The 72,089-nt window shown below is 30.7% G+C and overlaps 5 protein-coding genes and 1 long non-coding RNA gene across 9 annotated transcripts; 5 read left to right on the top strand and 1 right to left on the bottom strand.

Moving 5' to 3' along the window:
• Positions 1–2,655: 2,655 nt before the first annotated feature.
• Positions 2,656–6,300, top strand: LOC129293800 (uncharacterized). The gene is made up of 2 exons (XM_054931908.1): positions 2,656–3,070; positions 5,689–6,300. Exons 1-2 carry the CDS (start codon positions 2,741–2,743, stop codon positions 6,157–6,159), a joined length of 801 nt encoding a protein of 266 aa, XP_054787883.1. The 5' UTR covers positions 2,656–2,740; the 3' UTR covers positions 6,160–6,300.
• Positions 6,301–19,919: 13,619 nt separating this feature from the next.
• Positions 19,920–21,460, top strand: LOC129293508 (uncharacterized). The gene is made up of 2 exons (XM_054931515.1): positions 19,920–20,361; positions 20,917–21,460. The coding sequence occupies exons 1-2, from the start codon at positions 20,026–20,028 to the stop codon at positions 21,385–21,387; spliced, it is 807 nt and encodes a 268-aa protein (XP_054787490.1). The 5' UTR covers positions 19,920–20,025; the 3' UTR covers positions 21,388–21,460.
• A 4,675-nt stretch (positions 21,461–26,135) lies between these two features.
• Positions 26,136–29,917, top strand: LOC129292669 (uncharacterized). Of its 3 annotated transcripts, none has more exons than XM_054930263.1 (3): positions 26,136–26,236; positions 27,652–28,094; positions 29,499–29,917. In XM_054930263.1, exons 2-3 carry the CDS (start codon positions 27,738–27,740, stop codon positions 29,526–29,528), a joined length of 387 nt encoding a protein of 128 aa, XP_054786238.1. In that variant the 5' UTR covers positions 26,136–26,236; positions 27,652–27,737; the 3' UTR covers positions 29,529–29,917. The 3 variants fall into 3 exon arrangements, with proteins under 3 accessions (XP_054786238.1, XP_054786240.1, XP_054786239.1); XM_054930265.1 differs by having other exon boundaries at positions 26,142–26,236; positions 27,691–28,094; XM_054930264.1 differs by having other exon boundaries at positions 26,163–26,273.
• A 6,297-nt stretch (positions 29,918–36,214) lies between these two features.
• LOC129293673 (uncharacterized) lies at positions 36,215–39,640 on the top strand. Its single transcript, XR_008589193.1, has 2 exons — positions 36,215–36,493; positions 37,129–39,640. It is a non-coding gene; the product is annotated as an uncharacterized LOC129293673 (long non-coding RNA).
• A 12,118-nt stretch (positions 39,641–51,758) lies between these two features.
• Positions 51,759–59,781, top strand: LOC129292812 (calcium-dependent protein kinase 1). The gene is made up of 8 exons (XM_054930463.1): positions 51,759–51,978; positions 52,379–53,329; positions 54,038–54,181; positions 54,327–54,479; positions 55,374–55,489; positions 56,259–56,426; positions 58,525–58,749; positions 59,417–59,781. The coding sequence occupies exons 2-8, from the start codon at positions 52,510–52,512 to the stop codon at positions 59,531–59,533; spliced, it is 1,743 nt and encodes a 580-aa protein (XP_054786438.1). The 5' UTR covers positions 51,759–51,978; positions 52,379–52,509; the 3' UTR covers positions 59,534–59,781.
• A 1,369-nt stretch (positions 59,782–61,150) lies between these two features.
• On the bottom strand, positions 61,151–64,204 carry LOC129292089 (mitochondrial uncoupling protein 3). 2 transcript variants are annotated; one of them, XM_054929611.1, is made up of 4 exons: positions 63,805–64,204; positions 63,071–63,337; positions 62,829–62,926; positions 61,151–62,069 (listed from the first exon to the last, which is right to left on the bottom strand). In XM_054929611.1, exons 2-4 carry the CDS (start codon positions 63,201–63,203, stop codon positions 61,527–61,529), a joined length of 774 nt encoding a protein of 257 aa, XP_054785586.1. In that variant the 5' UTR covers positions 63,204–63,337; positions 63,805–64,204; the 3' UTR covers positions 61,151–61,526. The 2 variants fall into 2 exon arrangements, with proteins under 2 accessions (XP_054785586.1, XP_054785584.1); XM_054929609.1 differs by having other exon boundaries at positions 62,829–63,337; positions 63,805–64,203.
• Positions 64,205–72,089: the final 7,885 nt, after the last annotated feature.

The raw sequence follows: 72,089 nt of genomic DNA, 5'->3' as shown, positions 1-72,089 counted from the left end.
AATTATCTAATTTAATGTTAAATTTTTTTGTAATTTTATCAATTGAATATCCAAATATATTATGAACTGTACAAATATTATTTCAGTAATCTAATTTAATATTAAAAAATTTTTAGAAAGTGAATATATTGACGGGGCAAATTCGCACCAACTACTTTAGGTGTTTGGTTTTTCAACTTTTCATATTTAGAATGTGTTTTTGTATTTTTAGAATGTGAAAAGATATTTTTAAAAATAGGAAAGTAAAAAATTATTTGGAATTTAAATTTTATCCAAACCAACTTTCTAAAAACACAACTCTTTTTCTTTTTGGACAAATTCAAAAACACATTTCTAAAGCAGGTGAAACTGAATTTAATAGATGTAAAATGGTGGAGCTTTTAGATAGTTGATTTGAGTATTGGACATTTATTTGACCAAACAATCTTAAATTTAATTTATTATTTTTTATTTAAAAATACTGTGAATTCATTAAAATTCATCACTTAAAAAATAATTAGAAACCAAATTTTTAATATTATAGAATACACAATTAATCATGCTAATTTTCAACGTTAATGTACAGTATATTGAACTATCCATATATTTGTTTTGTCCAATATATCATATTTTATATTTTATATTTTTATTATTTAACATATCAAGCTTTATGTCATTTAAAATTTTTACCATATATATTTTTCAATCTTTTCTAATATATTGAATTTATTTAACAAAAATTACAACTAATAAAAATCAATGTTATTTTTAGTAATTATACATTTAAAAATACTTTTAATTATATAACATCAAAATAATTTTAAATATATTAAATTAACTTTCAAAATAATGTATCAAATATAAATTTTATTATAATAAATAATTTTTTATTAAATTAAATTTTTTCAAATAAACTTTCACAATCTAACTTATAAGAAAATGTATTAGTTTTACTAAATTGATTTTTGTTGAATAAATTTTTAACAAACTGATTTTTTTAAAAATATATTTAAATATAAATTTCATTACAACAATTTATTTCTGCCACAAATTTTTTTAAAAAATTTTTTATTAACTAATTTTTAACTAACAAAAAACCAAACAAATACTAAACTGAAGCGTTACCCACACATACCTTATTGACTAAAGATTTGTTTGGTTTTTAGTTTAGTTTACCAAAAGAAGTTTTTAAATGAATTTTAGATCTAGATGTTATTTGATTTTTAATCTTTTTTAAAAATTCATTTAAAAAGTCCCTTTCAAATGTAATTAAATTGCTTTTGGCTAATTTAAATAATAGAGCTTTTGAAAAGTAAATTTAAAAAGTGTAATATTATTTGATTGTACTATTTTAAATTTAATCTTTTATTTTTTATTTAACAAATAATTAAATTATTAAAAATATAATTATTATTGAAATAATAATAATTATATATCAAGTTTTTTAACATTATGAATTGAATAATTAATCATATTAATTTTTAATATTAATGTATATTAAAAATTACAAACTTTATCACTTTTTTTAAATTACAAATTAAAAATTATAAATAATTAGAAATTAAGTTTTTAATATTATACATTAAATTTTATATTATTTAAAATTTTTATCATATTTTTTAAAGATTTCAAAGATATTATATTTATATAATAAAAATTATAAATCATCATAAATTAATTTTTTTTGATAATTTTATATTTAAAAGTATATTTTACTATCATAATCTCAAAAACTTTTAATTTACTAAATTAATTTTTTAAAAAATATATTTAAATATAAATTTTGTCACAACAATTGATTTTTATTAAATAAATTTTTAATAGATTAAAAATCAAACACATGTTAAATAGCGACTAGCATCTAGCAGTAGTATATTGATTTTTATAAAATTTTTCATGCAAAATTAGTTTTAAAGAAGATTTAAAAGTCGTAATTATTTTAAAAATTATGAATGCAAACACCCATGCATTTGAAATTCAATTCAGACAAGTTGTGCTATAAATGCTTCTAACTGTCACGCACTCCCGTCTTTAAGAAGGCATTTGGTTTCAACGAGCATCTAGATTCTTCAAATTAAAAATTTAAACGGTTCATATTTTTAAAATTTTATTTTTATATTTTTACTTTATATTTATTATAAAATTTTAATAAATATATTTTATTATTAATTTAAATAATACATATTTAATTTAAATGATCTAATTTAATATTAAAATTTTTTATAATTTTTATAAATTACTGTCCAAATGTATTTTGGACATTTATATTTAATAATAAACTTTTTTTAAATTTTTATTTTAATAAATATAATATTAAAAATTTAAAATAAAGGTAATATTTAAATTGATACTTTAACAAATTAAACAAAAATTACAACTTAAAAATTTTAAATTCCAACTATTCATAATACATCTAAATATTCAATTTATAAAAATTATAAAAAAAATTTAATATTAAATTAACTTACTTAAAATAAATTTGTATTGTTCATGTTGATGATAAGATATATTTATTAAAATTTTATAATTTTTTATAATAAATATAAAATAAAAATATATAAATAAAATCTTAAAATTTTGACAGTCCAATTTTTTAATTTGAACGATTGAGATTAAAAATCTAAATAATTCAGATTCAGATTGCTCATAGTATCAGGAATACCATGGTAACCGGACTCCTTTAAGAAGAAGGAAGAACTCGCGTACAGAGGAAGAATTCAGTTCAAAAAACGTACAGAGGAAGAAGAGCGTGAGGGCGATCATGGCAATACCGTTGCTGCTTCTCAACTTCCTGTTTCCGCCGCCTCCTTCTCTCTTCGTCACGGCGATGTCGGTGATTAGCTTCGTGTCAACGACTCGTGCTGGCTTTAACGAAATCAAAGGGAAGCATTTGCAGTATTCCAAATTCTGGAATGTCAATCCCTCGGAGAAGAAGAAGATTCAGCTGTCCGGTAAATCAGGGATGCTTCTGCTCTATTCTCCGGCGTTTATCGCCGGCGCCGCTTCTTTCTTCGTCTTTCCAAATGAGAGTCTCCGGACAACCCTCCTTCAAGCTTCTCTAACCCTCCATTTCTTCAAGAGGATCTTGGAGGTAACGCCTTAATTCTCTGACTAAAATGTTGAATAGCATTTTGTTCGTATCTTGAGAAATTAGTATTTGTTGCTTGAAGTTTAGCGTTCTTTACTTCTTTTTCAATTATAATTCAAATTTATTTCATTTTATTTTTTGCGGTTTAGAGGGTGTTTAATTGAACCAAATGATTAAATCGAATACAATTAAATAAAGATTGAATCAAAACTGGCTTTGAGGTATCAAAATCTGGTTCATTTTCTGTTATGACGGGTTCGGTCTAGACATATTGAGGATCTAGACAAAATAGACTCAAGTAAGGATCTCAATTGTTTCAAGAGCGGCCATGTTCACAGCTTAATAGATTTCCTCAGCTTTTCAGGAGAACAAAGAGAATGAGAGTATATAGAAGAAGACAGAGCGATTGACTCTGCCATAGACGATGAAAGTTTGAACCTATTTAACATTAGCCAATTATTACTTAAATATAATTAGTTAGTTAATTAATTCTCTCATGAAGCTTTCTAACTCAATTAGTTTTGTGACAAAGATAAAACTACTAAAGTGTTGTAAACTGAGCCTCTTTCTAATAGGCTTGCTTGCGTGGTTCATTTATTATAATCTTAGCAAAATCATAAAGATCAATAATTAACCAAGTTTGAAACTCATATTTCTTTCGTTTAAAAATATAAAGTATTTTTTAAAAAATTGAATATTAAAAAATGTAATGCATTTTAAGTCTTTTAAAGAGTAATCATTTTTTTTTAAGTGCCCTTATTGAATAAATTACTTGATATTTTTTTAAGGTAAAATACTCTATTAAATAGAAATAAATATAAAAAGATAGAGTTAATTTAAAGACAAATAATTACTTTATTGGTGGTAAAATTTAATTAAAAATGACTCATATTTTTTAATAAAAAAAATAATTAATTAATGTAAATCCACCATTCACAAATGTTCTGACAACCAATGTTGCTTTTGGGCTAATTTTTTAAGAGATTTTAATTTATACTCCCTCTAGTTTCATTTATATATCACATTCTAGAAATAGAAGGTTTATTTGTGAAGTGTTTTAGATAATATTTAAAAAATATTTTTAAAATTATCCCTTTATGAAAGAGAAAAAAGTCATATAACATTACGTTTTAGATTTTTTATATGAAAACATATTTAAAATTTTATAAACTTTTATTTCTTTTATTAGTAAAGTTGGTAAGAATTACTTATAAAAGGAACCGAAGGACTGAAAGGAGTATCATCGAAATGGTTATGGCGGAGATTTTAGATTTTGGGTTTTATGTTTGTGTCCACATTTTAGATCGTGTCCCACGGCAGAGAGTTCCAACGCATGACTTCCTGACGTGGTTACATTATATATGGCTTTGATGTTTTAAGCGAGAAGGCTTAAAACTCAACTGTACTCTATTTCTTTAGAAAGCTCTGCGTTATCTAATTGGAAAAAGAGCATAGAAGAAACTGGTCTTATTCACATGCAATGGCCAATATCGTCCAAAAAATAGGTCCTTATTTTTTTTCCTGGAAATATTTAACGTTAATCACAGTACACTATATAAAAAATTGTGGTTTTTTCAAGATAAAGATTTAGTTTATTTCCTATAAGGTACGATGGATTGGATAAAATAGAACCTAGAAACCCCATATAATCTTTTTCATATCAATTCTCAAAAAATAGAGATAGAACATGCAAACATACCTGAATTCATTGCCTTTCTTTGATTACAGACTCACAAACGGCCATGTTTTCTAGATTGTTGATTCCAAGAGAAAATTTTTGAATTGTTAGAGAAACTTCTTACGTACAGAGTGCAGCAGAAGACTTAATGTTACCTCTCACCATTACTAGATGATTTGAAGTAGAATCTCTCTAGTGTCACGACACCTAAAAAGCAAAAGAAAGGGAGAATTAGAAGAGATAGATATGAGAGTGATTCTTTTGACTAGTATATAGGAACAATGTTTGAAATTGGAAAAGAGCCGTGACTTAGAGCATAACAATTTACTATACGCTAACTCAATCTATAAGCTTCTATTTATAATATACCATCAAGGCTATTTTATTATTTATTTTAGATCGAGCAAAGCCCTAAACCTAGATATAATCAATTGATTCGGGCAACACACATGATATTTTATTATCCTTAATAATATATCATTACCTAATGATATCTTAAATTGGAATATTGGATTTATACAATTTTTATATATAGAATATAATATGATTATAATTTATAATAAAATATGTAATATGAATGTCTCTAAGAAGGATAATAGAAAATGTTTCCAACCATCGGCCAATCCATTGATCATAATTCCTATTTATAAACTTAAGTTTATGATATTTATGATTTGGCACTCAACAAATTATAAATATCACTCTAGTCTTTACATATTAATTTCATAACAATTACACTCATAAACCTTAAAACTTTAACTTAAACAAATCACTTTATTTACTTTTTTGTCTAACAGTATCAGTTTTTGTTCACAAATATAGTGGGTATATCATATGATTCTCAAATTTTGATTCTGTGATCCCATTAAACTGAGTTATACTATTGATTCTGCAATCTTTTTTTTTTTTTTTAATGCTGTTTTGTTCCTCACTTTCTTTGCAGGTTCTGTTTGTACATAAATATAGTGGGAGAATGATTCTTGATTCTGTAATCCCCATTTGCCTGAGTTATTTCCTGTTCACTACTACTCTGCTGTATGCGCAGCAGCTCACACTGGGGGTTCCAGAGCCACCAATTGATCTGAAGTATCTTGGGATTGCATTGTTTCTCATTGGCATTACTGGCAACTTCTATCACCATTATATCCTTTCTAAATTGAGAGAAAATGATCAGAAGGAATATAAGATTCCCAAGGGTGGTTTATTTGGCCTAGTGATATGCCCTCACTATCTTTTTGAGCTTATTGGGTTATATGGGATTTGTCTCATTTCTCAGACGCTCCATGCATTCTGCTTCACTGTGGGCACAACTTTCTACTTGATTGGAAGAAGCTATGTGACTAGAAGATGGTATCTTTCCAAGTTTGAAGATTTTCCTCAACATGTTAAGGCTCTTATCCCGTTTGTTTGCTAAATGTTGTTGATGATAATATAGTACATGTTTAGATTTTTGCTCAAAAATCCAACTTGAGGTTTAGAAAACTCTGTTTATCCTCCAATCATGTTTGGTTGCTCTGAAAATTCCATCCATAAGCTGAAATTATACCCTTCCAAACCATGGTTTTCATAATGTCACTTTGAGTTGAATCTGCAAACTTCAATTTTTATTTTACCTTAAATTTATGAAGGGATATTGAACATGTGTTGATAGGCATAGACAAAGACAATATATTTTGAGGTAAACAATTATTATGTATCATTAGCAATTCAGAGATAGTTTGGGTTATATTATTAAATTAAACTTTCAAAGTTAACTTTTCATAAAGTTCATAAATGATTACTTGTTTCATTTTTTAAGTTTCTCAACGCCTAATTATTTTTCAAATAAATATAATATTTTTAATGTTGAAAACAGATAATATTTTTTATTGCATACATGTATCTTTCTATTAGAAGTAATTATATTTAAAATATGGTTGAGCATTAAATGTAATACTAAACCCTTACAAGCCAAAAATTTAGATAAAAATAACAGTAGTAAAAAAATCTAACCCATAAGAATAATTACCATAGTATATAAATCTTAAACAATTTTTTTCAATTTAAAATGTAACCATCGTTTTAAATTTATTTTTAAAGAATTACATAGTTATATTTTTTATAAAAATTCTATATGCATACATTATTTAAAGAATAACTTAATTATATAAATTTTGAGTTATAAAATTATGTATTTAATTCTTAAATTATATAATTTTTAATACAATTCTAAAATTTCTTTATTTTATTTATTTCATAAAAATCAAGGATTTTAATATTTAAGGATTAATAAATTTAATATATCAAACTAGAAGAATTTAATTAAAATAAAATAAGTTGCAAAATCTAATTTAAGATTAAGAAAAATTATAAGGAAATACTTATATATTATTCTTTTTTGTACAAAGGGAAAGCAAAGCAAAACAAAACCACACTAAAGAAAACTAACTAACAACAAAGACAACAAAAAATGGTCAAACAAAGCCGCATCTATGAGGTGAAATAAGGGTATTTAAAATTGATCCCAACTAAAAGGATCAACTAGAACCAGACAACAATCAAGTTTGCTTCGATTTTTATGATATAAGAATCAATTGATTAATTCAGTTCAGGTTTCAATTTTGAACACTAAAAATAGAATTGAACCTAAACAAGATCTTATTAAAAAAATACTATTAATTTATTTATAAAATATATAACCTTAATCCCAACCTAATCCAATATAAATGTAGAAATAAACTCAAACTCCTTACTAACCCATTACCTAATAAATAAACCTATTAGCCCACTCCTTAAGACCCAAATGAAGCCTATTGCTCAAGACAAAAGCACTTGGGCAACCAATAGGTGCTTGTTTGAGTGGTTAGGGACTTAGATAACTTAATTTAGGGTCTCGTGTTCAAGCCCCTAGGTATGCAGCCGTGTAGCTGAGCACACAAAGTATGTCTTGCCAGTGGCACTCGCAAAACTACCACATTAAAGGCTTAACATACACAGGGATCCAGATTAGTTTGAAATGAGATGGGTGAGCAATGAACCCAGGATACCCACACTTTCCAGGATACTGGGTCGAAAACCAAAAAAAAAAGGCAATTGGGCAAATTTTTGCTTTTTGTATGTCCTGCAATAATTGTTGTGGGAACATCATGAAGAAACAGCATCAAACATGTAGACATCTCCATCTCTATTTTCTCTCATATGTATGAAAATTATGCTTTTATTTAAGACAGTTGAATTACAAGTATAGAAAGCTAAGATAAGGTCAACAACAACTTAAAAAGCCACAATATATACATTTATCACACGGCCTCATGTATTATTTAAAACTTGAAAGCCTTATCTATTCAATTTCTCTACAATAACCATTTTGTTTTGAATTTTTTATAGTAAATTTTTCATTATATATTAAAATATAGACACATAGATAAACATGTTTAAAGAACTGGAAAGGAAGTGCATAATATTAAATAATTATAATGGCCATGCTATGTGTGATGTCTACCTTGACATTATCAGGACAATACTCTTACATGCCATTGTGATAATTAGGATTAGATAAAATCTCAAATAAAAATTATCACAACTCAAGGGTTTAAAAGATAATTAGTTAAAATAATGGGATCCCAAGAAAACCTTTTTTAAAATATTGTTTGAGCTCAAACCATAGTTCAAAATTAATTAAATATGGTAATGGAAGCACAGAAATCAAAACAGTAATTGAAACAAGCCAAAGCAAATCTAAAAATTCTCCAAATTTTGGCCCGTCCGTCATGGCAGATGGCACAGAGGGTCGAGTCCCTCAAATGCCACTTGCGACGCAACGTGCATCTAATGTCATGACAACTCTCTGAACTTCTGGAACACGCCGTTTTGCCATTCGAACCCTCTAACTAATGGCATGGGTCTTACACCCAAACAATCATTCGTTTAAAAGATGAACACTCAAATCCAAAATGATTCGTGTTCACCTCAAAACGCATTTAAAAGTGTCCAACTCATAATGCTAAATGCTATTAGCTCCAAAGACAAGACCACCCCAAATAGACCACACACAACATGACAATTTATTCATATCACACAAATAAGCAATAACACTCAAAATGATTGCTAAATTCTCATTTGACAATGGCACAAAGGGGTGAATAAAATTTAACGTACATATCAACTTGATCATTTTGGCACATAAATCACTTCAATTATATCACTTGTAATTGTAACTTGGCCAAGCACACACGACATCAACCTTGGACCAATATACGCACACTTATCATAAATTCATGCCAGTGATATCCCAAAATAATATTATGTTCCTAAGTTAGCATTATATATTGACAATATTCATTACAAACTTACAAGAGAAGGGGAAGAGCTATACTACAACGCTCTTCACTCTTCAGTTGCCCCTTCCTTTCCCTTGCCCCTACTGGAGCCTTTACCTATAAAATATAGCTACAGGGTGAGATAAATATCTCAGTAATAAAATAATTCACTACTATTAATGAACATGCACAACCATTAGAGGGTAAAGCTATTAAAACACCAAAATATACTTTTGCATATTATAACATACTATTTTTCATCAATGCAAATCATTTACCACTAGCATGATCATTCTACCATCGGAGCCTCTATATCACTCCGGCTGAGACCATAGGCTCTTGGACTAAGTGCACATTCACAATGGTCCGAGCTCACCTTCGGTGGTAGGATTACCCGGCTAAAGGTATCCTATCGTACTTCTGAACTATGGTCTCCTCCTATCGCACACGAATTGGGGTGTTGTTACTCTAACACCGCATCATTGATGTTAAGAAGCATCACTCTCCAATGCCATATCCCGCATGGATACTAAGGAGAAAATCTCCAACACTGTGCCTCACTAGACAGTAAGGAGATACATGCTATATGTACTTTCACTACTCCTTCCTACAGGTGAACTCTTACCCCCTAACATGATCATGCTCACACTCATCATATATAAAACATGTATGTTTGAAGTTTCTCAACTAGTCCATATAAAACTTTCATCATTCTCATCATTTTTAAATAGTTTTTCATGTACAAAACCACATTTCGCAATATACAAGGTTATCAAATCCCAAGTAATAAATTTAACATATCTACTCATAGACAGTTAAGCAATATAATCCAATAGTATAAATTATTCCATTAACTCAACCCTTTGTCACACAAAAGGGTTATCGTGGCTTAATATTAGCTCTACACGTTCTATACTCACGAGGTAGCTCGAGCAACACTCAATTTACACAATCAAGTGATAATCATCAATTATCATTTCAGATAACTCCAAATTCACTAGGTTCTAAGTGTTTAAAATACTCAAATTCTTTTTCTAACAACATCAATCATTTCCAAACACTTTAACTATCCTGTTAAACATCCCAATATATTAGAATCACTAATCAATATCCCACATTATCTCAAAATCTTCAAATTATACCTAAGATTCATCCAAACCCTCAATAAAAATTTCTAATCACCATAAAACTTATAAACTTAGGGTTAGAGACTTGATTTAACTCTTCAAGACCTTAAATAAATCAAAGGGTTCAGTCTAAACCCAAGGAAACCGAGATCAAAACCCCCATTGCCCCAAATGTTCACATTTTCGCATAATGAGGGAGAGGAAAAAGAAAGAAAAGCTTACTCAATATATATGAAGCTTGTAAGGCCTCTAAAATCACATTGGAAGTAAGCCCTAGCAACTACAAGCTCTTCTCTGTTGCCACTCTCGAGTTCACCCTTTCCTCTCTTCTAATTTTTAGTCTAATTTACGATCTGATAAGTGCTGATTTTGCTTGTGCGTCGTGGTGCATCAACACACCTACGGCGGCGCATGGCACAAAAAGTTTCACAAAAATTTAAACTCTCTTCCGTGTCATGGCCCGTTTAAACATTAACCTAACCCTCTTCTAAGGCTGTTCAAGATTTTAAAAATTATATTAGTCTCTCATAAACCTCATTAGTCAATAATTTATTTAAATTAACCAATTTATCCTTAGAAACTGATAATTACTAATTGAAAAATTTAGGATGTTACATTATGACCATCATTTTATTATTTACAACTTGAAAGCCTAATGTATTCAATTTATCTACAAGAAACATTTGGTTTTGAATTTTTTATAGTAAGTTTTTCATTATACATATTAAAATATAGATACATAGATAAACATCTTTAAAGGACTTCAATGGAAATACAAAATATTAAATAATTTTAATCTTAAAACTGATATCAATTTTTATGATTAAAAATATTTAATTTTAAATAATTAAATCAATATAATTTTTTTTCAAATCTTTACTTTTAAAAATTATATTAGTTAATATAATTTTAAAAATATTTACTTTTGAAGATTATTCAATTTTGTCAAGAACGAGTTGTCTCAATATCTAAACTCGTGAATTTTTAAAAAGAGATGAGATTATTAACTTGTTCGATCCCTAGGCATTAATAGCTTTTCTTTAGTTTGTTTTCTCCTATCTCCTTATTATATAAAAAATAACTTTCTCTCAAATAATATGTTTTTGTCAGTAATTGTCAATAAAGGCAATAATCTGGGCCAAACTAGGATAAGTTTAAAAAAAATTTAAGCCTAAATTTTATAAAATCATCATTTTTCAATGTGCGGCTGACTCAAATAAACCTAACATAATTCAAACCAAGACTAATTGAGTTCAGACTTGGCCTAAATACTCAAACAAAAATTTATTTTTTAAATGTATATAAAATATTGAATATTAACTAATCATTTAAATTTTAGTTCATTTTATATTAAGATATTATATATTTAAATACATTATTATAGTTATTTTGTATAAAAATTAAAAATATTCACATTGCTATATTTTTATTATTTTTAATCTATATAATATAGTATCTCAAAATATGTAAAATGTATTTTAATATTAATTTTTTAAATTTAAAAACCCCCAATTTTGGAATAATGAAACTTTCAGTCTCTTAAATTTGCTTCAGTTATCAACTTGGTCCCTCAAATTTAAGTTTTATTGATTCAATCCCTTATACTTTCTTAAATTATCATATGAATCATTGAAGTTTGAAAACACAAACTAATTTTCTAAATAATCTAATTTATAGATTATATTCATGACTTGATAAGTATATGCAGCTAAATGGAAATAAATTAACTTTGAAATCAATTAATTTTTATCAATATAACACTTTCAATGTGTTTTATTATCTTATTTTTTAAAATTTAGAGTCTAATTTTTTTTTCTATCTAAATAATTATATTTCTCTTCATTAATCTATATAGTTATTATCAGTATTTTATTATCCATATCAACAAATTTTAATAGTATTATCTTCTTTTTAAATAATAAGCATCAAATTGATAACCAAAATAAACTTAAGAACCAAATTGATTAAAAATTAAATTTGAGAGGAAAAAATAAAAAGTTGAAATAAATTTGAGGGACTAAAAATTATATTATTCTCATAATTTTTTTAAAAAAGCAATTGAGTCTTTTACATTTTTTAATCTCAAAAATATATTTTAGATTTTTGTAATGTAAAAATAATTAATTTTAAAGCAAAATTGAATTTTGTTTTTTTTAATACAAGGCCATGGTAATACCGTGCAAAGACTGAAATCAGGTTATGTCAGAAGCCATAAGGCTTATACAATCAGTAGGTGGAATATCAAAAAGACAAATATTGAAATTCTCTGGTAAAGCCTTGTATGCCATTAGATTAGTGCATCTATTAGCTTCTCTGTAAACATGCTCAAAAGTTATCTCCCAATTATACATGGTAATATCTCTTATGTTTTTGATAATGACTGAATATGGGTGATTTTGAGTAATTCTTTGGTTAATGAGAGATAAGGCCTCATAAGAATCAGAGTAGACGTTGACTTTAGGGATCTTGGCATTCCAGTAAAGTTTGAGATCTTCCAAGATTCCTATTAGCTCCAAAATAGTGCTAGGTTGATAGCCAATATTTTAGAAAAACCCTTAATTCAGTTGCCTTTATCATCTCTAATAAGACCACCACAAGCCGCAATTCCGTTGAGGTTGACAGAGCCATTGACATCTAGTCTAACCCATCCTGAATTTGGCGAGATCCACTTAGTTATATCACGAGAATCATGATTGCTCAGAAGATTCAATTTGGATTACAGCTTCATGTCATTGGTGATTTGTTGTGTACTTATGAAAGCTATATCATTATCCAAATTATTTTCCTCAAAGTAAGCCTTTTGGCATCTTGCTTTCCATATGTTCCAGCAGGCTTGCGCGAAGAGTTTCTTCCAAGGCAATCTCCTTGTAGACGTGCTACTAGCCTCATTTTTCATGTTCCAAAGAATCTAATCCTGCATGGAGAGAGAGAAGAAAGTATTAAATTTATTAAGGCTTGTTAATTTTTTCCCAACCTCTTTAGCTACCCTGCAATCTCTTAAAATATGAATGGAAGAGTCAGGAGAGTTACAACCAAATGGGCAGGTACATTATTGATGGTTATTCCTATTAAAAGAATTGTGTATAACTTTGATATGATCCCAACTAGCTTTCCAGATAAAATATTTGATTTTCTCATGTGTGGGCCATTTCTATATTGTAGTGCAAGTATGTGAGTCATTTTGATATTTGTGATCCTCCATAGCTTTATAGGCTGATTTAATAGAGAAATTGTCGTCTGAAAAAGGTCTCTAAATAAGGATGTCCTCCTCACCAAACTGATTAGGAGGTTGGATATGAGCAATGTGTTTGACTACATCATGATGGAGATATCTGTTAATAATATCAAAATTCCATCCACTATTAGTCTTGCGTAAATTTAATACTCTGGCGTTAAGGATAGGCTCAGCATTATCAAAGGCATGATAAACCAAAGGTTTGGAAAGAGAAGTCCATTTATCATACCAAAAAGAGATGTTATCTCCTTTACCAACTTTCCAACCAATGTGGGGTAGGAAGACATCCCAAATTTTGCATATACTATTCCAAGTATAAGAGCAAGAGTTCAATTTGATCACTATTGGAATAGTACGTTTTCTACAATTGTATTTATCACGAATGATTTGCACCCAAAGACATTCAGGTTTAGTAATGAGACCCCAACATAGCTTCATTATAAAAGCTATATTTTGATTCTTGACTTTTTTGAGTCCAAGACCCCCTTCCTTTTTTCTAGAGCCCCTGTTACATCCTTTCTCCGCCATTCTTTTCTGACAATTTTTATAGGAGCAACTGTAGGTGGAACGTTGGGCATGGATTCTCTCTGCCTTGTGTCATTGAGATCACAATCTAGAGTAGTAAGGACATCAAATCTCGACCTGGAAGAGAAGCTCGAATCTTGGTTGTGATATTGAGGTCGAAAATCTGTTGGGTATCTTGAAAATTGAGAATTTTTTAGATGCTTGTACTTCATCCATTCCCCATACTCCTCTTTCTGTAAGTTAAGATTTTTTTTCGATGAATCCAGTGTGGTTCTTCCGTGATTAGTTTTGATTGCTATGTTATTTTGCTATTGGAAGTTATTTTTCTGTTGGTGTTGCACCCGGAAATGTGACGTGGACGGCGCGAGAGCAGAGGTTCCGACCTTCGAGAAGAAGACCGAAGAAATGGGAGTCGCCACCAAGATTTTGAGAAAAATCTCGAAAAACCATTTAAAGGTGAATAAGGGTGGTCTGCGAAAACAGAAAATATGTTCGGGAGTCAGTTGAGTGTGAGGAAGGTGTTAGGCACCCCACAACACCCGTTCACGAGAACGGTTACCTCAAGTTTATTGTGCTATATTAATATGGTTTGAAAATTATTTTAATCATCCCTTTTATATTCATGTGTTTGATATAAAAATAATGAGAATTAAGTGCGAAATGTTTATTTATTTACGGGGAGGACTTGACTCAAAATCTGACTCTGAAGCCTACATACCCTATGATGGGGATCAAAGTCCACGTAGTTTGGGTTTAAAAGTTTGTTGGTGAAAATATATATTTTTTAAGAGAAATTAATTAAAAATAATTCACCATTTTGTAAATAAAATAATTTTTAAAATTTTTGATATGTGTGTTTAAATTGCAGAAAGTAATTTAATTTCAATTATTTTCTCAATTTTTGAATTTTTGAAAAAGAAAATGATTTAAAATTATTGTTTTATATTTTACAATTGAGAATTTAATCGCAGTTCCTATAGAGCCTTATTGGCTCATACGATAATGCAATCATTCTAAATATCTGCGGAGATTTCAAAATCTCTCACAATAAAAGAATTAAATTTATTTATATGTTAGTAATAATTTATTCAAGCATGCATATATATGTTTTTAGAGAATTTTAATCATCATACCTGCATAGCCTTATTGGCTTATACGGTAATATAATTATCCTAAATATCTGCGAAGATTCAAAATTCTCACATCATAAAGGATTAAATATTATATACATTTTTTAAAAAATATTTTAATGCGTAATTATATAATTTTTATTTTACAATATAAAAATCTTAATCGCTATACCTATGAAGTCTTATTGACTTTCACAGTAAGACGATTATTTTAGAAGTTTATGGATATTCAAAAATCTCACATGATCAAAAGATTTAATTAGACAGTATAATTATAATTTATATTTATTAATTTAATTAATTAATAGTATAAAAAATGTTTATTAATTTTTTTTACATTATTCATATAAATTTGAGAATTGTGATATCTGTGAGGATTTATTATCTTACAGAATAAGATAATTAATTTAATTCTCTATGAAGATTCTTGAAATCTCTCATGAGACTTAAATAAATTATTAATATGGGTTATAAAAAGAGATCATTTTAATCAGTTATGGAGACTCATACGATTTTCACACAACCAATTTTATTTGAGACAACTGAAGCTATGTCTATTAAACACACATGGTCACATTCAGGCAAATTTAAATTTTAATTATTAAAATGGCCTAACAATCTTTATAATTATGGCTTAAGAAACAACCAAGTGTAATTTTTTTTAAAAAAATACATTTCACCATAAGTTACCAACAATATAAGCAACATTAATTGAAGCTAACATTGTCAAACATCATGGAGAATTTTTTTGATCCAAAAAACACGTTTAACTTGGGTGATCAGTTTGTGTGAATATACAAAGCTACACACGTATGAAACTAATCAGAGAAGACAATTGATCTAATGAGGCAGATGACCCGAAGAAATGAAATACATAAAAAAAAAATCAGAACTTGGTGATCTGATATTCAAGTACTTGTCAGTAAAGTGGGCGAGGTTCCTGAACTCGTTATCATCAATGCAGCCATTGTGATCAAAATCTGCAGATTTGATGCCTCTCTTGTTCTTCCAGGAAGTAGAAAGACAAATCTCAGGATCCCTCGTTTGAACTCCTTCAGATTCATCACTCTCTTCCCTCCCTTTTTCTATTTTTTTCATCCTCTATTTTTCTACCTTTCGTTCCAGCCAGAATCGTTCTCTCTCTCGTCCTCTCGGTCCCTCTTTTTTTCTTCACCTCTTCTCTCTCAATCTCATGCTCTCTCATTCTTCAGTTTTTTGCTGTTTCACCTCCTCTTTTCTTCTCTTTTTTCCTCTCTCGATGCTCTATCTTTTTTGCTTTGCTGTTCTGGTTTTCTGCTTCGTTTTCTCATCCAACTACATGCTCTGTTTTTTTTAGTTTTCTGCGTCTGCTCTTTCTCGTTCCTATTTCTCCACTTTCATGCTTTCTTCCATTCAGCTTCTCTTCTCCATGCTCTGTCACTCTCCCTCTCTGTCTCTCTCAAACTTCTCCTCCTTCTGTACTCTCTCCATCGCTCGGTCTCTGTTTATCTTCTTCATTTTATTTATGCTCTGTTTTTGCTCAGTCTTTTGGGTCCGTCCCCGTGGCTTTCTTTACTCTGCTCAATCCTCCTTCTCGTGATTGGCGCAGAGAAGAGTGTGTATTCTTTTTCCTCTACTCCTCCTCCCTTTTTATGCTTCTTTTATTCCTCAGTTTTCTGCTCTGCATGCCGCTGTTTCCTTTTTTTCTGCTAGCCGAAAGTGTGTACGTATGTTGGTTGCTTGCTGCTCCTTCTGCTTTGTTTTGCTGTGCATGCATGCGTCTGGCTCAAAGTGTTTTCGTGTCTGTGTGGCTATGTGTTTACGTGCTCCCTTTTGCTTTCTTTCTCTGCTACGTCTGGGCTTTCCTCCTTTTTTTTCTGTGTGTTTTGTGTGTGATCTGTGCATGCTTGGTTCTTTTAGTTTTTCCTTTTCCTTCTCCTGTCTACATCTAACCAAGTGGAGAGATCTTGGAAGGTTGAGATTTAATCTCTTTTTTTATTTTGTTAAATTATTATATTTTTAAAATATAATCTTAAAAAAGGATTAAATTTTATTTTTATATTTTTTTAGTTATTTTTGAATAAACTAAAAAAAATAAGATCTTAGCTAATAAAGATTATCTAGAAAACTTAAATTCTGTTAAGTTTTTTTTAAAAATATAATTCTAAAAAGGATTAAATTTCATTTTTATATTTTTATATTTTTGATTATTTATTATTAAATAAATAAAAAAATATCCGGACAAAATACGGTGTTCACAGTTGGTGCTCATGCTTCCCCTATCCTATGGCTTTCTCCTGATTAGTGTTCTTAGGATTTTGAGGGTAACTATTTCTATTATGCCCATAGCATCCGCAGCTAAAGCAAATCGAGTTTAAGCTTTCATATTCAACGTTGTATAGCTCATCTCTAATTAGAAGTCTGTGCACCAATTTTTTTTTTTTTGGAGATATATTTCATCACTTATGCACACAAATGTCCCTCTTTCAGTTATCCCCTGTTCATCCTTGGAAATCAATTTTGATAATGAGTTTGAGTTCACCTTCAGCATTTTCCCAATACAATTTCTCAATCTCCATAAGATTTCTTTATTGTAACATTATATCGGGATGTTTGTGAGCCTTATCCATAAAGCAATTTTTCCTAAAATATTATCATTCAGGTTGAACTCAGGTGACCACTGTTGTACTAATATACAATGATCGAATATCATCTAGGGGCCTCCATTAAGTATTCTATCATAAGCTAATTGATCCTTTATTCTAACAACATAATAACAATTGACAAGATCTATTAGCTTAAAATCGTTTAGCTGCCACATTCTAGCTAACCTGGGCTTGAGTGACTTAGGATTGAGGTGCAGACCCAATGTGTTAATGACTATGGCATCCATCCATGGTAGGCATATATTTTTCCATTCTTCTTTAGAAATATGAAGGACTGGATATTGCTCCATAAGCCTTTTAGTTCCATCTGAAGGTGACCAATCTCAATCCAATTCCTTAACAAGATCTTCATTCCTATGGCTTGCATTTCCCTCAGTGTTTCCATAACACCCATTGTAGCCAATTAAGGAGTCTTTGTATGATAAGGGAGCTTTATTATTCTAGAATGATGCTGGCTTGTTGTTGATTGAATTAGTAGCATTTTCATTGTTATGCTGTGTATCTATTAAATGATCAGGAGTATTCTCATTTGTAGTAGGTCTGATGACATTTGAATGTTGTAGCATTTCTAGGCTTTTTTCGTGCATCACTCATCTGGCTTTGAATTATTTCTCAACAATAAATCCATTTCCTCCTTAGATGCAGGGGGATTCATCATCTCCTTATGAGATATGGAAGCTGAGAATGTGAAGTTGGGATCAAATGGCTTTTTAGAGATCATAGGATAGCTTAAGGGTGTGTTTGGATTTTAATTGGAAAAAATTGATTAAGAAAAAAATTGATTATTAAAATGTGATGGTGTTTGGATAAATTTTCAAAAATTGATTATGATATTGATTTTTCAAAATGGAACAAATTTTAGCTTATTCCAAATGGAGTTTTGGAAACTAAATGGAGTTTGGGAAAATTGGGGTGTTTGGATAAAAATTTTCAAAACCATGATTTTGAACCCAAAATTGATTCTAAATGGGTATCCAAACAGGCCCTAAGAAGAAGAAACATAGGTTAAGGAACAAGAAAGAAGTTGAACCTTCTCTCCAAGAACTAAAGAGAAGGTGGAGCTTCTTTCTCTGAATTTTGTTTTTATAATTCAAAGCTATTTGGCAAGGTACGTAAAACTGAATTGGTCATTAAACCGGTCATGGCACTGAGTCACGGGTTAGTGGTTCAATCGGGGTTGAACCGGTGGCAAACCGGTCATGATTAAAATAATACAATTTAAATAAAAAGGCATTAATTATAAAAACATTCAACCAAATCCAACCACTCAAAAGTCTAACAATAATAAAATACTATATTTTTGGACTTAGCATATTTTGCCTCTAATTTTTCATTTTTTGACTTCAATTTCACTTTTTTTTGTTATCTTATTTCTGAACTCAGAGCTCTGAAAAATTAAAAATAAAAAAATCAAAAATGACGTCATTTTGGGGGTAAAAGTCTGAAAAAATAATAACCCGTTTAACCCAATCAACTCACCGGGTTATTCAGGTTATACTGAGTTGAACCCGGGTTGACCGAGTTACACCGGTTCACTCCCTCACTGGGTTAAGAGTAAACCTAGCCGGGCAAGGGATCGGGTCACCGATTTTTGGGTTGACCCGATCGGTCCGGTTTGATTTTCAATACCATGCTATTTGGTGATTTTAGATATTCAAGCCTGCCGGTATAAGCCAAAGCTCAAAGAGATTAGGGTTGGGCTTAACTTGCCAACCTAAAAATGTTTGACCCAAATTGAATTCAATCCATCCAATTTATAGGATCTAACAGTTAAAAACAATGCATGAGATGTAGTTAGAAAAACATATTCTTTTTATTAAAAAATATAAGATATTTTTAATCGAATCTCGCCCTTCAATAAAATAGTTACCTACTTTTTAATTAACTTTATCTTTTTATATTTACCTTTATTAAATACCTTATAATAAATATAAAATTATTATTAATAAGGACACTTTTGAAAAAATAATCAATGATTATACTTTAAAAGATTAAAAATGTCTTATATTTTTTAATATCAAACTTCTCAAAAAATATCTTATATTTTTGGAGAGAGGGAGTAGGAGATATGATTAGGAACAGTGTAGTATTTTTACAATTATATTTTAATTTTTAATTTTAATTCTTCTAAGTAACAATTATTTTTAAGATCCCCCACGATAAATATTATCTTCTTCCTAGTCTTCGTTCATTATAATTGTCCCTTTCAAATTCGATCGGCACAAGTTGTGGTATAAATCCCTCAATCCACTACTCGTGGTCGAGATGAGAGAAGAACACGGATGAAGGTGTAGCTTGGAGCGTGACGGTGAGGACGACCATGGCAATGCCGTCGGCAATTCTCAACTTTCTATTTCCGCCGCCTCCTTCTCTCTTCGTTTCAGCCATGTCGGTGATGAGCTTAGTGACGATGACACGAGCTGGATTTGACGAAATCAAAGGGAAGCATATGCAGTATTCAAAATTCTGGAATGTCAATCCCTCGAAGGAGAAGAAGAAAAAGATTCAGTTGTCTGGTAAATCGGGGATGCTTCTGGTCTATTCTCCGGCGTTTCTCGCCGGTGCTGCTTCTTTCTTCGTCTTCCGTCACGACAGTCTCAGAATAACCATCCTTCAATTTGCTCTAACCCTCCATTTTTTCAAGAGGATCGTGGAGGTAACGCCTTCTCTGACTAAAAAAATGTTTGGTATTGTTGTTCATATACATTGAGAAACAAATATATTTTTTTAAAAAAAAAAGTTTCGCATTCTTATACAATTATTATAATTTAAAATTGTATCATGTTATTAGAAGTTTATATTGGGTTGTTCAGTTGAACATATCGGTGGAAATGGTTTTCCAACAGTAGAAGAAGCAAAGACAAAGGAGAAAATTGTACACTCATAGCGTGGGCAACATATTATCAGACTTAATTCGCTCTCACCTATATATTCTAATTTCTAAGTACAAATTGGATTGAAAACAAATTTCTTTTAAAATGAGTGCAAATGGATACATGCAAGTACGGGCAGGTAACTGATAAGGCCATAGATAGCCTATACCCGCCCATGTACAACCCTAGTTTTCACCATTAATGGTAATGATTTATAGGGTTTTAATCTCATCATTTTTTATGTTTGTAACACCATGCCCCTTTTCAATTCTTGCATCCTGCTTTCTATTTCAGCACATGTTTTCTTTTCAAAATGTTGTTTCTCACTTTCTTTGCAGGTTCTGTTTGTACACAAATATAGTGGGAGAATGATTCTTGATTCTGCAATCCACATTTGCCTGAGTTATTTCCTGTTCACTACTACTCTGCTGTATGCTCAGCAGCTCACACTGGGGCTTCCAGAGCCACCAATTGATCTGAAGTATCTTGGGATTGCATTGTTTCTCATTGGCATTACTGGCAACTTCTATCACCATTATATCCTTTCTAAATTGAGAGAGAATGGTAATAAGGAATATAAGATACCTGAGGGTGGTTTATTTGGCCTACTGATATGCCCTCACTATCTCTTTGAGATTATTGGGTTATGTGGGATTTCTCTCATTTCTCAGACGCTTTATGCATTATGCTTCACCTTGGGCTCTGGTTTCTACTTGATTGGAAGAAGTTGTGCAACTAGAAGATGGTATCTTTCCAAGTTTGAAGATTTCCCTCAACATGTTAAGGCTCTTATACCGTTTGTTCTCTAAATGTTAATGACGCTATAGTTGATCATGTTTGGATTTTCGTTTAAAAGGTCCAAGTTAACAAAGGTTCAGAAAATCCGGTTTAATTACCCCCACTTTTTGGTTGATCCCCTTTCACAAACAAGAATTACTTTTTAAAGCTTAGTTTTCCTAATATAACATGGATGTTGTGTTTAGATGTATGAGAATTCAAATTTAGATTCAAACCAAATCCTTCATTTGAATATATAAAAGTGAATTTGGATTTGATTTAAACATAAATCTATATTTTATTATAATTTTTTTTAATTTCAAATTCCCTTTTGATTCTATTTATTTGAAACTAGCTTTTATGACCTTGTGGGATGCACGAGGAGATGATAATTGACAACTTGTTAAATTATAAAAAAGTTCATTCTTCATAAAAAGTTATATAAAGGAAAAATTTAGAAAGACAATAAAACCAAAGTTGTCAACCAAAAAGAAAAAAATTGTAGAGGCGTGAGCTTAGCAACAGCATGTACACACTAACCCATGACATAAGTGGTGAGAAGTTTTTACATGCTATTAAATTTGAAAAATGATGTTAATAACAGTGCAAACTTGCAAGCTAACAATTATTTTAAAGCATGCTTTTATTGTCCCATGCAATACATGGAAAAGATTAGAATTAATAGTAAAGTTTGAACAATTTATACTCTCAGTATAATTTATAGTATTAGTAATCATTAATGAATGGTTGCATATTGATTGTACGGTTTTATTGGTATTGAAGTTTTTCCTTTGCCCAAAAGCTTTTTGTTATCTTTTGTGCTTAATTGTTTAACATATTAGTGTAAATAAAAATAAACCAGCTTTCTATGGTAAAAAGCTAAGGTCTATTGATATTGTTTAATTGAAGCAATTTTAAACGCTACTACTGTATAAAAAATAATATGATATTTATCTAGATGACTATAATACTATGTCATGTCTTAGTTTTGAATCACCGCTTTGATGAATATGACATGTTTTTTCAACGTATAACTTAAGGTTGACTGTTTTCAACGATTATCACATCGTTTGAGGATTAAATCTATCACACCTACGCAATCAACTAAAAAACACCTAACGCCAACACATGTATCCTTGGTTAAATTAAAATAAACTGGCCTTAAATTAATTTAATTTTTATTAATTTAGTCCTTTTAATAAATGATAAATCTCTTCTAATTTATTTATACATTTTTATCTGATCAAATCGAAACAAGTAGAGTTTAATATATTAATAATATTAATAATCAGAGTTTATTTTAAATAAATAATCTATAAAAGAATCACATATCTTGATTTAATTAGAAACAAGTATTTTAAGTATATAAAATTAAAAACATAAATTTTCCTTAAAAAAATTACTTCCATTTCGTCACCCACCTTCATACAATTTCTATAAATTAAATTTATTATTTTATTACAAGTATAAATGCATTTTTTTACTGGTTATATGTCCATGATTATTTTTAAATGGATCTCACATCCACTTTTTTCACTGTAAATCACTAAATCTCACATTATTCTTTATTATACAGATTTTCTAAAAGAAAAAAAAAGGGAAAAACACTACTCAAAAATTTGAAAAAATATTATTCAAGCAACTATTTATCTATGGAAATTTTACATCATAATACTTTAATGGCCTGTTTGGTTCATTGAATCAAAAAAAAATGTAATATAATGTAAAGATAAGAAATGGAATATAATATAATGATGATTACATATGTTTGTTTGATATGTTATAAAAGAAATGTATTTTTTTAAGAAAAAAATAACAAAAGAATTATGAAATGTCCTTTTTACCCCTAGCCACAAAAAAAAACCCACCCATCTTCCTCCCTTTCCTAGCGATGGCTCTTCGGCTACATCACCCTTAATAAGGAAAATCAACCCCTTATGCCAGTACAAAACACACAAATCAACATAATCAAGCCAAAAAAACCAATCTAAAAAATAAACCCAAAGATAATGAGGAATGGAGGAAGATGTGACTAAGGAGATGGAATATGAGAATGGTGGTGTGGGAGGGCGGCGGCAAGGTGGGCTTCATATTGGTGGCATCATGATCGGCTTTGGACAAAAGATTTGTCTTCTGCGCGGCAGTCGTGAAAGTGAGTTGAAGGAATCCTCAACTGAACGATTTGTCTTCCATGACTGCTAGTGCTGTTCTTGCATCCTTGACGGAATCCCCTGAAGCTTCATCATTGTTCTCGTTCTCGTCTACTCGAAGGAGGCTAAATATGGGTGTTCTGATGGAGGAGGAGCTGACACGCGATGCTGAGAGCGGAGCGATGATGGCGGCAAGGGAGGAGGGAGGCGAGTTAGAAGGCGGAAGGAGGGTGAAGAAGAAGAGAGGGATATTTGAGTAAATTGATGGATGGAAATAGGGATTACATAGGTTTTTGACGTAATCCCTATTACCACATCTGACATAATTAGGATTGCATTATGTAATGGCCTTTAGAAGTAAAATGTCAACCAAACGATTTATAGATGAGAATTGCCTCAGCATGTAATCCAACCAAATGGCCCATAATATATGCTCCCTCCCTTTAAAAATATAAAATATTTTTTAAAAAATTAATTATTAAAAAATATAAAGTATTTTTAGTCTTTCGAGGTGTAATTATTATCTTTTTTTAAAAGTACCCTATTGATAATAACTTTATATTTATTGTAGGGTGTTTAATAGGGTAAATATGAAAAGATAACATTAGTTGAAAAGTAGGTAATTACTTTATTGGAGGTGATATTCAGTTAAAAATGTCTTACATTTTTGAACAGAGAGAGTATGCTCCTTCCATGCAAAAATATAAGACATTTTTTCAAAAAATAGATGTTAAAAAATAAAAGATATTTTTAGTATTTTAAAGTGTAATTATTGTACATTTTTCAAAACTCTCCATAATAAATAAATTACTTTATATTTATTTTAATGTGAAACACCTTTTTAAATAGGAGTGAATATGAAAAGAAGATATTAATTTAAAAATAATTAACTATTTTATTGAGGGCACTATTCTATTTAAAACGCTTTATATGCTTTATATTTTTTAAGTAAGGGAGTATATATATTATTTAAAAGGGTTAAAATTTACTTTTGCCTTGTATTTATTTCTGAGGAACGCTGAACACCCTACATTCGTAAGTGAAACAAATTACTATCAAAGGATATAGTTAAAGTTTCACATATCACTATGCGTGGCCCCATGCATATACCACAATAGCATATAATGGCAGAGTTAATGGTTTATTGGCAAATGGTTTTTTTTGCTCCTCAAAAAAATAGTTAAAAAGTAAAATTACCATACTTAAGAGTATAGGATACACAACGTTCCTAAAAAATAAATACATGGGCAAAATTAGACCTTAATTCTTTTAAAACTACATAGTATTTCATTATTCTATATTTTCTGTTCTTATCATATTTTATTTTACTAAACATGATCATGCAAATATATATATATATACATATTTTAAACATACCAAAGAGTTAATTTTATCCCATTCTCACTATTTAATTACACATTTTATTAAATTATATACTCCCTCTATTAAGAAATGTAAGGCATTTTTAGTCTTTCAAGGTATAATCATTGCTTTTTTTTTTCAAAAATGCCTCTATTGATGAATGACTTTATTTTTATTATAAGGTGTTTAATAGGAATAAATATAAAAAGATAGGATTAATTTAAAAGTAGATAACTACTTTATTAGGGGTGAGATTCGGTTAAAAATATCTTACATTTTTAACAGATGAGATAGTTTTTTACTCAATATTTTGTTATCTATATCAACATATTTTTCTGGCATTACCTCCTTTTTAAACAATAAAATTCAAATCAATAATTTAAGCACATTTGAGGATGAAATTAATAAAAATTAAATTTAAGGAAGTAAATAGATAATTAAACTTAAAATATTAAAATAACTCTCTCCGTTTAAAAATGTAAGGTATTGTTAACTAAATCTCACCTCCAACAAAGTAATTACCTACTTTCAAACTAACTATATTTTTTTATATTTACCCATATTAAACATCATACAATAAATATAAAATTATTCATCAATAGGACGCTTTTGAAAAAAAATAATTATATTTCGAAAGACTAAAAATATTTTATATTTTTTAATATCTAACTCTTCAAAAAATATTATACATGTTTTAGCAGAGGGAGTAAACTACACAAAAATTCAAAGATATTAAAAATAAAAATGTTTTTAAAGTATAAGCTAATCAATAAAAGGGTAAAACTAACATATTTAAGCTTATACATTTAATATACTTATATCCAATTAAAGAAAAATACTTAGGTAGATTAAGTGTATCACGTCATTTGTAATCTGTTCAATTAAAATGCTTCAAGAAATTTAAATAAAATCTTGTATGGTATTTTTTAAAATTAATTTTATTTTTATAACAAAATGCACATTTAATTTATTATCTTTTCTCTCTCTATTATCATTAACATTAGAATCAATTTATATGTAATACCATCTAGATGTCATGTTTTATTGGACAGGCTACATGATGCACTCATTCTACCTAAATATTTCTTTCTAATCAAATTATAACATGTGAATCTTAATATATTAGTAAAATTAACAACAAAAATTTATTATAAAATAAATAATTTATTAAAAATATTCACATGTATTGATTTAATTGAAAATAAATACATTAAATTAAGTATATAAATTTTTTTTCAAAATAAAATTAATATTTAATCATAACCCCAACAAAACCCAAAACTCCTCCGTACACTTTGCAGAGCTCGCCGTGGGGCGTCGTCCGCCGCGTCTGCCCTGCTTGGTTGCTCCCCAGCAAGTATTGAAGAAGGTTCGAACCCTAGGGCTTTATCTACTCCCAAAATCCGGTGTGGTTGATTTGTTCAATCTGTTTTTGAATCTGTTCCCTGCATGGTTGTCAATCCAGTGTCGGACATCGTTCGGCTATTATACTTTTGCCCTCCTCATTTTGATTACTAGCGACTTATATGCTTTGCATTGTTTTGTTGTGCAATGTTGGATTTGCAGTGTATTGGCATTTTGTTTATTAATCTCTTTAGTGTTATCATCAATTTAGAAAATTCTCAAGGTATTTAGGATGCATGATCTGGTAAATCACTTGGCTCGAGGTTTGTCTGGCAATTTAGCAGCTTGAGTTTAAATTGTTTGTTCTGTGGCTTGGAGGAGTTGCCTCAATCAATTGGCTTACCATGACATCTTCGTTAAAGTATCTGGAAATTGAAACCGCATTATATAGACAATCCATATTTCAAAGATTCCCCCCATTGAGTGTGATATAGGTCCGCCTATAGCTGTACTGTTCTACTCATTGCAAATTCTGTTCTGTTATTTACTTATTTGACTGACAAGAACATGTGTTTGCATAAGAAAAAATTCTTAGATATTTGAAGCAACAATTTTGTCATTGATCTGATTCTGCAGCTTTAAAAAGAAGTTAAATATATAAAGTTACGAGATCTGTGATGCTGTCAAACTGTCATATTCAATGTCAACTTTTTTAATAATTCCTCCTCCTCCTCCTCCTCCATGAAGTATTAATTTGATTTGGATTTGAGTTTCTTTGCATCTTTTTTAACTACTTAAGTGAAGTTAATTGCATATCTTATACTGATTTTAAGGAAGAAATTAGTAATGAACTTCAACTCATTAGGTATTACTATTGACAGAACGTTAAGATGGTTTCAATATCAGCGCAATCCATTTAATTGATGTAATTTTGCTATTTGTATATGATTTTTTTAATTTAAATGTTACTTTTAATCCTTTATGGATTGGATGGATGAATATCTTTTTTATTTTGAATACGAATTATTTGAGATATATTTTTTTATAGTATAAGAGATGTAAAGTATATTAATTTAATCATGATTGGATTAACTGTGATTTTAGCACAATGGCGTCTTGCAATCCATGTAGCCGACCCCATCTAGTGGGATAAAGGCTTGTTGTTGTTGTTGTTAGGTTAACAGTTAACTGCGATTTTACCATTTGATCATGGTTCAACCATTGAACCTTAAACCAATGTTTTGACTGGTTTAGTGACTGTTAAGTTTCCTAAAATAAAATACAATAGGCTGACATTAAAATGAGTAGTAAAACCATAAATCCATAATTCCTAAAGGCTACCTTGCTACTTTCAATTATTCACCATTGAGCACCATTCCTCATCCCTGGCATTTATCAATTGTATGTCAAGTTATCTTCTGTATTTTGTTTTCATCACAGTTTCATTGTGGTTTTGACAAACCTGGTCTTTCCTCCAAGTTAAAACCATTCAAGGCCAAGGTGTAAGAGGGAGGCAGATTGTTGAAATGTTGAAGTTCCTTTCAAGAGTGAGGATTGAGTTCAATGCCTTGGACCCACGAACGGCTTCCTGCATGGAATTCTTGGCACAATGCAATGCCCGAAAGGCCAAGGAATCTAACCCTGCATGTCAAGTTGTTGTGAAGCGCAGAACTGATGATCACCCTCCTCAGATCACTGTAACATTTGTCAATGGCGTAGAAGAAGCCTTTGATGCAACATCCACCCCAGCCCAGACCATAAGGAACATGATTCTGGAAAAAGGTCAGCACCTTGAGACTGAGCAAATGTTTCGAGAGGCTGGTGAGGCCTGGCCTGTTATCATCCCTGAGGAGGAGCTACGCCAGCCCGCACCCCGTACCAAAGTGTGTATTGATTTCTTGCTTTTTGTTCAAGTCCTTAATGTGTGGTTAGTTTTGTGATGTTTTATCCTGAGAATCTTAGTTTTGTCATTTTATGTAATTTCATTTCTATTCGGATAACTTGCAGAACTGTTTATTTTCCTTCCCATTTCTTCATCAACTTTGCATTGAATTTCTTCATCAAAATTGCATTGATGACTATCTGTTTACTCCAGACCATGTTGCGGTAGCTTAGGTTCTAGCTTATGCTAACATGTGGTCATGAATCTGATGGTGTCTTCACTAGATTTAATAAACATTTTCTTTTCTATTTTCTAACACGAGTGAACCTTTAGTACTTACACCATTGAAATTTTTGGAAGCGTGGAACATGATGGGCCTAGGCACCCATGAAGCATTGATGCTATTAGCACACTAGATAGCTCATAGTAGGACTCTAACTAACAATATTGGAATGAATATGTTATCTTAGATTCGTACTTTGGTGGTCTGGAAGTTGGAACTCTGCTTAGACATGAAAAGCTTCGTTTGGCTATGTTTTGACTCTCCAAGAAATGAATCTTTCAGATGAAAGAGGCTTTCTCCAAGCTTTTTATATTGAACACTAAGGTCCACAGTATTAGGTATTGGGCACAGGGTAGCAGATAACTTGGCTTGTGTGCGCTTCAAAGTTAAATTTTGATGAATTTGTCTAGGTATTGTATTGTGTTGATTCTGGCTAGAGTTGAGGCTTGAGAGAGTTTCAGTGGGTTTATCAAGTACATGCACCTAGTGATTGCATGACATTTTGATAGCGCTACTGTCACAGTCCTAGGATCAAAGGATAGAATCTTGCTTGGAATGTGCGACTGGAATCTAAATCTACCTGCCCTTCAAAAGATGATCTATCACATATCGTTTATTCAAATGGAAATAACCTAACATAGCTGATTTGGCATTCTAGTTTGTTTATTATAGGCTGTTAGAACTTATTAGGGCTTTTATATTTCAGATTACCTTCCCTACAAGAAAGTAAGATGACCTTTTCCTTCATGGATCCTTGGTTCACACGTTTTGATAATTATTAGCATGCCATCTGATGAATAGCATTGCAGATCCATAACATGTGTTGCATCTTTAATTGCTGAATACTTTTGCAGGAAGCATTTTGATCGTCAATGAAAATCTTCTTGTTATGTGGTTACTCTTTAGATACAAATGAGCATAATTTGCTCTTGCTCTTAAAATGTATATGAACGGTTCTACAATATCTAGTTGATACTTAAGTAATATGGATTAATGTGGAGAATACGGCTATTAAGTTTTAGGAGCTATCTTTAGTGACATGTGTTCTGTTTTTTATTGTGAAGTATAAGAACTATAGCGTATCCAATTTATTGCTAATGTTTTGTGCTTCCTTTCTTTCAGCCAAGGAAAGCAGAAGAGAAGAAGCAATAAATAAATCCTGTTCAGCCTATGATCAACTGAAAACCATTTTGGGTTTTGTGACGTTAACATGGATTTCTTTCCGGCAGGAGACTCTATCGCATCTAATCACTGCCGCTTCCTGCCTTATTGTATTTCTGAATTATTGGGTACATTTGCATGTCATGAACCTTCTTCTTCTTCTTTGTTTGTTTGTTTTTTTTTTCTTTTTGTTTTTGTTTTTGTTTTTTTGTTTTTCGAATCACAAGGTCAGGACAACAACTTAAGGTTATAAGTGGGATTGAACTTACATCTCTTACGTTTATGAGAGCTTCTATGCCACTATGCTACAAGAGAATTGCCGCTTGACATGAATGTTGATGTCTTCAAACTATGTAATTTTAAATCTTTATGTTTGTTCAGATCCTGAATCTCTATTGCAACTTCTCTGCATCCTCTCTATATCCTCATACAAACAAAGAACAAATAGATACCCACACAGATTATGGACCTAACTATGTCCAGGTGGCTTGCGAGGCAAGAAAACAATTGGATGGTTGCTGCTACTACTTCTGCATTTGTAGGGAAAAGCTTGCATATTCTTCAATCCCAATTTCTGACTTTGTGCTCATTGAACAAAATATACGTTTCTCAGTTTGCCTGAAGACTTGGGAAAAGACATCATGTTCAACTAGATTTCAAATTCAGAAGCACCACCAATTCACTGATAAACTGATGTCTTGGTGTTATGGGGAATCATTTTCGAATCCTATAAATTTACTTGAGAATGAATGCCTTCTTCAAGAAAGCACATGGACCAACACGATGACCTGCATGAGAACATACTGTCATTTGCATCTCCTCAGTGACAAGCATCGGTTATTCTGTAGATTTTTATTGTCCTGTGGCCAGTGAAATTATATTTAAGTAAGAAAAAACTAATACACCGATTCTTATAATTTTATTCAATTTAGAATTAAGTTTTTGTAGTTTATTTTGTTTTAATCCTGTCCTTTGATTTGATTTGTTAAATTTATTAATCTGTTAAAATCCTTAAAATTTTTCTTTAAAAATGAAAGGGAAAGTATATTTATAAATTCTTATAATTTCACTCAATTTTAAATTAAATTCATATAATTTATTTTGTCTTTATCAAGCCTTTATAGTTTGATCAATTAAATCTTTTAATCACTAAAGGTTAAAATTCTTAAATTTTTCCTTTTTAAAAAAGGAAAAATAACAATAAAATTTTTCTAAAATGTATAAATGATAATTTGGTCCTTCGAAATGTAATAATTCTCTTAAAGTTTTTAAGAACTTTTCTGTCATTAATGAATTTATATAAATTACTAAATTATCCTTATTAAAAATAAACTTCACAAGTTTTGTTTAAATATTCACAACTTTATTTTTATATTTGTAACAATGTAATAGCAAATTACAATTTTGCATGTTAATTTTTTATTTATTATTGCATTTTTGCAAATATAAAAAGAAAAGTTATAAATATTTAAACAAAACTTATGAATCATTTATTTTTAACAAGGGTAATTTAATAATTTATATAAATTCATTAATGATAAAAAAGTTCTTAAAGACTTCAGAAGAATTATGATATTTTAAGGAACTAAATTATCATTTATACATTTCAAAAAAATTTTATTATCATTTTTCCTTTAAAAAACAAAATTAATAAATTTTATATTTTTATTAAATGATTATATAACTTTAGAATTAATTATATAATTTTTATAACCCAAAATTTATATAATTAAGTTGTCTTCTAAATATTTTTTATACATATAGGATTTTCATAAAAAATTAATAAAAATGTAAAAAGTGTATTAAATCAATTTTTTGATTTTAGATAAAAGTATTAAATTAATTTTTTTGTACTCTTAAAAATAATTTTTGTTTTATAAAATTTAATTATTCATTATTAATTTTAATATTTAGGGTCTAACGTATATAATAGAGCAAATTATAAGAGTTTGATTAAAATAAAATAAACTGTAAGAACCTAATTTAAAATCAAATGAAATTGTAAGGACTTATAGATATTTTTTTTCAAAATGAAATCAAGAACTTTTATATTTTTTATTAAAAGATTATATAACCTTAGAATTAATTACATAATTTTTACAACTCAAGTACTCTCCCTCCATCTAAAAAGGTAAAACATTTTTCAAAAAGTTAAATGTTAAAAAATATAAGATATTTTTAGTCTTTTGAGGTATAATCATTGCCTTTTTTTAAAAAGTGCCTCGATTGATAAATAACTTTATATTTATTATAAGATGTTTAATAAGGATAAATATAAAAAGATATGGCTAGTTTAAAAATAAGTAACTACTTTATTGAGGGTGAAATTCGATTAAAAATATTTTACATTTTTAAACGAAGGGAGTACTATATAATTAAGTTATGTTTTCCAATTTTATATAAATATATATATATTTTACATAAAAAATTAATAAAACTATAAACATTGTATTTGATCAAATTTTCTTCCTCTTAGTCGAAAGTATTAAAGCAAAATTTTTATAAATCTCAAAAGTGTTTTTATTTCGGGAAAGCTTAGATAAAGTCATGAAAGCATAAATAAGGTTGTTTCCGGAAAGCTATTTATCAATAACTTTAATTTTCAGGGATTAACATATCGAGTTAATTAAATAATAAAAGTTTGATTAAGACCAAACAAAATGTAGGAATCTAATTTAAAATTGAAAAACAAAATTATAAGGATCTGTGAATTAATTTTCCCTTTAATTTGTTGCTAAATATGTGTATGATTATCTCAAAATTTAGCAGATTATTTGTAAAGAATTTCTCCGTTCTTTAGACAATGATTTTAAGCATTCTTAAACTTTTATTTGTAAAATTATTATTTTTTTAATAATATTTTAATTGTAAATTTTGGGAAGAAGACTTACAAATTTTAGAAGAGAACTTGTAAATTAACACATTATTTTCATTTACAACTTGAGTAATATAAAAAATACATTCACTTGTAAATCTCCAATAAAATAATTGAGCTGTAAATTTAATTTTAAAGGAAGTTTTTAAATTATCACACTATATTAATTTAAAACTAGGTTATTATATAAAAACATATTTACTTATACATTTTGAATATAGTTTTTGAGCTATGCATTTCTAAGGAAGTACTTATTCAAAATTTATAAATTATCATACTATCTTGGATATATACTGTTAACCTCTAAAAATTCATGTTATTTCATCATATTTTTCTTAGATTCTAATCCATTTTGGCTCAATTGTATATGTTTTTATTGCTCAATTTAAGAAAATGTGCATTTTATTTTGAATTTGTATTCTTAACTTTGATTTGATATTTTTGGCCTAATTTCATGTTGTTTTGGTTGAAATTTCTATTAGAAGCATTTCTAAAATTTTGTGGATATTTTTGGAAGGCTTTTGGATGAAAAAATCAAGCACAAAATGAATGATTTTTGTTAGCTACAAAAATAGTATAAAACTGCCAAAATCATCTCAAAGTCGTGACTTTCGTTCGCGATTTTCGTCACTGTCAGAAAAATGCTGCGTTTCATTTATCAAAAATTGGTTGGCTAAGACATATATATGCTGAGAACTCAACCCAGAATGGATTCATCAGAATTTTAAACACATTTAAAGCTTGGTTGTACTAGAGTTTGGGCATTGGAATAGTTAGGATCAAGAGATTGAAGCTTTAAAGACATTTGAAGTTCATTTTCTTCAGTTTTTCTATTCCTCTTCCCTTTTCTCTCTTGTAATTTGAAATGGGTCCACTGATTTTGTATATTTGTAACTTGTAGATGATTATGAGTAGCTAAACCCTTTATTTTAAGATTATTTGAAAATCTTGTATGGATTAACACTATATTTCTCCTCTCTTTTTGTGATTAATGATATATGTGTTTATTTTACTCTTTCCTTAATGCTTCTAAGTGATTGGCCACCATTTAAATGTTGGGTTCACTTAATTGATACTTGAGAGGGCTAGGTTAAGTGTAGAACTTGGATAATATTGTGCAAGAACTTGATATTTACATGTTAAATGGATGGTTTTGCTAGTAAGATAGAGATATACTTGCTAGCCTTGTATAGCCACATTAGGGTTGATGTTTAAAATTAAATTTTATTAATTGTAACAAGAGATTGGGCAATTAATTTAACTAGACACTTATTTATGAGTTGAGAGAGCTTGTCCAAGTATTTTTAAAACCCTAGGTTAGCACTTATTTTCATTAAAAGCATTTATGAGACGAGGTAATTTTAGTGTTATGGAATGTAAGGGGGATAAATAATCCTAGGTCCTAATTTGTGTTTGAAGTTTGTGAATCAATTATTTTTCTTTATTTTCTAGTGTTAGTTTCATTTGTAAAATCATTTTCACTTAACTATGTGTAGCTCAACTTGATCGAATTTGCTTAGTCTTTTGTTTGATCATTGTTTTTGAACAAATCCTCGAAGGAATGATACTTTACTTTCATTATATTACTTGCTAAGACCCGTGCACTTGCGGTGAGCAACATATACACTAGCTGAGTTGTAAATTTCAAAAGTAATCACATATCCACATTATTAGTAGTATATTAATATTTTTAAATAATAATAAAATTTAAGTTCTTAAATATTGAAATATTTTAAAAAATATTATTAAAACAACGGTTAAGATCATTTTTGCCTCTTAACTTTACTTGAAGGGTCATTGGCCGCCATAAACTCAATTATGAGTAAATTTTATCTGTCAACGTTAAAAATTTCTCTCTTGTTACCCCACCGTTAACTCACCATTAGTTCATTGTTAGTGGGTTTCACGTTCAAATTTTTAAATTTTTTATTGTAAAATATTAGGTTGAATATCATTTTTACCCCTCAATTTTATCTCAAAGGGTTAGTGGCTACCCTAAATTCAAATATTTTATAATTAAAAAAATAAAATTTTACAATTTTAGATTTTTTCCATTATATCATGAACCAATTTTACAGTTACAATATCACATATCCACATTATTAGTAGTACAAAATCTCAAAGCCAAACCATTGATTCCAATCAAAGTTTCCAATCAACATTGCAAAATGAAGGCAATTGCCCAATTTTGAACTAGATATGTTCTTTGGGCAAAAGAAAACACTAGATATTTTTAGGCTCTATGTCATTCAAAGTCCAAAATGTGAAGTCCATGGGTTAACACTATGGTCCGTAAAATTCAAGGTCCAAAGTAAAGCTTTTGCGAAAACTCTAATGGAACTATCATCCATCCCTATCAACTAATATTTTCAAAACTAGACCAAAAATGTCATTAATTTACAATTCGCGTGATTCAATTGGATTGAATTAATAGTCAAATCAATGAATTTAAAAATAAAACTAAATATTTTAAATTTATCATAATTTAATAAGTCACATGATACAATATAATATCAAATAAAAAAAAAATTGATAAAAATAAAAAAAGAAAAGAGTATTTTTTTTAGCAATTTGATTTTTAAAAGCCGTATTCAATTTTTAATTTAATCGCGATTCTCAATCCAATTGCCAGTCCAAAACAACCAAATCCTGCCTAACTTCCCCAAAAATTTTTCTGGCTTAATCGAGCTATTAACCTAATTGTTAGATAATTCGATTAGTCTTGCCATCCGATTCAATTTGATTTTTTAATTATTGCTTCAACATCAACAAAATATACTTATGCTTGAGTTCATCCTCCGCCCAAGTTCAAGACGATGAAGCTAGGTTAGTCTGCTAGTCACTGCTCGAGGTTCTGTTTTACATGCCAATGCAGCAGAATGCATGTCCTTCATCCGTTTGGTTCATGAGAAATTGCATCAATTTAAAAGATAATCATATATTTTTGGCGCACTCCCTCCCCCATTTGATAGTCTTAAATTTCCAAACTTTTTTGTAATTTTTTTATAAAAATGCCACCACTGATCAAGGGACAAAGTCATGATTGAGTTGCATATATAATACCATAGACATTTACATTTATAACAAAAATTATTTTATTATCAATTTGACTCTAATTTATATTTAGCCCTATCATGTGTTCTATATCCAAAAATAAATGGGACTAAACTTTTATTCCTTGTCTCATCCTATTGCATTTGGGACTAGAATGAGATTAGGACAGGATTAAAAGGTTTTAGTAAAATAGACAAAATGTATCAAAAAGACATAAATAATTATATTTATTAAATTACAGAACTTATTAAGTTCGAAATCAAAACAATATGAATTTATAAATTCAATTATTAAGTTACAATTTAAAATAAAAGAACATATTCACAACTTAAAGTTAAGTACACCATAATTACAAATAACATTGAGCTACAAGTAGAACAACAACAAAATCATTAAGTTATATAGTTTAAATAAACTATTTAGGTATAACACCAAGTCATATTTTTTTTTTTAAGTTGAGATATTTGATGTTATTTGAAGCTATTATATATTAATTAAAATATATATGTATATTATTAGAAACAAATATATACACCGGATAAATAACCTATTACATATTAATAAAAAATAATAATATATTATATTAGTACGGGATGTGTCCTGTCTTTTTTTCTTTTTTTGAGTTAAATGGATTTATCTTCACATGATTGGTTTATAGTCAAGCCAACTAAATGAGGGCAATCATGAATACCACTAACTGTAATAAGACCATGATGTCATCGAAAATTTTCCCCCATTGTATCATGAGCCAATTTTATAATTATATCAGGTATTCACATCATTAGTAGTACAAAATCTCAAAGCCGAACCGTTGATGCCAATCAAACTTTCCCATTAACATTGCAAAATGAAGGCAAGTGTCCAGTTTTGATCTAGTTATTTTGGGGTCTCATGTGATTCAAAGTCCAAATTGTGAAGTCCATGGGTTAACACTGGTCCATAAAAATCAAGGTCCAAAGTGAAGCTCCTGCAAAAACCCTAAATGGAACCATCATGCCTCTGCTCGAGTTCGAGATGGTGAAGCTAGGTTTGTCTGCTAATCACTGCTCGAAGTTCTATTTTTCATGCCAATACAGCAAAATGCATGTCCTTCACATGTTTGGTTCATGAGAAATTGCATCAAGTTTAAAGATAATCTTGTATTTTTTTAGCTCTGCCTCTCCCCCATTTGATTATCTCTCTTGTGAGCTTCGCTCTGGAACTGTTGTCTTCTCTGGGATATGAATGAATTTTTATTCATCGATGGCGTAAGTAGAAAGTGAGAATGTTGGACTTGAACTGAAATGGTGATATATTTATTTTAACGTGTTTATCTTCTATAAATGTCGTGGTTGCTATGCATATTGGGATATACTTTGGTAGATCGCATTTTTTTGTGGGGTATAAAATTTCAATTCAAATGAAGTGGCTTTTTTAAGAATGAATTGGTTGAAGTTGACGATGGAAATGGTTTTAGTAGAAGGTTATTGTGTAAGTATTCACAGTAACAAGTTCACCTTGTCCCTGTGTCTCTGGTCGGAATTGGCTTTCCTCCATTGCAGTGGAGGGAACTCTGCAAATCTGGGCTGTTAGATTCAATTTGATAATTTAGACTATGTAGTTTTTAAAAGTACAGATTAATCTGTATTGATAAAATTTAATCTGAATGGTTCATATCTATAGTGGAGGCCCAATAGAGAGAAACCAAGTTTGACCGCTGTCTACCAGTGGTAGCCACAGTAAACTGTGCTGACATCACAGGGGCAAAGAACCTGTACATTATGTCAGTGAAGTGAATAAGGGTCGTTTGAACAGATTGCCATCTGCTTGTGTGGGTGCCATTGTCTTGGGTACTGTTAAAAGTGCAAGGCCGACGCTGTTATTGTGAGACATCGCCAACCACAGCAAATAGAGAGGATATAATCTATATGTACTTTGGAGGTATTTTACTCATAATGTGATTCTATTCTGCTGTCTTTCCAGTTCCTTTCGTTTCTTGCTATTCTACAATTTTTTTTTTATTTTGGGATGGAGCTGTAGTTTATGTTTATCATGATGGATCTCAGATCGGCCAGTTGGCCCTTTTCTCCTCTTACTGTTAACTTGTTTTTGTCATTGTTTAGAGGCATCTTTTTGTAATTGGGAATGAATTTTAATGATGGTGACTAGGGTGTTGCTGATTTAGTTGTTTCCTGATGTTTACTTATTGGCTAATGTGCATATAATGAGTAGTACTCTTAAATCCAGATATGCTGATATACTTGGATTTTTGTTGTTTGGGATTTGCATTGAGAAATATTTCTTCTTCACCTTCTTTATGTATGGTTGTGAAAGTTGTTTTCTTTGGAAACTCTGCTGGTAATGTAGTGTGGAGAATTTTATATGTTGTCTCCACATGTCCCATCACCAGCTATACCAATATTCTCAACCTTCCCTTACCCGGATGATAACATTCTTATTTATTGTCCTTGTCAGGGTTGGGACATCTACCAACTTATTTGAACTGGGAAGATTTGGTAGTATGGGATACCTAATCCCATATTGAGTAATATGTTATGCTTAATGAGGTATCTAAGTTAGTTGGTTCTTTCACCTCAATAGCCAGCTTTTGGAGTAGGGTTTCTCAATCCACTTAGGCACCCATCAGAGTCCTACTCCTTTTGAAATCAAAGTGATTGGTCATGCTCCATTTTGATTGACTTTTTGGTATCAAATGTTAGCGGTTCTTTGTTTCTCTCGTGATTAATCAGTTATTGTCTTTGGGGTCCATGTTGGAAATTATGTGGGGGCTTACATTAATTATTTTATTTATTTGTTAAAATGGGTTAATGCTTTAATGTTTGGTCCCTAAAATATTAATGCCCAATTATGTTATGTGATCATATACTTGATGGGCCTAACACGCGATTTATTAAGTCTGGTAAGTAGCTAAAGTATGGGTCGTTAACCTTACTAAAGCTTGTAGTGGGTGAGTCCAGTAAGGATTATTAAATAAGCTAGGTCCCATTTCTAACCCTAATTCAATGTGTGCTTCCCCACCAAAAACCACATAATTCTTAAAGGGTATGGAAAACCTAAGTTGACTAGCTCACGTAGCTTAGTGACTATGGTCAAATCAAGCACGCAATTCTATCCTATATATTTGTTTGGCTTCTTAACATATACTCCATTAGATCCCTATCTAATATGTTAATTAGATCTTACAGTCCAGACATTAGTCAGGCATCCTTCGTGACTTGAAATGGGTGATACCGTTACGAGTCTGGTAAACTAATTGAGTCCATCGTTACAGATATGCTGATTCTTCAAGTGCTCACATCTGCTCCATTAGGGCCCTGCAAGGATTTTTTTTACCAATTGCTTGATTTTTGTCAATCTGTATGTTCTCTATTAAATGAAAATTTCATTTGATAGATTGTTGGTGCTATCTTTCTGTGCTGTATGTAGTTGTCCAATATTTGATATATTTACTAATTAGATATGCTTGAGAAAAAAACGTTTCCTTTTAGGTGGTTTTCTTTTGCAGACAATGCCGGTGTTATCACAAATGAAAGGTACAAATTTCATTTAGTTGTAATATATTTATATATATATATATATTCACTGCCTGAAATAATGGAAATTTTTTATTTAGATTCTTTTGTTGGATGCTTACCTTTGTAATCCCCTTGATCTCCCAATCTCTTACCTGCTTGAACTCTATGGTTTTAAATACTGGAGTAAATCACACTGGTCTCATTATAATAGAGTACAATAGTGTTGTATAATCTATATAGCCGATCCCCCTTGCAAGGGTGAATGCAAACCAAACAATTACATTGCCCTTTTGGAATTTTTTTTAATGGATAAAGGTGCATTTTTGTCCTTGAAGTATTTTCTGATAAGCACTTAGTATCATAAGCTATTTGTTGAAGTAATTTTGCCCATAAAGTAATTAAAACGAAGCATTTTTGTCATTGCTGTCAAATTTCTAGCATTAACCGCTAGAAATATTAACTGAGACTCTAATGTTGACCATTATAAAATTTAACGAAAAAGGTAAAAATGTTTTGTTTTAATTATTTTAAGAACAAAATTATTTCAATCAATAGTTTAGGATATCTTTTTTTCTTTTTAATTTTACTTGTGAAAAACAAAAACAAAAAAAATTAGCGTTAGCCCCTTCATATTTTAGTAGTTTTCAACTCCCCCCCCCCCCAAATTTGTTTCTAAGATTTGTTACTGTTGTTGTGGCAGTACAAAATTTCCTCAATTTTAAAAATTTACATATTCTCATTTATTTGGTCTCGTGTGAACGAATTTTTGGTTCTGCCATTACTTGTCCAACTGGAAGGGAGTTCGCCGATCTGTGGCCAAGAATTGCAGCCAGTGCCATTGAGCCTATTGAGCGATTAATAGCTTACAGAGGGAGACTTCCAACTCTGCCCTCTTGCATAGGGGTAAAGGAATATGTGCATAATTGAATTGAGTTTTGCAGATCTTTTTTTTTCTTTTTTTGGTTAAAGAGAAAAGTGGTTTTGTGATGTGTTGCTTAGATTATTGTATGTGATTTGTCGGTTTGTTAAGCTCGTTCTATTTTATTCTTCTCTTAAATTGTTGATGAGATTGTTTTCCCTAATATGGTTGTTGATCTATATATATATATATATATATATATATAAAATCGTGATACAGAACATCGTAAAACTGAAATTGATGGGATCTATAAACATTTTTCATTTTGGCCAGGATGTATATGAATTTCTCAGGTTAAGCCACGTGGATGAATAAATTGCTGGAATTTATATTAGACAGCTACCTGCATATTAATATGGCTGGTCCACCAATAATTGCTTGTCTATAGCAATTATTATTATGATTATATATTATTAAAACCCTACAATTTCTCTCATGTTATGGTAAGCTACTTTTTACTCCGACATGGAGTGATTATTTTCTACAAAATTACAATATCAACATAACTATACATGCTTTGGGATGTCTATTTTTAAAATAGTTAATTTCATAGTAATTTATAAATCCAATCAATCATTGGTTTATGTTTGAATCATCAGTTATCAAAAAGCATTTAGTTTGAGCTGGTAACTAGTAAATCACCCGAATTTTGTATCAGATGTTATTTTTGCAATTTCTTTTAATGGTTAGATGGTGGAAAATATTTATGCAGCAAGTAATTATATGCTTAAAATAATAATAAAACATAACTAATACGTAAATAATTAATATTTATGAATGATAGTGAAAAAATTATGGTAATGATGTGTTGGGTAAATTTTAAATGAATATCTAATCTCAAGTAATTTGTTAACATGTATTGTATATGAATGTAATTACTTGTTTTGCCAAATAAAGGGTTAACAAAAAAAATTATGGCATCTTAATGAATAGACAGTTGTCATACATTAGTTAAATTGTTAAAAATTTGCTTGCAAACTACCTTCGACATAACATTTGTGAACTTACCATTTGTATCAAAGATTAATATCTTCAATCCTTTCCTACTCTGTACTTCTGTACTTAAGATATAGTAACATATAGCTGGTCATGTGTAAAGAAAAGTCTTTGTATGTATAGCTCAATGCTAAGTAAGCTCTAATGTTAACTCTTGTTTATAGTCATAGTGAAGAACAAAATAACTGAAAATTGCCTCCCATGAAGAATGAATGGCAATTGAGAGTCAAAGGGTCATATATCAATCCTTAAAATATAGACCTTTGTCCTAGCATTTAATCTTGAAATCATTTGTGCTTCCAAAATATGTTTTCCTGCTTAGGTGACAATTAGACGTGTGTCATTATAAAGATCAAGAGATTTATTAATATTTATTAAGAGCATAACAAGAGCTCTAACTTAAAGTATCAACTCATGGTTTGAAAGGCCGAACATCGATTTTTGAGTTTAAAAATTCAGTGGAATATAAATCATCCATTGACATTCAAAAAGAGAGAGGCCATAATGTCCATTCATATCTTAAAAAAGTGGCATGCCACATTAACTATATTTTTTGACAATAATTATATGTTTTATATATAATTGTTATGCACAATCTATCTCTTGATAAACATCTATGCATATTTTTTTATACGCACGCACATATATAATCGTTGATGGAAATAATATTTAAATAAATGTTTGAAATCTGAACTATGATATTTTTAGCACTTCTTTTTAAGATTTTCAATACACTTTTTTTTAAATTTTTTCAGCTTCAAATTTAGCAATTTATAAAAATCATGACTTCATTGACATCTATTTTGAAATGGTATTCGTTGTTTAGTATAATATCACACACATAAATTTTGGGCACTTCATTTTGATTACTAATTTCATGAATCAACAGTCTACATTTAATGTGATGGTTTAAAGAATTAAATTAATAATCATATCAATCATTGTCAATTGATATCTTGTAGGACTAGATTCTAGTAATTTCTTCCACTTAAAATCCCAAATTTAATGATGAATTCAATCCCTATGAAATTGAAACATAATTTTGGATTTGTCAAAAAAAAAAAATACTGGGTACTTTTCAATAAAAAATCTCAGTACTTTTCAAACAAAGATTGAGTAATGACATAACAAAAATTCATTTACCATGTGCATAATCTATCATCAGAGATTGGTTCATTTTAATTAGTGGTATACGCCAATTTCAACACTAATACGTGGTGTATTCTTCTTTTAATAGTTCATATTATGTAACAATTGAATCTGGGTAGTTCATATTATGTAACTATAATACATGGTAGCAATTGAATTTATTTGATATGTGTATCAACTGAAATCAAAGGCATCTATAATCAATCATCAAATTATAAGTATCCAAATTCATGCCGCATTATAAATAAAAATTTGACCCTTAGTGTTAATTGACGTTAATTACCTTTCAGTTTATGAATATATTTTGATGTCAATAATTGTCAACTTTAAATTAATGACCTAACCAAATAGTATTAAATTAGCGACATTAAGTCTAGCTTTGGTATATTAATTTGGAAGTTTACTAAATACATAATTGATTGATGACAGATATTTTGGACATTTATTATTTATTAAATATATTATCTTAATGTCATAAATTTTGGCATTTATGGTGTTAACATTCTGGCATCCACCCCCCAAAATTCTTATTTTAAAAAATATCTATTATTATTAAATATATTTTTAAAATTGGGTAATTAATGTTGATTACCTGTAAAAAAATTCTAGATTACAAATTTAAATCTTAATTTTAATGTTTAGAAATATTTTCTTTTTTATGTATTTATTATATTGCAAAGATTTATTAGTTTGACCCTTTATAAAATACTGATGCTTATTTTGATTGATGAGTAAAAATTGAAATTTATTGAAACTATAATTTATTGACAGCTCCAAATTCCAATATTGGTGTTAGATCCACACGTTAAGGTTCATATTTAACTCAAACACTTGGAAAATATTATTGTTGTTGTTGTTGTTATAAATGTATAACAGCATCAATGATGATATACAAATATAAGGATAGTTAGTGAATATTTTAGACCATTAAAAAAAAAAGTAGTTTCGAATTTGTCATCTACAGAACTACAACCTAGTGACCATTGCATAATTTTAAAGTTGGAATTGTTTTGGTTTATTGATTTATTATGATATAAAAAAAATCATAACAATAAATTGTTGAGCATAAATAAATTGCTGACAATAAATAACGTGCATGCCAAAAAAACCAATCAATTAAATGTAACCCATATTTATTAACTAATAAATACGGGAAAAAACATGCATTTGTACTTAAAACAACGTATGGTTTCGTAATAATCACCTTCCTTGACAATATTCAACATAATAAATTGTTGGCTACTCCTCCATAACATGATATATAAGTAGCATGTAAAATAAAAAATGCATCAATATAATTAAAGAACAAAGTAATAAATGTCATGCCAGCATTATACCAACGCATTTTTATTCATAATTAAGCTGGTCCAATATAAAGATAAAGAATTAAAATATCATCTAATACCAAGTGTTGGCAAGACAACGTATTTATACATAATTTATTGAACTTATTCAAAATGAGTTTGCAAGAAGTGCATGCTAAATATTTAACTAATAAATCACTTCTCAATCTTGATTTCCTTTTTCATGTTTGTGGACTGATCTCCTTCAACAACCGCATCTTTCACCTTTGTGATATTGTTGGAATTGCGATTATTAATCAGTGTAATTGCATTAGAGCAACCGACCTTTGAGTCCAAAAAAGATGAAACGGTGCCCTGCCACACAAACATAATAATCATAATTGGGTGATGGCACAACCAAGTAAAAATGGCATAACAGGTAAACTTGGAGCAACTTACATTAGTGCCATCGTTGTCAGCATAACCTTCTTCTAGTGTCACTGGAGGTTGGTGAGACTTATCCTTGAAGGCCTTGATTATGTCCTCATTATCAATCACGTGTGTAATGTTCATCTTGACATTATCAAGACAATACTCTTATATACTATTGTGATAACTAGGATTAGATAAAATTTTAAGTAAATGTTATCACAACCCAAGGATTTAAAAGATAATAAATTAAAATAATGGAATCCTAAGAAAACTCTTTTTAAAATAATGTTTGACCTCAAACCGTAATTAAAAATCAAATAAACACAAATACAAAAGCATGAAAATTAAATAGCTTTCAAAATAAGCTAAAACAAGCTATTCTTTTAAAAATCTGGCCTGTCCGCCGCGACGGATGGCACAGAGGGATGAGTTCCTCGAAGGCCATTTGTGTCGCGATACGCACCTACTGTTATGATAACAGATTGTTGTCATGACAGCTCTTCGAATTTTCGAAACGTGTCGTTTCATCATCCGATGATTGATTTGAGCGATTCAAGTGTCCATACGAAGCTCTTTGAGCCCTCTAGCTAATGGCACCGGTCTCACACTCGAATAATCATTTGTTAAAAGATAGACATCCGAACCCAAATTGATTTTTTTTAAAACACAAATAAATGTGTCCAACTCACAATACCAAATGTCATAGGCTCTAGAGACACTTTAACTACATCAAATAGACCACACACAACATCACACAAATAAGTAATCACACTCAAAATGACCACCAAACTCCTATCTAACAATAACATAAAGGGGTGGATTGAATTTAGCACACATATCAACTTGGTTATTTTGACACATAATTCACTTCAAATTCATCACTTGTAATTGTAACTTGGCCAAGCACACACACTTAATCTATAACATCAACCTTGGATCAAGATACTCACATTTATCATAAATTCGTACAAGTGATAATCAAAATAATGTCATGTTCTTAAGTTGGCATTATATAATGACAATATTCGTTACAAACCCAAAAGAGAAAGGAGAAGAGTTATACTACAATTCTCTTCACTCTTCAATTGCGCCCTCCTTTCCCCTGCCCCTACCAGAGCCCTCACCTATAAAATATAACCACAGGGTGAGATAAACATCTTAGTAATCAATATAGTTCATCAAATGCTTATTATCACAAATAACCATGATAAAGCATCAAAACTAGAGTAATATCATGTATATCAAATTTATGAGATAATTTCATCTTTTTCACAATAATTTCACACAATTACACACTAGCATGATCATTTAACCACCGAACATCCAATGCTTCCCAACATGAAACCATAGGCTCTTTTGAATCAACCACTTATTGACCTGAGCATACTTTTGGTGATAAAAACACCGGCCAAAAGGTAATCTAACCTACCTACGAACGATGATTTTTCCCTTTTTACACACTTATGATAGGGGCGTCGTTAACTCCTAACCACACCCTAATGGGTACTAGAGAGTTGCCAGGCTACCTAGATGTCCCATGATAACAATTCCAATTAATGTTGCACCAGATGTCCTATAGTGCCAACTTGACCAGATGAATTTTTCACTTACCTATCTTTACACACACACATCCCCACATATCTCAAGTGAACTCCTACCCCCTATGATCATGATTTTCCACGCTTATCACTGCTTATCCATATTTCCACGACATTTACTTTCATATCATATATATACATATCTATTGGAATCAATGACTTTTTAAAATCCATTTCACAAACCAATATTCATACTAAAATCATTTTTCAATATCAAATCATGCACAAAATTCTTAAACAACAAATTCATCACTTTGCATTTACTTCTACATAGTTATAATAGTTAATAAACACAATAAACTATATAGTTACCTCAACCCTTTGTCACACAAAAGGGTTACTATGGCTCAATATTAGCTCCACACGTTCTATATGCATGAGGTAACTTGAGCAATACTCAATTTATACAATCAAGTGACAATCATCAATTATCACTCTGGATAAGCCCCGAATTCACTAGGTTCTAAGTGCCTATAACACCCAAATTCTTTATCTAACCACACCGACTATTTTAAAACACTCTAACCATCCTCTTAAGCATCCCAACACACCAAAATCGATATTTAATTCCCCATATTGTCTCAAAATCTTCACATTATGTCTAAGGTTCGTCCAAACCCTAACTAAAAATTTTAAATCATCATAAAACTCACAAACTTAGGGTTAGAGACTTGATTTAACTTTGTAGACCTTAAATAAATCAATGGGTTCGGTCTAAACCCAAGGGAATCGAAATTAAAGCCTCCATTACCCAACTAATCCAGATTTTCGCATAAAAGAGGGAGAAGAGGGAATGTGAAACTTACCTAATGGTGATTCAAGCTCCAAATGCTTCCAAAGTAACCTAGGGATCGTGCTCTAGCAGACCAGGAGCTCCTTTTCGTCGCTCTCTCATTTTTTCCCTTTTTTCTCTCTTCTGTTTCTAGTTTGTTTTCACAAACTAATAAGTGTTGATTTTGCACGTGTGCCACAGTGCATTGGTATGCTTGCCGCGACGCATGGCATAAAAAGCTACATTAAAATTTAAACTCCTTTTTATGTCATGGCTCGCTCAAACATTGACCTAGCCCCCTTCTAAATTGTCTAAGAATCCAAAAATTATATTAGTTTTTTATAAACCTCGTTAATCAATAATTTATTTAAATTGACTAAATTGCCCTTAAAAACACTGATAATTACCAATTGAAAAACTTAGGGTGTTACAATGTAGAGGACTACCAATGCAAGTCTAACATATGTGTTGCAACAACACGAAGCTTGAAAAGGTACTCTTTCCCTAAGAGCCGGTCAAAGCTCGGGGGCTTGGTTATCATCACTAGTAATCTTTGAAAAATACAATAAAATCATTTCAAGTAGAAAAAGTAATTGGAGAAGCTAAGGTAGAGTGTTTTTTTAGAAACAAAAAAATCATGTGCTAAAAATGTAAATGATCATATAACAATACTTATACCTAATAAGCTACATCCCTTAGCTCAAGTATAGTACATTGCAACACCCTAGCGAATTCACAATCAAATACAATGAAGTTTGTTGAGCTAGTTTCATCAATAACCTTAAACTCCACCTTCTGCCTACAGTGGTAAACCAAATGCTTACTAATTAGAAAGTAAACTTACGTATAATAAGTACAAATAATAAGTAAACACGTGCATTTAATTATTCAAGGTAACGACAAAGTAAATAGGTTTATGTACCCTGGAACAACACTCTTCACAATTGCCTCACACTTCTCACCCAAAAAAAAAAAAAAAGCACTGTTGGGCACAACTTTTTTCATGCACTTTTTACAAGAGTTGTAATGCTATCCACGCTCAGTTTCAAATTTCATTCCAGTAACGACAGTCAAACAAATCGTGCCCTATGGTGTTCATGCATGTGTTCTGTATATAGATTATAAACAACATTCAATATTAAATATAGAATAGTCATACCACTGGGCAGTGTAGCTCATTTACAAGCTTGCGAGCCTGAACACCAATAATATCATCATTGTATGATGGTGGTGGTATGCCCACTATGCTCGTTGGTTGTTGAGACAGATTCATATCATTGAACCTAAATATTAAATAATAAAACCTATATTGATAAAAAAAATTAATCAGCTTAACACAATAAAGGAGTTCTTACAAGTAATATTAAAAAACTCATCTTTGGCCTATCTTTTATATATATATATATATATATATATTATATAGAGAATATTGAAAAATTTTAAAAAAGATGAAATTACATGATCGTGAATAAAATTCCGCAAACTAATGAATTGGAATCCACTTCGTAATGTTTATAAATAATAAAATTGAAAAATATATATTATTTTATAAGTGAATCACGTGAATTGTGTTAAGTTGTTTTGCTAGTCATCTACATGTCCATATAAATAGTATGTAAAAAAATTAAATAAATACCTAGCCGTTGTCATATAGTACCTGTGCAATGCACGGACTATATACAGTAATTTTTTTTAGTCAAGGTGAATATACCCATATGTACATATTTATTTAGAATTTGGGTGAACATTTATTAATATTCTAAATTGTAGAGAGGATAAACATCTTTATCTAAATTCTAAGCTACCATATTGTTGAGGCTTTTAAGATTGAACTTCACCCATGGAGAATATAACCAAAAAGGGGAATAACAAAACAAAATATCATGAACAATTATTTAGTCTAGGTGCGTACCAGTGGTTAGTCAAGTTTATTTAGTCAAGGTGCCTGCAGTTATTTAACATTGACATGGCATGGCTTTGTAGTTGGCGTGACTTCTACAATATTAGGTGCATGCCTCATCTAATCAAGGTTGTGTGAAATTTCACGATGATAATGACACTTTTGTTCATGAAAAGGAAAACGTACAGTATCTACCTAATATACATGTAAGAAAATTGCTATGCATACATTGGCAATCGTGATATTCTATTAAAATCTATGTATATATATTTGAATTAGTTGCTCAATAATTAAATTTTAAATTGAGTTTGAATTTTAAATTATATATACATAGATTTTATATAAAATCAAGAAAATAAACTTAAATATATTAAGCTAATATAGCATAAAATGGTCAAAATCAACAAATTATGAAAGAAATTGAGGAGACATAGTACTTCAAAGTTGACTATCAGGAAAATTAATTTATATCTAAAACTAATTTATGATTGTTTTATTAGTTGATATTAAATCATAAAATTATTAATCAAAATAAAATGAATTCAAGAATTCAATTTCCTCACAAATTTATCCTATGATTATACTATTCATAAATTAAAGAATCAAACAATGAAATTAATTCACTATTTCCTCACATATTAAATGTATGCATTATATTTTTAAACAATGAATAATAAATTATTATTGAGAAATTATTCAACCTGCATATACTTGTCATCACAGGAGAAAAACATGGAGCTAATATAACTTCATAATATGCTAACATATGTGCTTTGAGATCCTGATTATATATATATATATATATATATATTTGGTCAGGCTATTGGGTTGGGCTTATAATACCTAACTAGTCAGGCTTATTGGGGCTCGCAATGGTTAAATATTATTTATTTTTAGTTAATTTTAATTTTTATCTTAAAAATTAAGATGGTTATTTTTTTATCTTATTTTAATTTTAATTTTATTAATGATAAAAAGAATTAGTAGGCTAAATTTATTCGGGTTTGAGTTTGGCTCGGATTTTTTTGAACTTATTCGGGTAGATAATGTAACCCAAAGTAAATAAAAATTTATAAACTCTCAAGCTTGATTCTGAGATTTTTCAGCTTAATTGGGTTACCTAAATTATCAGCTTTACATCTGATAACATAAACCATAGTGGCACACAAATTTATTATTTAACCATAGTGGCACACAAATTTATTTGAATGATAGTCCAAGTAAATCATAATTGTTGACTCACATAGTAATTAGAGAAAATGATAATTAAAATCTTAATAAGAATATTAATGATAATTATAAATCTTGAATTATTGAAATTCTAATAATAGATCATGATCCTTACTTGTAATTAAAAAAAAATGTGAATGTAAATAGTTAGTTAGAAAGTCTACTAAATACATTTGAAATTATTTATAACATCAATTGTAAATTTACAAAAGTCAGTTATAAATTTTAATTTTTTGCTATCAATATACAGATAAACCATTTGAAAAATCAAGTAATTATATTTGAGATTATTTATAATATTAGTTGAGAATTTATAAGAGTTAGTTTATCAATTGTGAATAACAAGCACATCATTTATTATTGGTTTTGCTATCAATATATAGATAAATTTCTTAAAAAATCTACTAAATATATTTAAAATTATTTATAATGTCAATTAGAAACTTATTAAAAGCAGTCGTGAATTGCAAGTTAAGTGTTTGTGTTACTATAGTCTATTATGAATCTCAAGTTAATTAATAAAAGATAATTTATTGCAAGTAAAAAAAAATATTATTGGGACCCTAGAAAATATAGTTTATAATTTTCATTAATATTCTCATGAGCTCCTAATCATGTTTTGCTGGTTCCACAGAAGAGAAGCAAAAGATTCCTCAACATCAACAAAGGTTGGTTGAGAAAAAAAAAAGCCATAAACCAAATATCTTGATAATAGAGATAAAAATATTAAAATTGTTCTCATGGAAGCATGAAAATGCAATCATTAGAATAACCAAGCCATACATATTAAAGTTATTGTTTAGTGAACATTTTCTTCAATGGCACATAATTTCACCATTCCATCTTTTATGAATTTGATTTAATAGCATTTGACATCTTTAGAGCAGCCTGTTTTCAAAGTGCACTCCCTTTGATTTATAGCTTCTAGCAAAATCATTAGGATTTGTCTATCCAGATTGGTAACTTGATGCTAAAACTCAAGAAAAGAAACTTATTTCTTTCTTCGGGTCAAGGTATTATTCACTAAGACATAAAGCAGATGCTCCAACAGTTTACTCATGTATCTTTTAAAAAGTGTAGTTATAGTTGTACCAATCACAAACTATCTTCTTCTATTTTTGCTTTTACTGTGAAATTTTAAACCTTTCAATTTGAACCTTTGAATTTGAATTTTTGTTTTATTTGTTAACATAATTGCTCTTTTATAAAAAAAAATTAAAGTTATTGTATAGGTAGTTGTATCATCAAAATGATACGTTTAAAAAAACTTGTTTATATATTGCAACTGTAAGAGTACACATTCTTTTCTCATTACTATTAGGCAATAGTTTTTTCAACTCATTCATACTCACAACTTTTGATGAAGCTATATATAATTTATCATGTGTAAATACAAGCTGTGAAAGATATAAATCAACATGAGACAAAGATTGATCATGACTTTTATTGATAGTCATACCAAATAAAAAGGATATTATGAATTATCTTCTTTGTATGCAAAATGCATAGGTATTCCTATACTTTAATGGGAGAATGACATAAAATGGAGTTTAGGATATCAGATGTTTTTAAATAAATACTTTGAAGGCAAACTTTATTAATTTATAACTGGATATTCACTTGAATGTAGCTTGAGGTGACGTGTACATTTAAAAAAATTAATTAATTAGTGTGTTAACAGTAAAGTGAAAATAGATATACTTTTAAATGGTCAGAGTATGTTGATTCAAAATTAAAATTTAAAACACCTACAAACTTGAGCAAATAGTTTGAAGGAAAAAAATGATAATAAAATTTTTTTGAATTATATAAATAACAATTTAATCTTCAAAATATCATAATTTCAATAAGGTCCCCAAAAACTTTTTTGTCAATAATTTTTTTAGTGAAAAAATAATTTTACCTTTATTAAAAATAATAAACCTTAATAACAATTTTTGTTTTATAAATTATAAAAATTGAATAAGAAATTAAAATTTATCAATTGTAGTTTTTGTAATTAAAAAATAAACTTCAATCACAACTTTTACTTTAAGAAATAATAATTTTTGTTCTATGAATCATAAAAATTGAATAAGAAATTATAACTTATCAAATATAATTTGTATTATTAAAAAAAATTCTCAAAATAATGAACCTCATTTACAATTTTTATTTAATGAATTATAATTTTCATTCAAAGAATTATAAAAATTAAATAAAAAATTACAAATTATCAATGAATGTAAAATAATATTTTTAATTTAAAATTTATTAAAAAAATTCTAAATTTTTTTATTAAAATTATAACATTTTAAGAAATGAAATTATCATTTATATAATTTAAAAAAATTTTATTATCATTTTTTCAAAAAAAAAAAATCATTAACCCTTTGTTTTTCCAAACAAATACGCTAAACCAAAATTCCGGTCTTCCTTGGGAGTTGGGAAGGCGGGTTCTTACATCCTTCCCACGGGCCTTAAACCTCGGCAACACGATCATGCCGCCAACCCGGGATTGCAGTATCCAATCGAAACGCGTTTCCTTCATTTTCTCTTTGAAGATAAATAATTGTCTCCTTGTCTCTGAAATCTGAATATATATATATATATATATATATATATATAATAAAAGATGTAATTGTAATTGTAATTAATCAGTTGATACAAACGAAGTCTCAAGTCTCAACTTGTTCCCACAAACCAAATCACCATTCCCTTCTTCGTCTCCATCTCTTGGTAAGCTTAGTTTCTTCCTCTTCCCATTGACCTGTTCCTCTCCCTTTTACTTCCTTTTGATACATTTTTGACTTCTTACTTTCCTGTGTAGCTTCATATTTTCTTTGAATCTGTTAATTTTGATTATGATCTTTTTCCTTGATTCTTTTTCCTGAGGTTTGGACCTTGGTTTTGCTCTTTCAACCAATCTACCCTTCCCTCTGATAAATTGCTAGTTTTGAAGTTCAATTAATTTAGAATTTTGTTCTCTCTATACTTGGGAGTTCATTGCTTGTTGGGGATTTCATCACCATTAACGCGATGTTAATCTCTATGATGATATTCTTACGGCTGTTTTGTCGGATAATATTAAATCTTTTTGATTTGCTGCTGAGACTAAAATTTAGGAAAATACATGCAGGTTGACTTACATACACATTATTAAGGATTCAAATATCAAATCCAATTCTTATATCTTGTGTTAGCTGATGAAGTGGGCTTAGATCCGAATCGTTAAAGTTGGGGGAGAGTTTAAACCAGGTGTGACTCTTTATGGGGAACACTTGTGTTGGACCGAGCATTTCAAAAAATGGTATATTCCAATCAGTTTCTGCGGTAATATGGAAATCTCGTGCTCTCGATGACGAATCAGTTTCTAATAGAGGAACTGCAAATGAGGAAACAGCTAGAGGACCTGAATCATCGTCCATGCCTGTCCAATTCAAACCTCCTGAGCAAATAACTATGCCAAAACCGGAAGTGAAACCAGTAGAGAAGCCAGAACCCAAACCAGACCAAGACCAGAAATCTAAACACAAGAAACCTGCTTCGATAAAAAGGGTGTCTAGTGCAGGGCTCCGTGTCAATTCTGTACTACAAACAAACACTGGTAATTTCAAGGAGTTTTATATTCTGGGGAGAAAACTGGGACAGGGTCAGTTTGGGACAACATTTTTATGTGTGGAGAAGGAAACGGGTAAAGAATATGCCTGTAAATCTATGGCAAAAAGGAAGATGGTAACTGACGAGGATGTTGAGGATGTGAGAAGAGAAATTCAGATTATGCATCACTTGGCTGGGCATCCTAATGTTATATCCATCAAAGGTGCTTATGAAGATGCAGTAGCCGTTCAAGTTGTCATGGAGTTATGTTCAGGTGGTGAGCTTTTTGACAGGATTATTCAGCGTGGACATTATACAGAAAGAAAGGCAGCCAACCTAATCAGGACTATAGTTGGGGTTGTGGAAACTTGCCATTCTCTTGGTGTAATACACAGAGATCTTAAACCTGAGAACTTTCTCTTTGTCAATCAGCAGGAGGATTCTCCTCTCAAAACCATAGACTTCGGATTATCTATATTTTTTAAGCCAGGTATTTTCTGATGTCCATACAAATCAATACTATTTGAAATCAACTTTGCATAAATACAAATACATTCATGCAAAAATACATGCGTGCCTTGCGTACACAGAGACAAAAACAGAAACAGGGTGGGAGAAGGGGAATCAATCTTCCTTCCACTATCACTTTGTTTTTCTGTAATTGCGTTTTGAATTGAGATATCATGACCACGTAGGTGGCTTCAATTATGCTGAATTTCATGTTTATTTTAACTTTTTGTAGGAATATAATCTCACTGGCTATTTTCAGCTTTATGTACTTGGCTGACAACTGTGGTTGTTAGTTTTTTGCTTCAGCTAATTTTCTGTAGATTGATGAATTTTAGAAATAGTGAAGAGAAGGATTGAACAGCTTTATTGCTTAAGCAATTTTTATATAAAAAATAATCTAAATCAACTAGAGCTGGCTAGTTTCTGAACTGTCAGGATTTAAATCAATCATAGTCACATGATGTATGATATGTAGGAACCAAAATTTGATGACAAACAATTGGTTTTCGTACTATTAATTTTTTGGTAGCACAAGGATTACCTTCATGGTTTTATAAAGCTATGCTTTCTAATTTGAAGTTTCATTAAGCTCCTCCCCCGCTTTTTCCTTTCTGGGGTGAAGAAGCTTCATAAAGCTTGAAGCAATAATTGAGACAACAGAGAGAAAGTAATGGCCATTCTCTTTCAGGTGATGTATTCACTGATGTGGTTGGCAGCCCATATTATGTTGCCCCAGAGGTTTTGCGAAAGCGTTATGGCCCAGAAGCAGATGTTTGGAGTGCTGGGGTAATCCTCTACATTCTTTTGAGTGGAGTACCTCCATTTTGGGCTGGTGAGCTATTTTGGATTTGTGTGGAGTGTGGACTGTCATTTTGGCCTATAATCTTGGGAACTTATCTATTACTACTTATCTATTACTGTATTTTTCTTATTCTAATTTACTCTCCTATATCTGAATCCTCATCATGTTTATGCAGAAAGTGAGGAAGGAATATTTAAAGAGGTTCTGCATGGTGATCTTGACTTTTCATCTGATCCCTGGCCTAGCATTTCTGAAAGTGCCAAAGATTTAGTTAGGAAAATGCTTGTTCGTGATCCTAGAAGGCGCCTGACTGCACATGAAGTTTTATGTAAATATAGTTTGATTATCATAGTAGCTGCTAAAGGATTACTTAATCATGATCTTGGCATTCCTTGGACCATAGTTAATTGAAAAGTTGATGTCTAATTTAATTATGTGCTTTGCTGCAGCGTTCTGGTGAAAATTTGGTGTCAGTGAGTCATTGTAGCAGACCAATCTACATGTGCTCAGTTCTCTCTTCAATGGTCTAAATAAATAATGAACATTACCTTTCTAGATATAAAAGCTATGACGCTTTTGGTTAGAAAATGTTTGTGGTTTGTTTCTCAAACATTTGTCTTTTTGGGCTCTTGGTATATTACAGATATATTTGATATGGGAAAACTTTTTGACGTAGAAGTTCTTAATGTCTAGATTCATTTTTAATGTCCAGCCTTTACCTGTCCTTTCAATCAATATACCCGCCACATGTCCCAACTCTCATTTGATCATATCTTGTTGCTGAATCTCCAATTTATGACTGGAATATGTTTTATTCATCTGTTGGAAGCTGAATGTAACTATATTTTTTTTCTATGATTAACCATGCAGTCTATCAGTTTATAATGTTATATAACACAAAATACTCTTGACAACATTCTTTCATAAAAGAAAAGATTTATGCATGCACATACATTGATAGAAGCATGTCCTTATGATTTTTGGCACCAAATGATGCAAATACTAATTTCCCCTGTCTGTTGATTTTATACTGTGTGTATGCGGTATTTACATTTTGACATTATGGACTTCTCTAAAATTATTCATTGTTTATTTATTTTAGATTGTGACGTTTTTATATTTTGAAGAAATTCAAAGAAAGTTACTTTTGGCTTATTTTTATAATTATTGTCCAAATTTGAAAGGGACTATCATTGCAAGGGAACTTATCTGTTTCCTGCAGGTCATCCTTGGATTCAAGTTGATGGTGTAGCTCCTGACAAACCACTTGATTCTGCTGTATTAACTCGCTTGAAGCAATTCTCTGCTATGAATAGGTTCAAGAAAATGGCTCTTATAGTAAGTCTCTGCATTTGAAAGCACGAGTGTCTTTCTTTACATGCCGATGCAGAATGATAAAGATGAATTAATGCAATTTACAATGCAATTATCCATTGGGATTCAAGATTGGTAATTAATGTTGCCGGGTAAATTTAGAATTAGTTATTAACCATCCTTTTGTATGTAAATTATTTGTTATCAGTATTGTTGTTTCATGTTATTTTATCTGAGGTTTCTATTTTAGCATTTTGATTAGGTTTTTATATTTAAGTTGCTGTTATCTTAGTCTGTGGCTATTATTCTATCAACCCTTTTTATTATTGGTTAATGATAATAATATTAAAATATATATTGAACAAATTCAGAGAGCTCTCTGCCTGCGAGGTATCACAAACTCCAAAGTGCATAACTGAAATAATTGTCCCTTTTTCATTATTAATTGATAGTATTGAAATATGTAAAAATATTGAATGAATTGAGAGAGCCCTCTGCCTGCGAGGTTTCCCAAACAACCGAAGTGGATAGCTCATAACTGATAACTGCCGTAAAATTATCCCAATGTAATAAATTACAAATGATAAAGTGAAAAGGATGATTGAATTATAAGATAATTAAATTCACAATAATTCTCCTTTGTCATTCTACATCACTGATGCATTATCTAGCTGCATAAATGAAAGTGCAGGTACTTCGAGTAAATGTGTTACATTGGATGACTTTTTTAAGGGAAAATTAAAATTTCTTATTTTGATCGTTTTCATTTGATGATCATTTGCATCTTTTTCAGGTTATTGCAGAGAGCTTATCTGAAGAAGAAATAGCGGGTTTGAAAGAAATGTTCAAGATGATAGATACAGACAATAGTGGTCAAATCACATTTGATGAGCTTAAGGCTGGTTTGAAAAGAGTGGGTGCTAATCTTAAGGAGTCTGAAATTTATGATTTGATGCAAGCGGTAAGTATCTGTCATTTTTTTAGACAAAGAAATTATAATTCATTTGCAAGTAATATAGTTCCCAAATATCTAAATTTTTCCACTTGAGGTGTAATATGATCACCTAATTTCACTTCTAAATTACTGCCAACTGATTTATTATCAAAATTACAATATAAATATTTTGTTTTACTCCTACTCAAGCGGAAACTTGTTGACTCCAATGTCCTTCTCCATAACTCAAATTTACAGTTAATCTCTTCTCTTATTTTCTTAATAAGAACTATATTATCCGTGAAAAGCATGCATTTGAGGATTTTCTCTTGAATATACTTAGCCAAAACATCTAGAACCAGTCAAACAAATAAGGACTCAAAGATTATCCCTGATGCTATCCAATCTTTGTAGGAAAGTTTTCTATTTCGCCGCCAGACATTCTTATACTAGTTGTTTCTCCCTCATACATATCTTGTATAACTCGAATATAAGCAACTCGGTTTCAAAGTACTTCTCTCGGTACATGATCATAAGTTTTTTTCAAATCAATGAAAACCGTATGTGAATCTTTACCTTTGCATTAATACTTTTTCATTAATCTTTCTAGTAGATAAATCGCTTTTATACTCGCTCTACATAGCATGAAGCCAAAATGATTTTCAGAAGTAACAGTTTTCAATCTCAATCTATGTTCAATCACTCTTTCCTACAATTTTATTATATGACTTATAAGTTTAATCCTTTTGTAGTTAGTGCAATTAAGAATATCTCCTTTATTTTTGTAAATAGGAACTAAAGTGCTTCTCTTCCAATCATCAGGCATTTTCTTGGACTGTAAGATTTTATTAAATAGCTTAGTGAACCGTCGTACCCCTTCTTCATCTAAATATTTTCACACTTCAATTAGGTCCATTGACTCTACCATTTTTCATTTTCTTAAGAGTTTCCTTTACCTCACAATTGCATATCCTTCGATAGAATGACATGTTGAAGAATTATATGAAAATAAAAATTAGGCCTGACAAGGGCATTGCAAATTATGAGTCAATAGCAGCATAGCCAAATTAAAAGGCATAAGTTTACGGTTATGGTGTGATAGATAGAGGTTGAGGGCAATCCTAAACAAAATCATGTCTATATTGTTAAGCTCTTTTCTATTCATTTTCTTTTAGCGTGTTCAAATCTTGGGAATTGCAGTTGTGAGAAAAATCCTAATTGAGCCATATATTTACAATTTAAAGTAGGGAAAACACAATTATTAATCTTTATAATTTTATCAGATTTTGCTTTTAGCTCCTGTAGTTTTTATTTAATGTTTTCGATCCTTTAGAAACTAAAAACACTGAAATTATAGGGACCTGAGAAACAAATGTCACTCAATCTTGCTGAAACTATAAGGATTAAAAACACTAGAAAAATAATATAGAGACTAAAAGTAAAACTTGATAAAACTGTAAGGACTGATGATTGTTTTTTTCCTTTAAAGTAAGTCTTCAAATTTCAACAAGTATTGTGATTTGACCGTGTACGTGATTAGAAATTGTCACTGGTTGATATCCATATTTCTTTTCTGGCAATAACTCTACTACAATTTATAGGGCAGTTTATAATATTTCTTCAACAACAATGTGGGGTAGGCTATGTGGATTGTATGACATCATTATACTCTATCATTTACCAAGCGTTTAGAAAAGTTAAGTAATAGGTCTCAGTCAACAATTTTTATGATTGTTAATTAAATAATTTTAACAATTATTCTAAATAGCACCAATCTGAATTAAATAATTTTTTTTCTGTGTTCATATCTTTGATTCCGAAAACATGGACTAGGCTTCAAAAAGACAATTATCGTGCCAAGCCATACATATGGTTGCTTGAAATTAAGTGAAAAATCAAATCATGTCTGTACCAGACAGGGATGTTTGTGGACTGCGTTGTCTCTGAGAAATTCTATTCCGCTTTAATAAACTAGATGTGGGTACTGAATTGCATGGAATCTGAGGTGATATGAAATATTCAACTTTCTATAGAATATATATATATATATATATTGATGAAATCATTAAAGAAGTATATATTATTAGTTAAAATTTTTCATATATTGTTTTAATTTAAATTGTAGGCTGATGTTGACAATAGTGGAACTATCGATTATGCGGAGTTTTTAGCTGCAACATTGCATCGAAACAAGATTGAAAGAGAAGATCACCTTGTTGCTGCCTTTTCTTACTTCGATAAGGATGGAAGTGGCTATATTACTCTAGATGAACTTCAACAAGCTTGTGTGGAGTTTGGCGTAGAAGATATCCGCTTGGAAGAGATAATCAAGGAAATCGATCAAAATAACGTCAGTTGTTTCCGCTTTTCAGTTTTCTACATTTAGAACCTCCTCTACTAGTTTTGAACGAGCATAACTAAGGGGCTGTTTGGTTGCTAGAATGGAAGGGAATGGAAGGAATCTAAGAAATAAAGATAAAAATAGAATGATCCAGATGTGGAAAGGAGATAAATGAATCATGTTCATGATGGGCGAATGGTAATTTAGTTCATAGGGTTTGTAAAGGGTGTTATGATTCTCACATTTTTGATATATTGTTGGATTTTATCATGTTTACCATGAGATGGGAGGGTAATTTAATTTATTTTTGGTCTTATTTCTTTTATTCATTTCATTCTTATCCTTTCCAATAGCCAAATAGTTTCCTAGTGACTTGTTTTTAGTTAAATCTTTCACCTGTTACGGTCAAGATGCAAATTTTATACAAGGGCTTTCTTGTCTCTATGTTAATAGGAATAGTAATAACTAACATTGGCTTGATGGAATCTTATTAGAATTTCTGTGGAAACTGATGAGATTGCATCTTTTCCTTCTTTAATTTTGCATAAAATTATCATTTTTTTATGGGTGGCATCTTGCTGCTGATGTTTATTGGATTTGCATGTTTGAAATTCATCACACTCAACCTTGAAATGGACACATGTTGCTATTATTAACTTTTTATTTTGCAATGCAGGATGGGAGGATAGATTATAATGAGTTTGTAGCCATGATGCAGAAAGGAAATGTTCCTGTAATTGGTAAGAAGGGCTTAGAACATAGCTTCAGCATTGGTTTTAGGGGAAGGCATTAAAACTTTATATTTAGGGATCATTGAGATTCTTTTCTTCTTTTCCTGGGCTTCAAGATATATTTAACAAGAACAAGCAGGCATGTTTATTTTCTCCTGTTGTTTTTGTGCTTCCAATATAAATTTGGATTTTGTCATTTTGCTATACTGTACAAATTTCAGATTCTTGTAAAAACATTGTTTCTCATTATCAGTCAGTGCACGGCATATGGACTGAATATTGGTGGACGCGTCATTTTTCTCGTTTGTAATTTTGTATTACTTGTGACATACTATTACTAGAAATGGCTTCATCTAACTAACCCCCTCCCCCCCAAAAAAAAAAAAAAAACAGGAATGGCTTAATCTGCAATGTGAAGGGATATAAGGTATATTCTGGATTATTATATAGGAAATACAAAGAGTGGGGAATGTTGGAGTACTTTGCTACCAGACTTGGATTTTCCTACTGTGTGTATTGATAAGACTCTTTATGGGATGTTAATGACATCCTTTTTTCAGTTCTAAATGTAAGATATAGTTAAAATAATTAATGTGTTTTTCTTCAATTTTTTTCTTGTTTAATTATTATCATTTGAATTCTTAGATAACACTTTATTATAATTATTAATTACAAAGAGAGGTAAATTGAAAAACTACCTAGCTTTTTAATAATTTTAAGAATATAATTATTATTTTTTAATAATAATTAAAGACTCACAAGGTTACTAAAGTAAATTTGTAATTATTTGAATTAATATTTCAACCCACTTTTTAAAAGTTTTTATTAAAAACCTAATTGCTATTAATTCAAGTTTTGAGCTAAATTGTGAATTCTCTCCAAACTTTAACCTATTTTATAAGGGAGAAATAATAGGTATGCAAATACCATTATCAATCAAAGACTGAAAAGGTATGAAAATCACCAATAGGACGATAACTCACTGTTATAAAATTTCAATAAAGGGAAAATGTAAGATAAAAAAAAATTAATTAAAAGCTTTTAACGTCACTTTTCCAATTTTAAAAATTGAACTCATCAAAATTTTCCCTCCCCTCCTCTCCATTCTTCTACAACCAGACACACCAAAGGGGGAAATTTTACTCAGCAGTTAAAGTCTATCCTTCAAAGAAGCAATGAAACAAAGCATGAAGCAGAAATTGCAAGGCAAGCATATACTAAGCACAAAACAGGAATCTCAAGAAGGACAGAACTACATGCAGGGTCAAGGGTATTAACCACGGTGCCGTAAGTCCGTAACTTGTAAAACATAAAGCAGCAAAATTTAACTTCTTAATTGGAATGAAGAAGTCCAACTACACTTTGCCATTAGTTCTGACTACTTTTTGATCAATTCAGTACCATTTTCACAACAATGTTTGCTAACACCATACAATCCTTAACCAACCAAATGTTCTGATGATAATAAATCCCTGGCACAAACTTTTAGGGCATTAACATCTTCCTAATAAATTATACACACACATATATATACACCTTTGATCATTCCCCTCTTTTTTTGTATAAAGTGGGTGAATGATGAAAGTTAGTTTGTTGTATTTTTGTTATTTCTTTGTATTTTTCCATTGTGAATGATAGATTTCAGATTGATACAAATAAATAAATAAATAAATAAACAATTTCACAGAGGAACAGGATTAACTTTCAAGGAAACGATGGCGTCATAATACATCAGACATTGTAACATCCAATTTTTCTTTTAGGAGGAAGAATAATAGATAATACAAAAGTTAGAAAGAAAAAAATGTATTCATCCTTATTAACGCAAGCTTCGCTCATGATGAACTTTATCCCATTTTGCATGAGTGCCATCTTGAGAACAAATAATTATTCAGCAAAGCTGTACTGTATGGATCTGTATGCAATCATCAATTTTCACCATTTGTCCATGTTTGTAAAACAGAATCCATAACGTAGCAGAGAAACATTGGTGACACTTTCAGTGGCTCATTGAATGATTGTATTAGAAGAAAGAGGGTTGGCCATGGACGCAAATCAGAAAGAAGAGAGCCCTGCAACTTTTCTCAACTTCTCATGAGAAACCCAGAAAACAAATTGCCAAGGGCCAAGTCTAGCCCAAGTGGGGAAAAATCCTTTCCAAAGTGCCCTTGGTCCTTCAATTTTAACTGTCTTTACCAAGCAATCATAAGAGCTATTATACAAGACTTTACCTTCCTTGTTAAATGCCTGATTCATCATTCTAGTCTTCACTACATCCGCTGGACAGCTTAAAGTAGTTGCACAGAGGCCTGACATGATAGAAGCTAATGTGTGGGCATAAACATTATCATCAGCTATCTTATTTCTTATCACAAATTGTTTAGCATGATCATAACACGCCAATTCTCCCATGTTTACCAAGAAGGCTCTTTGGATATTAGGAAAAACACCCTTCCAAAGTCCCAGAAATCCTTCTGCTTGAACAATCCTGGTCAAAGCATCAAAAGGCCCTGAATAGCGAGGTTTAAGACCTTGGCTCACCAATCGGCCATCGGATTGCATCCTCACCTTCACAAGATCGGTTGGGCTTGCTATAATCTGTATAACTAAGAATAAATAATAGCATGCTATTATTTGCCAACAAATATATTATGACAGCTGAGCAGCTAATTACAACCTTGTGGCTAAACCAAATGTTCTGATAATTTTCTCCAATATCACCACGGTCAGCAGAAAATTTATCACGTTAAAATGGCATTATATGAGCATGCTAAGTGGATGTTACTTCCTTTTTCCCCTTAAAGTTCGCATACCCTACATTTTCAGTTCCTACTAATAGCATCCATCTGCGAAGAAAAAGGATTATCTAAGAAGTAGATATCTTATCAAAGCACAGAAGACATCTAACTCTTCCATTTCTATCTTTTCCTTTCAATTTCGATGATATTCCCGATATCAGGAAAGGAAAACCAAAGTCAGACACAAAAATTGGGGCAAAGATTACACCTCACATTAACTCTTGAGAATTTTCTTTAGTGCTATTTCCTTTCTTATTTTGAGCATATGTCATTATAGAGCTTCCTTTAAGCTACTAGCTGTAGACTTTTCAGTCCACAGTGAGAGAATCAACAATTATCAAATTTTCCTCTTTCTGTCTTTTTTTCTCCCATGATTTCCATTTTCCCCATCTTCACAGTTACAGCTAGAGCTCCTATAATTCAATGAAACAAGGGCAATTGATATTTTCAGCTTAACAAAAGGCACACCAAAAACTTCAAATGTTCATTTTGAGAAAGGACAGAAGAACAAGGATTCTGTGATGAGCCACAGCACATACTCAAGCCAAGTAGCACTCACCTGAGCCATAATACCAGAGATCCCACCAACAGCAGCCTTGCTGAGCAGAGAGAGTGAACCACTATCAGCAGAAATCAAACTCCTCAGGTTCTCATACCCTACAATTCGAACAGGGGTGTAGAACATGTGTCTGATAATTGCTGGAGACAAGCCCTTATAAAGGCCAAGAGGACCTTGTTCACGAATGATCCCCACTGCTACCCGAAAAGCATTGGTAGGTTGACTTGAGGAAAGTGACTCACCGTGGAGTTGAAGCCTGGTCTTTATTAAATCTATAGGGAAAGTTGTTGTCTCAGCTACCACTGCTGACAGTGATGTCACTAAGATCTTTGTGCTAGCATTATCACGTCCACCAGGCTGGTAGCCTGATTTCATGGGTTAATACAATTAAACAATGATTCACTACAAACGAAAATTTTAAGAGGCCGCCTTAGAAGATTGAGTAACCCAATAACCACTCATAGACTTATAGATTTGCATTAGAGTACGCATTTTGGCTTCAATGATCCCTGCACATTTATGATATGCAAGCAGTTAATTACTGTTGCTGTGTTATATTACACAAGCAAGGTTTATTTGATAAAGGAATATACGGTGATAAACATGGACGGACAAAAATAATGCAAAACACTTGCCATGAGAGAGGTCCATAAATCTAAATTGTTAATTTGAATATACAAATTCCAAAATTAACCAAGGGATTTTAATGATCCATGGAAAGAAAACAATGGAATAAAATACAAATACAAGAAATCAAATCCAACGGACAGATACTCCACAGTCGTTAAAAAAACTCAGCAAAATTTTGACCATAAATAATTTCTCCCTCGATTGTAGCAAATCCACTCGAATCACAAGATCAAAGCTTCATTAGTCAATTCACAGAACATGAAGAAAATTTCACAGTGGAACCCACGAATGTTGGAGCACTCAAGCTCTGTTTTCCGAACGACATTGACGGATCAAGGAAAAATACCTCATCTCAGCTCTTAAAGCGATTGAGTGGATACAACTGAACCGCGAACAATGAGACTTCGTTGATGGCTTCTGCGATGAGTGTAAGAGGTTGAGGCACAATCGTGCCTGAAAACGAAAGCAGAACATAGGGACACAGAGCGCTGCAACGTTACGGGGCACCGAAACTGATCTCGTGAAATTATTAATGGAAAATTGGCCTCAAGGACCGAAAGATTGAAGGGATAATTTGATTGAAGAACCCGGATGTGACTTTGTTACAATAAGACCCAAATAAATTTGAAATTTCACGGAAGGAATATGGGCATGAACTGAAATTAATATAACTAAGAAAGTGAGCGAATGAATCCCCTCATCAGCCTACAAAAGTACTATTTGCGAAGCCAAACTTCTGAAAGAGGCTTTATGAACAGTGCCAGCTTAAATATGGCTTCTTTTATCAGAATAGTTGTTTATTGGGCTGCGTGCTTGGGTCAAACCAAATAAGTGAGGCTTAAGGTTAGTGATATAATACGGCTTTGTATTTGTCTGTTTCTTAGCACATCATCACTTCTTGAGATTTGTTTGTCGTTGCCCCATCACGAAGCTGTGTTTGTTTATGAATTACAATAAGACTCTATTTTATGCAAAAAAAAAGGGGGAGGGGAGGGGGGCTCTCCCCAATTCAAAGGGAGGAGGTTTTAGAAAAGAGGAGAGAGGAAATTTTAAAAATGTTCCCTCTCTTCCACCTAATCAAAGGCATGGGAGGGGCTCCCCTCTCCTTGTTTGGATGGGACAAAGAAAGGGGAGGTAAAGTAGAGGGAGAGGGAAAATTTTAAAATTTTTCCTCCCCTCCCTTTCGCCCCAACCAAACAATGCCTAAGGCTTTTTTTGATTCAAGGGAAGGGGGGCATCCCCCCCAAATTAGTGGGGAAGGTTTCAAAGGGGAGGGGAAACAAGGGAAGGTGAAGGGCTCCCCTCCCCTTATTTGGTAAGGTGCAGGGGAGGTTTTTTAAAATTTTTTCTCTCTCCTCTCTAACCAAACAGGCCTTAAATAACTTAATGCTCTTTATATACTGTCAACTTGTGGTTTAGCCGCTTGCATCCCTCACCTTATCATATTTCGCCTTGCACTTCTGCGTGCAACTATGTCGCATTTTAAGTTCATTTCCTCCCTCCACTTATCCATGAGTGATGCCAATATCCTTGTGAAGGTTGATCGTTCATACCCAAGGTCTGGCTTCCATGTATTTGACAAGTTCTGTAGCTATCCAAAGAAGGTCGTTTCCTTAGAGATAATAGTTTTTGACACAGCCGTGAGTTTGCTAACTCTTTTCTCTCTCATTCTCTATTTTTTTCTTGTTTAAACTTCTCCATATCTATTTGTATTACGTATGTATGGACCTCTATTTGATTGCTCTTATCATTTTAATTTTCAATAGACTCGAGTAATCATTTCCATCTCTGGAAATGATCACGTAGATTGTTTGTGCAACCTTTTAGAGGAGGATAAGTCTTACCACATTAAGAATCTATCAATTCTCCCTGGTGGTCTAGGCATTCATCCCATGTTTCACTAAGAGCCCACGTAATGAGATTGAGATTGTTGAGCTCCCTTGCCTTATGCCTGACCATATGTTTAAGGTTGTCCCTATTAGGCGGATTAAGTGAGAGTGGTGGCCCGAAATACGTGTGAGGGGTAAGTTTCATGGTTCTTTTCCATATTTATATCCTATAGATATATACTCACTCATTCATTTAGATTTGTGGAAATAGACAGATGTAGTTGGGTTATTCAAGCAAGTCATGTCTTGGAAGTGGGCCCTGCAAAATAGCATAATGACTTGGAAGTTCCAATTTATTTTAGAAGATGATCAGTTAAATTTATACTTTTTCTTTTAGTCAAATACAATGGTTATCAAACTGTGAGGTTGTTGTGTAACTCATTTATCAATTCTGTTCATGCTTTATAGGGTTGATAAGATTGAGTGTCTGCTTCTCGGTGATGCTGCCGTCCATGCATGGGAGTCTTTGCAAGTCATGAACCCAAAACTTGGCATTAGAGTAGGCATTCAGTATGCACTCATGGTACGCGAAAAACAACGTTACTTCACTTGCTAACTTCGTAGGTGCAACTAAGGTCTTTTGGGATCCAAAGTTCCTCTAGGTGCATTCTTAAATTGCTTTTGTGCAAGACAATGTTCCTTGCTCTCAAGTGAACGTGATATGAGATGCAGTGGAAGGGCTTCATGCAGTGCTTTTTTTTATTTACGTTAGCATCGCATGAATGTATTTGATGTTATTTACTTCCTACACTTTAATTTTAAAGATGTTGAATCATTATGGTCCTTCTTCATACTATACTCTATGTAACTGTATTTTAAACAAATGTGTTTGTTAATCTATTTTCTGTATTTCATGCAGCAAATCAAAAGTATTTATATTCCAATATTGGTGCATGCATGTCTTTAATCTTTTATTTAGTCTCCTTTTATTGTTTATACATATATAGGCATGTTTATATTCTTATGAAGGGTACTATTTATACCATTTCATTATACCTTTTCCCATTACCTCTTTTATGTTTTTAATTTTATCACAAGTCTGAGAATTAGTTTGGTTTAATGTCAGGTAGATCGACTATAGAGGCAATTTATCTACTAATGGAATTAATAAAAAAGTATTGTTGCAAAGATAAAGATTTATACATAGTTTTTATTAATTTGGAAATAGCTTATGACCGTATAACAAAAGAAGTGCTTTGGAAAGCTTTGATAAAGAAGAGAGTATGAATTGCTTATATTAAAGTTACACAAGATATGTATGAAGGGGTAAAAACTAGTATAAGAATGTCTAGTGGTCAAATAAAGGACTTTCCTATAAAGATTGGACTACATCAGGGATTATTTTTGAGTCCTTATCTAATTAACTTGATCCCAAATGTTTTAACGAAACATATTCAAGGGAAAATTCTCAAATATATGCTCTTTGCTGATGATATAGTTTTTATAGCACAGATAAGAGAAGAGATTAATTGTAAACTTGAGTTATGGAGGAGGACATTGGAGTTGAAAAGTTTCCGTCTGAGTAGGAGTAAGGCGGAATATTTATATTGTAAATTTGGTAAAAGACTAGTTGACAGTAATTTAGAAGTGAAATTGAGAGATTAAATTATACTTTAAGTGAAAAAGTTTAAATATGTGGGAGTCATTATTCAAAATGATGGCGAAATTAATGGGAATATTTTACATAGGATTCAAGCTAGGTGGTTTAATTGGAAAAAAGCTAAATGAGTTATTTGTGACCGTAAAGTGCCTAATAAATTTAAAGAAAAATTTTATCGTACTGCTATCAGACTGGCTATATTATATGGTAGTAAATACTAGGCTCTAACGAGACAATAAGAGTATAAAGTTGAAGTAACAGAGATGAGAATGTTATGATAGATGTGCGGACATACACGTAAAGATAAAATTCAAAATGAACACATACGCGAAAAAATAGGAGCAGCACCTATTGAGAAAAAAATGATAAAAAATTGTTTAAGATGGTTTGAGTATATATAAAGAAGACTGCGGGAGGCATCAGTGAGAAAAGTGAAACATATAACTTTGAGCCCTATTAAGAGGGGTAGAGGAAAGTCTAAAAGAACACTTTTAAAAGTTGTTTTACGCGATCTCTTAATTAGTAATATTTCTAAAAACTTTGTAAATAATAGAGCACAATGGCATCTTGCAATCCATATAGCTGACTCCACCTAGTGGGATAAATGTTTGTTGTTGTTGTTGTTAATTTTTTCACAAGTAATTTTTGTCAAACTTGTCGCATTCATTTACAAGTATAAGTAATTTTTTTATTTTCTCTTCAAAAAATGTTCATTATTTCCATTCACTAGTGCATCTTGTTTTATCTTAAAATACATGTTATTATAAGCCTTCCATGAACCTTTTGAAGAATCCATTTCATATATTTACAATTACTACAAATGTCCCTTTAAATTTTTTATTGCATTTTTATTCAAGTGTGCAAATTTTTGTTTCACAAGTATTAGTAATTTTTTTAGTTTTTCGTATTGAATGTGTTCATATTTTTCACGCTTCACTACCAGTCTTTAGGTATAAGCTGTTGATCTATTTGGTGAAAATTTTTATCTAATAGATCAAAGTAACATTATTTAATTTTTTGATGATCTAGGCCATGTAGTTTGGTTACCTCCATTTGTGCATGTGCCTTGATCTTCCTTTTTAAAGCCTGCCTAGTCCAAGACTATGCTTTGTTGGGCTTAAATATATTAGGTAATGCATGTTGAACTTCACATAAAATAAAGAGGAAATGGCATTAAGGGCTCCAAAAATAGAGTTTATTGCACATAAGGCCTAAATCGTTTTAAAATTGCTCTGCAGGCCTTGGGGCCCGAATTGCAATATTTTTTCAGATCAAAAATACTATTTTGCCCTTAATAGAAAGAAATGAAATTAAACGTAGAAGGAGGATGACAAACACAAGAATGGGTATTCAGCTGGAGGATGGGAAGGTTTCTGAGCTGTATTGGGGAGGAGTAACTTTCGAGGTGCGTAGATTTCAAAATTCCTCCATATTTAGCAGTGTTTTTGGTGATTTCAAGATCTTAACTAGAGATTTTTTAGGTTTCTCACGTTCTTATTGTAGAAATGAGCTGAGATTTTTATTGTTGTTATTGAAAAAATAAGCAGCATCCATTTTTGCTGTAGAAATAATTTAAAGTTTGTCTTTGCTGCATGTCAGTTGTTGATGAAGTGGCAACAGAGGTGATCTTCACTCATTCAATATGTAGTAACTCATTTAATGAAAGAATTTAATAGGGTTTTACATGAGGTAGTAGGGTGCATATGAGATGAATTTTTTATTGTACAAACTGCAATGTGATGTTGTTGAGATTGGAATTTTATTTGTGATTCTACTGTTGATATAAGGTAAAGGTTGATGAACCATTTTGGCCACAAAAGTTTTAAAATGGATTAATTATTGTATAAGAATAATGGTTAACTTGTTTATATTGGACTTTTACATGTGAACTGAATAAAATATGATCCAATATAAAGAAAATTTTTTGTTAGAAATGTTGGAGTATTTGTTGTGTAAAAATAAACTTTGAGTTGTTTTTGTTGAACGTTGAGTTTTGCATTATGTTAAGCCTAGCTTAATGATAAATTAAAATCACATGACTTTTAGGTGAGAATATAGGAACTTTGTGTTGTGCATAGTGTATATTATGTTGTATCATATTTACCTAACTTGAGCATTCCTTTTGTTAAGCTTAGCCTAGCCTAATGATAAATTGGAATGACATGAACTTTCAGGTGAGAATATATGAACCTTATGTTATGCATAGTAGATATTTTATTGTATATTGTTTGCCTATGAATAAGGAGGATAAAGTCTCAATTCCAAGATAAGAAGATTTATCATTGTTCAAGATGTGGGGAGGCCGGATATAGTCGTAAGACATGTAAGAATCCTAACCCAACATGAGAAGTAATCACATTGTACTTCTTTGGTGTATATAGGCAACAATGATTATGTATATGAAAGCATTCTCAAGTAATATTTTTTAGATAATTGGAAATGATAGATATTTTTTGTTTGTATATAAAGAAGCAACTGTTAAACATTTTGGATATAGTGGCTAATTTTTTGTATATATCAAACCTAAAATATCATGTAAAATTTCGTGTGGGTACTTGTTTTAGTACCTAAGCTAGTACCAACATGAAATTCTTCATATATGATATAATTATCTTTCTTAATTTTGGAAATTCATACACTTTCTGTTGAGTATGTGTGGATATTATCTCATGCATAGTGGATGTTGTCTTGTGCATGGTCTATCTAACTTGTCATTTCTATTGAATAAGGCTAGTGAAATACTCAAAATGCATGGAGTTTTTGTTGTGCATGTGTGGACATTGTCTTGTACATAATGGATGTTGTATCGTACATGGTCTACCTAACTTGTCATTTCAGTTAAACCCAAGGCTAATGAAATACTTGAAATGCATGAATTTTTTATTGTGCATTTGTGGACATCATCTTATGCATAATGGATGTTGTGTCGTGCATGGTCTGCCTGACTTGTCATTTCAGTTAAACCCAAGGCTAGTGAAATATTCAAAATGCATAGATTTTTTGTTGTGCATGTGTAGACATTATCTTGTGCATAATAGATATTATGTCATGCATGGTCTGCTTAACTTGTCATTTCAGTTAAACCTAAAGCTAGTGAAATATTCAAAATGCATGGACTTTCTGTTGTGCATGCATTGGCATCATCTTATGCATAATGAATGTTGTGTCATGTATGGTTTGCCCAACTTGTCATTTCAATTCAACCCAAGGCTAGTAAAATACTCGAAATGCATAGACTTTTTGTTATGCATGGGTGGATATCGTCTTATGTATAGAGGATGTTGTGTGATGCATGATCTACCTAACTTATCATTTTCATTGAACCAAGGCTAGTGAAATACTCGAAATGCATGGCCTTTCTATTGTGCATGCGTGGACATCATCTTGTGCATAGTAGATGTTATGTCATGCATGGTCTGCCTAACTTGTTATTTCAGTTAAAGCCAAGGCTAGTGAAATACTCAAAAAAGGCTAGTGAATTACTTAAAATGCATGGACTTTCTATTGTGCATGTGTGGACATCGTCTTGTGTATAATGAATGTTATCTTGTATATAATGAAAAGGCTAAGACTTGTAGATTTCATTTCTTTTTCATTTAAATATATACATAATTTTAATTACAAACAAAAACTAATTCCAAATTACCAAAAAAATAAATCTTAAAATATGTACATAATCCAAGTAGGAGAACTTAATTCCACAATCCTATAATTTTTCTTCTTATTTACCTGTTTCTATAAGTGCAAGTAGACATTCATGGATGACATTGTTAAGATGCTCCACCAGCTAGCACAAAATGTCATATCTCATGCTAGATAGTTCTTTTGTTGTGTATCTAGGCATCGTAAATGAATGATGGTCACCATTGATGGTATTGTTTCAGAATTTGAGCCAAGTAATGAGATGAATTCCACAGTTATCACTGCATAACAAAGGCAATAGAGTGAGATATGAATAAACATTTTGCTTCTGAAATAAATTTAAATGTTATATCAACTTAGGAATAAGCTGCTCAACTAACACATTTCTGCTTAACTTTGAGTTATGTGTGTGTATTAATTTTTTTTATTATTATCAAAACTCAGGAACAAGCAGTTCAACTTATATATTTTGCATATAAATTGTGTTTTTGTGTGTGTGTGTGTGTGTTAATCCATTTTTTTAGAATGTGATGTTTATGTATAACTTAAAGTTTACGAAGTGCATAAATTAGTCTTTGAAAATAACAAATTTATTTCATGTTGATTCTCTTATCAAGTGATTCAGGGATAGCAACAAGACTATTTAAAATAGTATATTTTGTAACAAGTTTGTTAGTCTCGAGAACTAACTTGTGCATTCACTAATAGTGACCTAATCTGGGAACCAAAACAAAACTAGAAATACTAAGAAAAGATTCAGCAGTCATTCATTGCTTGTGCTATTGTTGATGATATCCTTCCTCTAGCCTTTCTTACCATGATAAGAAAGGGAATTCTTGAGTCATCCAAGGGAGTTTAGATTATCCAAACTACAGAGAAGAGTTATTTCTTAGCTCTACATGAGCGGAGCTTGTAGAGAGATGGTGGGGCAGTAACACTCACACCATAACTATATTTAGAATTAAGTAGCACTCGTTAATTTCCTTGTATTGTAGATAAAATTATTACATTGGTCAGTGATTGATATGGAACTCTTAGCTCTAGCTAGCATGAGTTGCTTGAATTACGTATCCATTTATCACTTGGAGAGGTTAACTTTAAATGGCCTAGCAGCTTTCCTTATGACATGTCAAAGTCTAATTAGAGTGAAGTTGAACACATCCTTTAAGTCATTACTACCCGAACATGTTCAAGAATACATAAAAGTAAAGAATCTCAAACTTTCAAGTATTAACTCACTTATATTCATGTTTACAGGAATATTTTTTTGGGTTAGATATATAACATTCCATTTATTATTCAAGCTCACTAATTAGAAGCTATAGATATATTAACAGGTAGAAATAGGTCTAAAAAGATGGGGCAGGATGCTGAGAGGAGTTTTGAAACTCCACAAGGTAAATATGGCATCCTAGTTTTTATTATTTGAAAAAAGTCAGCTAAGATGGTTTTGTGGTTTAAATCATTAAATATCATTATGTTGATAGTGGCTACTCACAT

This window comes from Prosopis cineraria, unplaced genomic scaffold (genome assembly GCF_029017545.1).
Source record: "Prosopis cineraria cultivar Desert tree isolate PC_DT_omini unplaced genomic scaffold, ASM2901754v1 PC14, whole genome shotgun sequence".
Classification (NCBI taxonomy): Eukaryota; Viridiplantae; Streptophyta; class Magnoliopsida; order Fabales; family Fabaceae; genus Prosopis; species Prosopis cineraria.
This window is presented reverse-complemented; position numbering and strand designations above follow the sequence as displayed.

Excerpts from the sequence above, each read along its gene's own strand:
- LOC129292089 (XM_054929609.1), bottom strand. The coding sequence starts at position 63,203 with ATGAAATCAGGCTACCAGCCTGGTGGACGTGATAATGCTAGCACAAAG. Across the intron at positions 62,070-62,828 it reads TCTCTGGTATTATGGCTCAG|ATTATAGCAAGCCCAACCGA; the intron begins GTGAGTGCTACT and ends TTAGTTATACAG.
- LOC129293508 (XM_054931515.1), top strand. The coding sequence starts at position 20,026 with ATGGCAATGCCGTCGGCAATTCTCAACTTTCTATTTCCGCCGCCTCCT. Across the intron at positions 20,362-20,916 it reads TTTTCAAGAGGATCGTGGAG|GTTCTGTTTGTACACAAATA; the intron begins GTAACGCCTTCT and ends CTTTCTTTGCAG.
- LOC129292812 (XM_054930463.1), top strand. The coding sequence starts at position 52,510 with ATGGGGAACACTTGTGTTGGACCGAGCATTTCAAAAAATGGTATATTC. Across the intron at positions 55,490-56,258 it reads TCAAGAAAATGGCTCTTATA|GTTATTGCAGAGAGCTTATC; the intron begins GTAAGTCTCTGC and ends CATCTTTTTCAG. Across the intron at positions 56,427-58,524 it reads TTTATGATTTGATGCAAGCG|GCTGATGTTGACAATAGTGG; the intron begins GTAAGTATCTGT and ends TTTAAATTGTAG.
- LOC129292669 (XM_054930263.1), top strand. The coding sequence starts at position 27,738 with ATGTTGAAGTTCCTTTCAAGAGTGAGGATTGAGTTCAATGCCTTGGAC. Across the intron at positions 28,095-29,498 it reads AGCCCGCACCCCGTACCAAA|CCAAGGAAAGCAGAAGAGAA; the intron begins GTGTGTATTGAT and ends CCTTTCTTTCAG.
- LOC129293800 (XM_054931908.1), top strand. The coding sequence starts at position 2,741 with ATGGCAATACCGTTGCTGCTTCTCAACTTCCTGTTTCCGCCGCCTCCT. Across the intron at positions 3,071-5,688 it reads TCTTCAAGAGGATCTTGGAG|GTTCTGTTTGTACATAAATA; the intron begins GTAACGCCTTAA and ends CTTTCTTTGCAG.